The following is a 70,256-nucleotide window of genomic DNA, read 5'->3' as shown; positions in this document are numbered from 1 at the left end:
GTTGGGGCTTCCTCTGATTTTTCCTTGGGTCATGAGGGTCCCATTATCAATGTTACTCCTTTTTTTTTTTTTTTTTTCTCCTTCAAATAGATCCAGTAGGGGAGACAAAGGCAGGCATAAATCAATGAGGAATGCGGGCCTCAGTCACCGCTTGAGTACCAGGCACTTCCTGGGTGCGCTTACCCCTGTTACCGTGCCGACTCCTAAAACAACGTTTTCTGAGACAGGTACTGTTGTCTTCTTCAGCACCACTGCCTGGTCCCCAGGAGATGATCCACAAACATTTTTTGATTGAATGGATGTGTAACTCCAATTTGCGGCTGGGGAAATGGGCTCAGAGAGGTTAGGCAACCAGCCCAAGTTGACAGAGTTGCTTTGTGGGGAGTGATGGCTGGAGACTTTCGGAGGCTATCTTCAGAGTCTGGCTGCCTCAGATGCCCTGGACCCTTCTTTCAGACAACCTGATGCCCCTACTCCTGCCCTCATTCCTTCTTATTGCTGCTGGTGCCCTCATCCCAACCCAACCCCTGCCACCCCAGTGGGTCTGTCACATACTGCTCCTGTGCCAAGCGTGTGTTCCCTGGGACCCTGGGGTGGCCCATGCCCCTGGTTCCTGCCTGGCCAGCTTCCAGCCTCGGCTCCTGCCATTCCCCTCTTACCCAGGGTGCAGAGGGTGCCCGGGCCCTCACCAACACCATGTCCCTCCTGCCCGTGCCTGCACCTGAGCTGCCCTCCTCCAGCGTCCTCCTCCTTCCCCGTGTCTCTGAGGGTTCAGCTCTTGTTCCTGCCCCTGCTCCCTGACCGGCTCTCTGGGGCAGGCTCAGGGGCACTTCTTGCACAGCCCTGGGCCAACTGGTCCCCCTGCAAAGCCCCTGGCGGGCAGGTTTCCTCCCTGGAGGGAAGGAATGTCCCACAAGGGCAGGGCCGGGCCTCTGGCTGCTGAAGGAGCGAATTTCACCAGCGTCAGGGGAGGATGTGGTGAGCGCCCGGCTATCCTGGACCCGCTCTTTGGTAAACACAGTCAGATTCACTTGTTCCTTGCCCTAGAAGAAGCTGGTTCCTGAAGCTCCGAAGCTGCCCCACTGGTGAAGTCGAAGGTGTGTGCCCCCAAACTCCCCAACTCGGGGTTCCCAGTCTGGAAGACAGGCAGGGACCCGTCCAGGCTCCCAAAACCTCCAAGTCATTCTGGATGGTGAGAGGGTGGGCAGGACTAGGGTGAGAAGTTTCAGGAGGCTTAAGGGAAATTTTCTGAGAAAGTTCATCCTATTTATGACTCCTCAGGGCTGTGACAAGGGGAGGGGAAAATCCAGATGGACAGACCTGAGCCGTAGGGTGGGGCCTTGGGCTAGTCCCTGCCTAGCCTGGCTCTTAGGAGCTCAAACTTTTTGAGTCTGTCTGGACACACGTACCTTGGCAAGGAATCCCCCATACACCTTGGACATCCCCCAAGGTATCCAAGGGATACCCACAGGAGAGGGAGGTACTGCAGAGCAGCTCATGTAGTACTCTAGCTTTTGTGCCAAAAGCGGGAGAAAATAAGAACTCATATGTACATGGGGCACAGAAACTCTGGAAGAAACTTAACAGTGGTGCCCTGGTGGGGGGAGAGGTGACAGCTGGATTTAGGAGTGGGACAGATATTTTCCTATATGTTTTTACATATGTATTTGAATCATGTGCATGTTTTCAAAAATGTAAATAACAAGCAACAGCAATAAAATAGAAATACTCATTTATTAAAAGAAGGTAGCCAGGGCCGGGAGCAGTGGCTCACGCCTGTAATCCTAACACTTTGGGAGGCCGAGGTGGGTGGATCATGAGGTCAGGAGTTTGAGACCAGCCTGACCAACATGGTGGAACTCCGTCTCTACTAAAAATACAAAAAAGAATTAGTCGGGCATGGTGGCGCAAGCCTGTAATCACAGCTACTCAGGAGGCTGAGGCAGGAACATTGCTTAAACCCGGGAGGTGGAGGTTGCAGTGAGCTGAGATCGCGCCACTGCACTCCAGCCTGGGCAACAGAGCAAAACTCCATCACAAAAAAAAAAAAAAAAAAAAAAAGAAGGTAGCCAAAAGGTAGCCAGAATGGGAAGTAGACAAGGATCCCTTTGAGGAGGGGCTGAGCAGAGACACTGCTCCCTGCAGGCCGCTCAGTGTGGACGCCTTCCTGGGGCCTCACATGGCAGGCTCTGGGTATTGAGGGGGGTGCCAGACACCTGTGTGTCTCCTCCCTGCTGCTGTCCCAACAGGCTCCTGGCCCCCTCCTGCACCCAGGGTGCGGGCCTGGCTGCCCACCTTGCCCAGTAGCCAGCCTTTGGCTTAGATTGGGCTGGGGGCCCTATAGGGGGGCCTCGCTTGGGGCAGGACTGCCCAGTGCCCTGTCTTGGCACGCAGGCCAGCTTGGGGCTCCATGGCCTGGAGCAGGGAGTGGACTTGGCACAACCCATCGCACAAGCCCAGGTGAGAGCTTAAAAGCTGTCATGGTTCCGTCAACCTCTTTACCAGACAGTGGGAAGACCCGGCTCCAGAGGGCCAGGTGGTTCCCCTGCAGTGACTTGCAAGCTCGTATTTACAGAGGGGACCCATGTGTTGGATGAATCACCCAAAAAACCCAGGAGTAGTTTCTATTCCTGTAGACACCTGAAAGTCCCAGCATGCATGGCTTTTAAAAATTGCTTGTGCTTTGGTCGTCCAACAGGGCCTCCCAACACCTCCAGGGCACGGCAGCTGCATCTACCGGGGTAGACTTCAGCCCAGACTTTCCTGATGGGCTGGAATCTATGAGGGCTCTCAGCTAATAGCCACCCAAGCCCACGGGTGAGTCTCAGCCCTCCCAGCCCTGAAGGTGGGAGATGCCAGGGAAATCTCTGCTTGCAGGGCCCTAGGAGGCCACAGGCCCAAGGCTGCCCCAAATCTCTGTGCAGGCCTGGGACAGAGAAGCCAAGGCTGGGGAACCTGTGGGACCCCACTGACCATTCTTGCAGACACACGTGGAAGCTGAGGTCTCCTCCGAGGCTGGGCACGCAAGTCCTAAACTGGAAGTCCTAAACAGCACCACCTTCCTTTCCTTTCTGTGGGCAGCAGTTTCAAATCCTAAACCCCCGAAGTGCTGGAAGTCATGACGGCCTTTGTCAGGTGCTGAGAGTGGCTGCTCCTGTTGGTGCCCCTGTTAAAGCATCTGCGGTGTGTGAGAGGCTTCCTCTTCCAGAGGCTTCCTCTTCCAGAGGCTTCCCAGGTCTTGACACACGCAGTGTGATTTTTGGCTTTTTGGTTTTTTGTTTTGTTTTTTGGCAGCTGCGGGATGGGCGTGCAGATCTTCTAAGAGGGCAGGAGAGTGTAGACCCTCCTCCTGGAATCTGCTCCCCATGTCCACACTCTAGTTCCATGCAGCCCCTCTGTAGACCCCTGAGCAAGAGCCCCTAGGCCAGACAGGGTGTCACAGGAGCCACTCAGAGCATCTGGTCCCACCCCTTTATTTCACTCACAAGGAAGTTGAGACCCAGAGAGGGGAAGTGACTCTCCCCAGAGCAGGCCGGCAGCCAGGCCTGGAGGAGAAATGACATCTCAGCCCTCTCCGCCACACCGGACCACCAACAGGTAACAGCCTCTGGGCCATTTAGAGAAACTGAGGCATGCAGCCTCTAACCTGACCTTGCTCTTGTGGACTGCAGGTAACTCTCCTAAGATCAGGGGCTCGTGTGGGCCTGGGCTTTGTGCACACCTGCCCCGATGCAGCAAGCAGTCCCAGGTGTCAGGGCAGCGGTGGCCTCCAGGCAGCCTCCGTGACAGTAGCAGTGGCAGGCAGACCTGGTTTGTCCCCGATTACGCGTGACATTTTTCTACGAACCCTCAACTTCCTCCTGATCTGAGTCAGGGTTGCAGCATCATGTCGGGTGGGGAAACCTCCCCACAGGCAGCCTGGGAGCCTTCCCTGGGGTGTGTAGCTCACTTGCCACGGCCCTCCACCAAGCCCGCTGCCCATTCCCCGGAATCTTGTTGGGAAACCACCAAGCGCCAGAGATGACACTGTCTCAGGGATCATCCTGCAGCCCTGAACAAGTGCTTATTGGGGGCCAGAAAGAGCCTAGGAGCCCAGGCTCACCCACTCACCAGCTGCTTAATTTCTCTAGCCTCCATTTACCTCTCTGGGGAATGAGGCAATACACGGTTTCTTCCTCACGGGGAGTAAATGATGGGGAGGGGCGCCCTGGCTGCTATCCTATATTATAGCTGCATTGTTCTCGAACCCTAGCCAAGTGTCTCTTAGAAAGGCTGGGCAGGAAGACACAGCAGCACTTAGAACCCCGAAAATTCTAGATTCTTCCCTGCGAGCGAGAACACAAAGTCAGGACATGTCTGGCTGGCCTGGCCTCACCTGGGCTTTGTGCTGCCCGAGGCGATGGGGATGAGGGGACAGGGCAGAGCAAAGTGCCACGCACAGCTCTGTGGAAGGCAGGGTTTGCCTTTGGTTCTGAGCAGCTGTCCCAGCTCCAAAGGGAGCACCAGTGACTATGGAGCTGCAGCAGACCCGGCCATTTGTTCCGTCATTTCTTCTTCCCCTCTTTCATGCAATAAGACCTTCCCAAGGGCAAACAGTATGTGAGGCTCAGCAATAAAGGTGAAGGGGGCATGGTCCTGGTCCTGGGGTTGCTGCAGGACAGCAGGGACACGCTCCCCCTGGGATACACTGAGGACTCTTCATGGTGCCCACTTAGGACGGCACTGGGAAAACCATATCGGATGACGTGAGTGAATCCGGAAAGTGGGCATTTGAAGGAAGAGGTGGGATTTTTAGCAGTGGAGGAGAGAGTTCAAGGGGAAAGAAGAGCATGAGCATGCAAAGAAGTGAGGAGGGGGCTTGGCAGCTCCTGGATCCCAGATGCTCTTGCTGGTGATGCTGATGGGGGCCAGGGTGAGGGAGGAGGAGAGACTCAGAACATGAGTTCCAGAGGGTCCCTCACGGCCTGTTGGACCTTGGGTAGACTCTTTAGCATCTCTGAGCCTCACTGTCCTTATCTGTAAAATGGGCATAATTAGGGCAGCCTCCCAGGAGTGTCCTGAGTTCCTGTCGTAGAGCACTGAGCACACTGCTGACCACCTCTCATGTCCCCAAGCCGGCCCCTCCACTCTCCCAGCCCCACTCCAACACCCCCGCCCAAGCTTCAGCAACATTCAGGCATTCGGGAGATTGTGGTCATGTGCTCTGTCCCCTCTGTGTCCTGTTCCTTCTTGCATCATGGCCCCCAGACGCCTAGCTCAGGCACAGGTGGATGACTTCATTCACACTATAGTGTTAGTGGTGGATACGCTGTGTATTCTAACTGCGGCATTTTTGGGGGAGCATTCCAGGGCTCCTCAAATCCATCCCTGTGGCTGTGCCAATGCTGATTTTTGAGGCTCTGGCCCTGCCATCTCTGAGGTGGTTCACGCTACAATGCTCTGTGCAGATGACAGCCTGGCACCTGCAGGAAGGGCCACCTTCTCAGCCGCAAACCTCCTTAGGGGGGTGATCTTCTGGTTGCTTGTGTTCTCTGGAAAGTCCAGGCCACCGAAAGAAGAAAGGTAGGTCTGGTGTTTCGAGGGTTTCGAGGCCTCAGCTGTGCAGGCACCTGAGGCTGCCGCAAGTGGGACGCTGGATCCTTGAAGGTGTGGGCAGATGAGGGTACCATGGACCACTGGCAGTTGCGGGAATCCCAGCTGCAGAATGTAGAGAGTCAGCAGTTAAGAGACAGCACAGGCCGGGCGCTCGGGCTCACGCCTGTGATCCCAGCAGTTTGGGAGGCAGAGGTGAGAGGACTGCTTGAGCCCAGAAGTTTGAGACCAGCCTGGGCAACACAGTGAGACCTTGTCTCTACAAAAAATAAAATATTAGGCCACGCGCAGTGGTTCACGCCTGTAATCCCAGCACTTTGGGAGGCAGGTGGATCACCTGAGGTTGGCAGTTCGAGACCAGTCTGACCAACATAGAGAAACCCCGTCTCTACTAAAAATACAAAATTAGCCAGGCCTGGCACATGCCTGTAATCCCAGCTACTCAGGAGCCTGAGGCAGGAGAATCACTTGAACCCAGGAGGCAGAGGCTGCGGTGAGCCAAGATTGCACCACTGCACTCCAGCTTGGGCAACAAGGAGGAAACTTCATCTCAAAAATAAATAAATAAATAAATAAAATAAAAGAAAGAAAGAAAGTAAAAATTAGTTGGGTGTGGTGATGCTGTAGTCCCAGCCACTTGGAGGGCTGAGGTGGGAGGGCTGCTCAAGCCTGGGAAGTTGAGGTTGCAGTGAGCCTTGATTGTGCCACTGCACTCCAGCCTGGGTGACAACGCAAGACCCTAACTCAAACAAACAAGCAAGCAAACAAACAAACGAGCTAGCACAGTGAGGCCAGGGCTCTGGGCTCGGGGCTGAGCAGGACCTTAAGGATGGAAGAAATGAGGTGGAGCCCCCCAAGCAGAGGGAGCCAGGAGGAGAAGTAAGGCCTCTGCGCTCCACCCCAGTCCCTTTCCACACTCGACATACTTTCTCTCCTTTTCACCAAACATTGGAAGACAGCCTTATATTGAAAGAAGAGTCTACTTCAGGGTTAAATATCAACAAACAAAAACACCCTTCAGTAAGACACTGCTGTGTGTATGAATTCTCTCTACAGCACTCTGGATAAGCACCTCACCTTGCCTTTGCTTGCATACCTCTGGTAACAGAGAGTCCACCACATGATGAGGCCGCTTTGCTTTGTCTACTCTCGGACACTCTGGCTGTGAGATAGGTTTGCTTTCTGCAGCATTTGGAACCCATTCCTTTTCTGACCTGTGAAGTCTTATGGTGGAACACGTCACGAGCACTGGAGGATGGATGCCCTTGTGTCTTTCCTTCTAGGGATTAGGAGTATCTCTAGGCCTTTCCGCGTCTTCTCCCATGCTGTGGTTCCCTACCCACTCCGAGTTCAGCCCGTGCGGACAGACAGCCTTGGGTCCCAGGGTGATCAGAGCAGTGCAATGGCCATGGTCACTTCCACTCCACTTCCAGGACCTCTGAGTGTAGCATTGGCTCGCCTCGTTTCTCCCTTTCCTGTTCAAAAGAACACTTAGGAATTCCCACTTTCATTTAAGTGGTGACTGCATTTGTGTTTTGTGTATAAATATTGTTTCTTTCCAATATTTCAGCAACGTACGTCTGATTTTGTCTCTAACTCACACGTTAAGAGGCTATGTAAGAGAATGCATAGAAATGCCTATTAAATATTAATATCATGGCGCTGCAGCTAAGTGTTCAGGACCAACAAACGGCTATTTTCTTTGTGGTCTAAGAATGAGTGTAAAATCGCCATTGCTGTCGAGGACTTGCCTATGCTCGGGAATGGGATAAATTTTGTGAAAGACCCTCTCTATTCTTCTAAAGAGAGCATAGACCCTTGATTTACCATGTACTTCTCCCTGATCTGCCAGTCCACCTTATTAATTGGGTTGTTCAGAGCTCTAATTTCTCTGTCTATTTGATCATGGATATTCTACAGAAGGGGCACTAAGGGCTCCAGCTACACTGTATTTCCATTTTTTTAAAATTTCTTTTGCATTTCCTGCATGGTCCCATTATGTACTTTTTTGCTGTGCTAATTGTAACAGAAATTGAGTGTTTTATGTTTTCATTATTTATTGTAACTTTCACTCTTGTGGAGTCTCCATGTTGCTTTCTCAATTCTTTTTACTAAAAAAAATTACTTTGTCCTATTCCCTTCCTTTCTAGCACAAAATGTGCCTGATAAACCAAAGATTATGCTATCATTTTACTCTGTCTGTGTCTTTTCATTTTCTTGGTGCTTTTCCTTGACCAGAGATGATTGAATTTTGTTTTTTTTTAATTGATGGTTGGTTTTTAATAGATTAATATAGGGAGTATTAATAATTGTTGATAATATTTGCATAAGCCTCTGTGAGGTTGCCCCTCTGTGTTCTATATTGTGATATTACAGTTTTTTCATTTTCGGTTTCTACTGTGAATCTTCTCTTCCTTTTGTCCCGTTAAGAGAAACAAGGTAATTTAACCTAAATATTCAATTTGGAAAATATTTACGTTTTTAACTTCTTGACTCTACTGATAGCTAGCCAAGCTTTGGGGGGATTCTATTTTAAACCTCTTTTCTCATCTTCATCTACTCTTCACTGTGAAGCTGGCTTTTTGTCTCTTTTATGTCGTCTTTTAGTCCTTATGTAATACACATTTTTATGATGTGATGGCTGACCTGTGAACAGAGGAAACTTGTTTTTCAATTTTTTTTTTTTTTTAAATCATGAATCAGGTTCTTGTTGCTGTTCTCCCATCACTTGGGTGGGACTTGCTATCTCACTTGACACTTCCACATCTCTGTCTCACTTCATGCTTCGTTCCCAGCCCCATCTTGAAATGCTCATCTCTGAACCTGAAAGGTCATGCCTTATCAGCTGAGCTTTGGTGAATTCAATGCGTATCTTTTAATTTTGTGTAAACCTTGCACCCTGCCATGCCTCAAACACAAACCCAGACCGCAAGTTGTTTCTCTGATATAGAAGGAAAAAATTGAAAGCTATCCTTACTGGTCTCCTTTTTCCCCACCAAGCATTTTATTTTTATATATATATATATATAATATATAAAAATATATATATATAATCTCAGGTTTTCATATTATCATTAATTAATTAGAAAAACACACCAAAAAGACGAGAGAGATAAAGGCAAAAGATTTAAAAATCACCCACCATCCAACTGCTAGAATGCAACCACTGGATGGGATGTAGAAATCTTTTTTTAGGTTTTTTGTTTGCCCCTCTATGCGTGGGTTTTTGTAATTTTAATCACAGTTGAAATCATTCTGAATGTGTCTAATTCTACAGTTTGTGGGGTTTTTACTGAACATAATCAGCATAAACATAACAGTCAGACAGAAAATTTTTCCATTGAGTAAATTTACCACAGTGAAATTAACCTCTTGTTGGCATTTAAATGTGTATGTATTTTTTACTATTAGAAAAAAATAATGTGGTAATACATTGAGGCGAAGAAGAAGAAGAAAAAAATGCTAAGGTGGACATATTTTTGTACACAATTTTTCTTCTTTCATATAATTTACTTAAGGTGAATTCTCAGAATCACTGGATTAAAGTCATATGATTTTCATGGCTTGTAATAGAAATGATCAGATCCCAAAAGTTGTGTGCTAATTTGTACGCTTACCAGCATATTGGTGACTGGTTTCACAGAACCCTTGCCAAATTATTTGTTAAATTTGATAAGCAAAAATGTTATCTCTTTGTAAATCCTCTTCTGGGAACTGCCTGTGTCATTGGCTTATTCATCTATTGTTGGTCTTGATATTATTCATTTTAGTATTCTCTTCACAGAGAAAGAACGTCATTTATCTAACATTGGTTGTGTTTTGTTTCTTCGAGTATATTATTTGATGTTAAGACTTTTTAGCAAAAAGACATTTTTTTTTGCGCAGTCAAACCTGTCCTGTTTATTTTCTTTTACTTTGATTTTCAGTTATACTAAGTTGACAAAGAGCTTTTTGCCTTAGTGATTTTATAAGTTGTTTATTAAATTTTCATCTAGTTTTTCTACGGTTTGATTGTTTTGAAATGTAATTCCTTAATGAATTTGGAATTTCTTTTGAGATGCCGTTTAAGATGAGACTCTAAGTTGGTTTTACTGCCAAATTGTTAACTGACAGTCTTAACATAATTTCTTAACTAAGCCTTCCCTTTGTATTATTGATTTTTTGGGGGAATGCCTCATTTATTCTTGTTTCTGTTAAATGTGTTAGTGCATAGTCTTGAGATTTCTGGGTGTTAGCAAATGTCTGATTTCAACAAGAATGTCCTTATTATTTTACCATTAAATACAAAGTTGCCATTGGTGTGAGCAATGTACTCTTTGTAAGAAGTACTTCCCTATTCCGTTAGTTAAATAACTCTGACAAACTGTACAATTGGATGACTTTTTATTTTTGCTTTAACGATGTGATACAAGACATTAATTGATTTCCTAACACTGAAACTATCTTATATTTCTATAGTAAATCTGATTTGTCATGATGATTTATAATTTTAATGTACTGAATTCCATCTAGTAATATTTTAATTAGAATGTTTGCATATATATTCATAATTGCATTTTGAGCAAATTTGTCTCTTGTGCTGAGTTTTGATATTTGGATAAGTTAGTTTAATAGAAATTCGTTAATACTATGTTCTGAAATACTTTATGGGGTACAGGGATTATCTGTTGCTTGAAAATTTGAAATAAGCTAGAGCCTATTTTAAGAGTAATTCTTTGATAATATTTTCAGCTTCTTTTATGGATATTGGCCTAGTCAACACTTCTATTTGCTCTTGGGCCAAACTTTGTATAGATAGTGGTAAATTATTATTTTTGCCCCCAAATCAACAACTACATCAAGATTTTTAAACAGATCAACACACAAGTAATAATGCATTTTTTTGCTGTTTTTGCTCTCCTCTCTAACTAAGCTTAATGTCTTCTTTCTTATTTCTAGTTATGACCGTTTGAGTCCTTTCTTCTTGATCATAGTTGTTAGAGATATAGCTTTTGCTTCGTTTATTGCTTCTGCTCCTAAGGAACCACCTATTAAATGTGTCGGTTCTGATATTTTCTCTTTTCTAATTCATTTATTTCTGCTTTTATCTTTACACTTTTTCCTGATTTCCCTAAGACGCTTTTTCCCTAAATGCTCAAGTTAAGTGCTTAATTCATTTATTTAGTTTCCTTAAAGAAAATTAAAGCAGTTAGGGCAATGTATTTATCTCTGAGAATAGTTTTTGGCTGTATCCTGTGATTTTTTTTTTTTTTTAAACAACAAATCCAAAAAGGTCTTGCTATTCTTCCCATGTATTTGGTTTTGTAGTTCTCACTTTATTTTTAAATAGCCATTGTTATTATTATTATTATTATTTTGAGACAGAGTTTATATAAACAGAGTCTTACTTTGTTGCCCAGGCTAGAGTGCAGTGGCATGATCACAGGTCACTGCAGCCTCGACCTCCTGGGCTCAAGCCATCCCCTTGCCTTAACCTCTGCCTCTGAGTAGCTGGGACTATATAGGCACAAGCCACCATACCCAGCTAATTTTTTTTTTTTTTTTTGAGACGGAGTCTCGCTCTGTCACCCAGGCTGGAGTGCAGTCGCGCGATCTCGGCTCACTGCAAGCTCCGCCTCCCGGGTTCACGCCATTCTCCTGCCTCAGCCTCCTGAGTAGCTGGGACTACAGGCGTCTGCCATCACGCCCGGCTAATTTTTTTTTTTTTTTTTTTTTTTTTTTGTATTTTTAGTAGAGACAGGGTTTCACCGTGTTAGCTGGGTTGGTCTCGATCTCCTGGCCTTGTGATCTGCCCAGCTAATTTTTAAAAAAAAATTTTGTAGAGACAGAGGTTTCACTGTGTTGTGAGGTTGATCTCAAACTCCTGGGTTCAAGCAGTCCTCCCTCCTTTGCCTCCCAAAGTGCTGGGATTACAGGCGTGAGCCACTGCACTCGGGCGGGCTGTATTTTTATTTTCTAGGTCTTTGTATGCAGTCAGAGAGTACAGCCAAAATAATTTCTGTATTTTTTTAACGGATGGTTTTGCTCTTTTAAGGTAGATAATTCATTTTTAGCAAGTGTTTTTTGGCTGTTTGAGAAAAAAAATGGATTACCTATTTGTTTAAAACCAAACCCAAGAGTCATTAATTAAACTGTATTAATCATATTATTTATATAATTCTATGTCCTAATTTATATTTGTTCTAATCTACAGTATATGAAAATCTGACACTGCAATTTGTTTTTGCCAATGGCTCCTTGAATTCTAAGAATTGTACCTGATGTACTTTTGTATACCACCATTCGGTGTACAAGATTACTACATTTGCCCTCACAATTGAGTTTTTATTTTATTCTATAAAAGTAAGCTTCTTAATCCTGATGAGCAATTTTGTCCTGCAATTCTACAAGTCTAGTTATGAATATTACCTCCCTGTCTTTCTTTTTGTTTGTATTTGTCTGTTCCATCGTCACAGGACTTTTAGGTGGAACATTTCTGTGTCATTTAAGTGTGCTCTTCCTAAGAGCAAACAGTTATATTTTATTTTTAATTGAGAATATTAGTAAAATTTGATTTTTTTGCACTTATTATTGTAATTTCTATGCTGTTTCTTTTCCTGTTATATTCACTTCTTTGCTATGTAGTCGATTTTGTTTCTTTTCATCTTCTTTAGTAATTTTGAAGGTAGGCATCATATTTTTAATAGTGGTTACTTTAAGGTTCTCAAGAATCTGACACATATTCCTGTAATTATTGAAGTAAAAAAATAAACAGAACAGAAATATTAGCAATAGAGCCTTTTGCTTCACCCCAGGCACTTACTATTACCCTCCATTGTCCCCACCCCTACAACACAAGAACATTCTTCCTGCTTTGTTAATTTATCCACAATATTAAGACTTGTCTCTTTCTAGGGACATGGATCATCTCTTTTTTTTTTCTTAAAGAGAAGGTCTGACTCTGTCACCCAGGCTGGAGTGCAGTGGCATGATCATGGCTCACTGCAGCCTCAAACTCCTGGGCTCGAGCAATCCTCCCACACAGCCACCCAAATGGTTGGGGACCACAGGCACGAGCCACCACGCCCTACTAATTAAGGTGTTTTTTTTTTTTTTTTTTTGTAGAGATGGGGTTTCACTATGTTGCCCAGGTGGGTCTCAAACTCCTGGGCTCAAGCGATCCTCCCACACAGCCTCACAAATAGTTGGGGACCACAGGCACAAGCCACCACACCCTACTAATTTAAAAAAAATTTTTTTTTTTTTTGGAGAGATGAGGTTTCACTATGCTGCCCAGGCTGGTCTCAAACTCCTGGGCTCGAGTGATCCTTCAACCTTGGCCTCCCAAATTGCTGGGATTACAGGTGTGAGTCACTAGTCCAGCCAGATAATCTCTTCTGGTTTTTTTTCTTTTAATTTTAAATCTGTAACTATATTCATCGTACCTTATGTCTCTTTCCACAGTTTCCTGCTTTCAATTCAATGCTCAGTTCCAAGCTTTTCTACCTTGATGTTTTCATCCTTGCACTCTTCTCAGTAATGATCTCTTGGAGGCCTAAAGTTTTGGGGTGATTATTTTTCTAGAGGCCGCATCCACCTGAGACTTGCTTTTTGCATTCTTTATGCAGGAACCCTGTTGGATACGAAATTCTTGCACCCAGATCTTCTCCCTCAAGCCTTTTCTGGTGTTAATTATTTTTTCAGAGATTTCCAAGGAACTTGGTTTGTTTATTCATGGATGTTTGGGAGGCTCTGTCTTGGTGACATTTAAACATGTCAGTGGGACATTCAGAGGTGTCAGCAGGGCCCCTGGGAGTGGCTCTCTCCATAGCTTTTGCATGAAACATGGAGTTTCATCTCCTGTGTTGTCTCATTTACTCCACGGTTCGATTTAGCCCCACCTTTCAGCCACCGTGCTGCTGCTGACTCACAATGGTTTGGGGTCCTTTCACTCCATTCACAGATGCTATTTGCTTGACCCATTACCTTTGCTCACTCAATGCTATTTCCTTCTGGAGGAGGCTGGGACTGCCCCATTCCAGTCCTCCAGGAGGCGAAGGTGCCCACTCATCCCTGCTGCAGATGGTAGAAAGGCAGCACTCCACAGATGGTGCTGCTGGGATGGAAACTGAATGTGTCTCCACTGCTGCCTGTGACACAGATCCCAACATCAATGGCAGCATCGGGATGGCCCCTTGGCAGCTATGCAGGGGTGCTGCTGAGACCTCCCTGGAATTCCAGAGAGCCCACTCCCAGGGTCCCTGACCACAGTCAGTGCAGCTCTGCTGCTTCCGGTCCATGGTGACATTGATGCTGATGCCACTCTCCTTGGGCTGCTCCCAGACAGTGTCTGAGCCCGGCAGAGGCACTAGCCTAGGACGATTTCTGCAGATGTGGGGCTCCTCCAAGAGGCAGCCTTTGCTCAGAGATGCCCCATGGCTTGGCCAAGAAGGGCTGAAATCTGCACTGCTGTCTGAAGTCCTTCCCACCTTGTTCTTCCTTCCCTCTCTCCTTCCACAGAGTCAGACCTGTAGGTGGTCTGAAGGCTCACCCCACCTCCTCCTGCTCCCTCTCCCTGCTATCCTTCACGGACACTTCCCCTGTGCAATCTCTGAGCTGTCTAACACTGTCTTAGCATCTGCTTCTCAGGGGACCTGAAGGGACTCAGCCTCCCACCCAGCCAACTATAGTACCATTGCTTGATTGGGGTGGACCCCTGGGTTGGCCAGAACAGGAGCTGCTAATGGTATGGCCCCATACCACAGGTCAAATGGTGCTAGTTGCTGTTCCCCTGCCCCGTTCCCCTCCCCCACCCACAAGTAGACTGGTTTTTATTAGCAAACTTCTTTGAGAAGGATGACTGTTTCATCTCTTGCTGCAGTTTGGAGTGCGTTGATGCCTTTTTATCTTACTTCAGTGAAGCTCCTGATTTTTTTGAAAAAGATTCAAAAAGATGGTTTCCTTGGACTTTCAGAAGGAATTCAGATTAATTTTTCAGATTCTCTTCTCACTCTGCCATTAGCTAGCAGTATTTTTTCAACCTAATTTCTTCTTGCCAGCCCATAGAGTGCCTTCTCTGGCTTCAAAGACTACCCTCTGAGAAGCTTCCATTTGAAGTCTGTCAGTAATTCAAATGTGACCTTTAGAATAATCCTACTGGGGAATACTGATGGCCAAATTGTATCTATGAATATACCTGCTACTGTCAATGGAGACTCATCCCAGCATCCAAGGTTGTGTGCTTTCTGTCAGACCACTTTCCTCCTGTTGTTATTCATTTGTTCCCCCAATTCAACCACACATTGCGTCTGGGTTTGGGTTGAACTTTGAGCATCACTGATTTTTTTTCTTGGCCACCTTGAACCACCAGCAATATGCTGGACTCACCCATGGAGTCGGCTGGTAACAGTTGACAGTAAGGGCCTCTGAGTGTTGAGTTTTTGTCATTGGTGGCTGCTTTTTCTTAATTGGTTACTGTGACCCAGACAAAGACAGATGTCCTCAGTTCCTTTTTCAAAATCTTATTGGGTATCTTTACACATAAACTTATATTCACTCTTATTTTTGCGGTTCTTGGTTTTCTGCTGTTTCTGGTCTTGAAGGCGACTTCTCCAAGCCAATTCCATCTTCCTCTTTGGTGTTGCAACATTTCATATTTAGATCCGAACTGGGCTTTGACCTGCTTTTCTCATCATTTTTGAAATTTACCTTGTGAGTTCCAAGCTATTCTAGTAATTTTGTGAGCTAGGCCTGTGGCCATTTCAGCATGTTTAGTGAGGAGGTGGCCAGCACAGCTTGCAGATTCTGAGCATCCAGAGTAGGACCAGTGACTACTGCACACCCCCAGGGGGCACCATCCCCACAGACCACAGGACACCAAGGCTTTGAATAAGAGGAAGTACATTTTCCTAGATCTCTCTTTACATAAATCTGTGAGAAAAGTTAACATATCGGAAACCACAGAATCTTTAGAGCCACCAAATCAAGTAATGCATGTTAAATGTTTTGTGCATAGTGCTCAGTGGATGATATATATGTACCTATAAGTATCTATCTATATATATCGGTTTTCTTTTTCATTAGGGATCAGAGAGGGCTTGGGAATGGTATTACAGATAAGATCTTAAAAAATACGCCAATTTTTTCCTCCCACAGGCCCCCAGTAGTGATGAAAACCAATAGTAGAATGAGAATTCGGTTAGCAATAGCAGCACAGCAAAGAAATAAGTCACAGGAATGCTTATTGTGGAATTCGTTGTTTCCTGGTAAAACACTAGAAACCTAAATGTTTATGAATAGGCTACTGACTAAATGAGTTTTTGTATACCTACATAATGGAAGGCAAACAAGCCATTCATATATGCTGATATAGACCAACATCCAAGAAACATTGTTGACTGAAAAAGCAAGGGACAGAAGCTGTATGTATATTATTTCCAAATTTTAAAGAAGTCATACACGTATATGTATGCATGCATGTATTTGCATATATGCATCTACTTAGAAAATGTCTGGGAGGAGTATGCAAGAAGCTGTAAGCCATGCTGCCTTCAGAAAGGACAGTTGAGGCCTTAGGGTACGATGGAGGCCGACTTCCCTATGCATGTTCTTTTGTTCTGTTTGAATATCTTATTGAGTGCATGGGATACTTTAAAAATTAGTAACAAGCTATGAAAAATAATAACAGAAGCTTTAATTAATAACAGAAGTTTTAGGAACAGGTGCGGGGCCTCCCGCCTGTAATCCCAGCACTTTGGGAGGCCGAGGTGGGAGGATCACCTGAGGTCAGGAGTTCGAGACCAGCCTAGTCAACATGGTGAAACCTCATCTCTACTGAAAATACAAAAAATTAGCCGGGCATGGTGGAGCGTGGTGGCGCAGGCCTGTAATCCCAGCTATGAAGGAGACTGAGGCAGGAGAATCACTTGAACTTAGGAGACAGAGGTTGCAGTGAGCCAAGATCGTGCCACTGCACTCCAGCCTGGGCGACAGAGGGAGACTCCATCTCAAAAAAAAAAAATAAAATAATAATGGCTGCAGTGGTCACTAGTTTAGGATTCTCTGGTGGGAGTCCATGCTGATGTCTCCTGCCTGGTACATCAGTATCTTGGGATCTTAGCCCCTGCTGGTCAGGAAGTCATGGAAGGTGAGAGAAGCACAGGAAGGCAGGTCTCACGGCACGACCCGGCTACACTTGCTCACCCAGCTGCTTGCTGCCGAAGCGGTTAAGGAAGACGCCAGGCATGAATGTCCTTTCCATGCCATGCCCCAGTGCTCTAGTGAATGTGGCACGTTCCATATCTAAGGCCAGTCCAAGTCGAGTACACCAGCAGCGTGGCCTCACTTGTGGGGAGAGGGAAGAGTGGGTGAGAAAGGAGGGAGTGGGGAGGTGGGCACAGGTGGGCTAGTGGGGAGAGGGTAGAAGTTGGGTCATATTTGAGTCATCTTTCAACCAGCCTGGTTCTGGACGCCTGGGTTGAACACTTGGTTTTGTCCTGCTCTAGAGCTACATACCTTAATAAAGAACCCCACAATGGCACTCACCCCCTCACCCCAAATTGGCCAGGTTTGGACCACACCCCTGTGCAACCACACCTATAGCCTTGGTCCTCCTGTCCCTGAGGCCACTTCTAATTTTCTGCCTGACTAAAGGCCTTTCCTCGCCCTGTGGAGACCTCAGGGCCCCACTCCATTCCCTCTGGGAATGCCCTTTCTCCCACATCTTTCCATTTTCTGTCTGGTTTTCCCTTTGGGGAACAAGAGGCTGCAGCAGCTGCAGACCTTATATCTTGGCAAATATGAATCCCTGACAAGGGACTCCAACCCTCTGCCTGGAAACCCAAGCAAAAGTTGTGTTGCTTATCATGTTCTTGGAGAGTCAAATGTCTGTCCCTGAGCCAATGAACTAACCAACTACTGTGTCCAGAGGAATGCAATGCTCTGGTGCCAGTCATCCCTGGTTGCACGTTAACTGTGTCCAACCATCAGGAAAGTGGGTCGGGGGAGGACAAAGGGGATAAGAGGAGCTGAATCCTGGAAACAGCATTTGAATCCCTGGTCCAGTTGCTCCTGAAGTCAGCCCTACCCTAGTTTCCATATTTTCCATGATGTGAAACTCTCTCTTTGCTTCAGCCTGTTTGGGTCTGGGTATGTGCTGTTACTTCTTTCAACAAAAGGAGTTCTGATTTAAAAGATAGATGTCCATGCACAGCAGGGTTCTATATTTGTCAAAGAAAAATGTGTGTATGGTAGAAAGAGAGTGAGAAAGCGAGTCTGGAGTGATATACACAAAAAGTAACATGTGCATCTGGGCAGCAGGATTAAAGGTAATTTTTCTTTTCTGTATTCTAGTTGTGATTCAGTGGGCACGAATTGCTGTATGATGCTGGGGAGGTGTTTGTGATTCTTGACAAAGTCATTTGAATCTATCACTTCAAGAGAGTGAAAGGAGCCCCGTCTGATCTGTTGGTGTTGTAGGAAGAAACATGAGTCAGCCAAACACCAGTGGTGACTGCCTGTTTGATGGCGTCAATGAGCTGATGAAAAGCCTACAGTTTGCAGTCCACATCCCCACCTTCGTCCTGGGCCTGATCCTCAACCTGCTGGCCATCCATGGCTTCAGCACCTTCCTTAAGAACAGGTGGCCCGATTACGCTGCCACCTCCATCTACATGATCAACCTGGCGGTCTTTGACCTGCTGCTGGTGCTCTCTCTCCCATTCAAGATGTCCCTGTCCCAGGTACAGTCCCCCTACCCGTCCCTGTGCACCCTGGTGGAGTGCCTTTACTTCGTCAGCATGTACGGAAGCGTCTTCACCATCTGCTTCATCAGCATGGACCGGTTCTTGGCCATCCGGTACCCACTCCTGGTCAACCACCTCCGGTCCCCCAGGAAGATCTTTGGGATCTGCTGCACCATCTGGGTCCTGGTGTGGACTGGGAGCATCCCTATCTATAGTTTCCATGGGAAAGTGGAAAAGTACATGTGCTTCCACAACATGTCTGACGATACCTGGAGTGCCAAGGTCTTCTTCCCGCTGGAGGTGTTTGGCTTCCTCCTTCCCATGGGCATCATGGGCTTCTGCTCCTCCAGGAGCATCCACATCCTGCTTGGCCGCCGAGACCACACCCAGGACTGGGTGCAGCAGAGAGCCTGCATCTACAGCATCGCAGTCAGCCTAGCTGTCTTCGTGGTCTCCTTCCTCCCAGTCCACCTGGGGTTCTTCCTGCAGTTCCTGGTGAGAAATGGCTTTATCGTAGAGTGCAGAGCCAAGCAGAGCATCAGCTTCTTCTTGCAATTGTCCATGTGTTTCTCCAACGTCAACTGCTGCCTGGATGTTTTCTGCTACTACTTTGTCATCAAAGAATTCCGCATGAACATCAAGGCCCACCGGCCTTCCAGGGTCCAGCTGGTCCTGCAGGACACCACGATCTCTCGGGGCTAACAGAAGGACATCCTGTTCAGGGGAAGGAAGCCCTGGCCCTGAATTCTAGTAACGGATATTGCGTTCCAGGGTTTCGATGTGGAGGGATGATCCACGCCATCTTTACTGATGTGCTTCCCTTTGATGCCCATTGAGTGCCAGCTTTGCTCATTGTACCCCAAAGACCTTTTTTCCAGTGCCCAGACAGCTCCACATATACCACCCAGTGTTCAGGGATCTCTGAAGAACCCACAAACCAGGTCAATTACTGATTTCTAAGTCCAAAAACTATACGGCACAAGAATTGAGAAAGAGAATGAGACCATGTGAACAAGGCTGTTTCCAACTCTCCCCATTTTCCTGTTCCACTGGGAGGTTCTGGAAAGAAAGAGAGAGAAAGGGAGAGGACAGAGGACGTAGAGGAGGGAGCCAAGAGAGTCAGTTATGGGGGAGAGTGTCTTGGGCAGAGGTGGGGAGGTAGGGATGAATGAAGCCCCTTTTTAGTTTGGGTGTCCCAGGACGGAGCAGACTTGCATTTTCCAGTCCCTTCTGGAGCTGTGTTGCCAAAAGCCTCACTGAGATGACAGCAAGTGAGAGTGGTGTTGGGGCTGGGCAAGTATGCATGGATCACCCCATGCTTCCAGTGGGCCTCAGAAAGGTGAAGGAAGCCAGCCACACCTTTCTGTGCCCATGAGAAGACTGCAGAATGACTGAGTGGGGGTGTTGATGACATCCAAGAGCCATGAGGGGAGGGAAGAGGACACTCCTGGGGAAGGAAGAAGACAGGCCCAGGGCTGGAAGCACACAGCCCCTCCCCCACTACCATCAGGGTGTCCACAGCAGGGAGTGTTGGTGCTGGCCCCGGGCGAGGAGAGGCAGTGGGAGATGGCCTGGGAGAGGGGAGACTCCTGACCTGCTTTCTATCTTGAACAGACTGGGAAGCTGCTCATTCCATGTAGCTTGCTTGAAAACAACGGCAAAGAATCAGGCCTGCCTTGGTTCCACCATAGGAGGGTGGAGGAGGTGCTGTCTTACTCACCTGCATCCTGGCTGGGCAGTTGGCACTGCCCATGGAACCGTTCCTCCCTGGCAGTTGGGAGGGAGAAGATGAGGCAGCCAGGCACAAGGGTGTGGCCTTGAGAAAGAAGGCAAGGCGGGGGGTCCCTGCAGGTCCCAGGAAACTGTAAACAATTGAGTCATTCCTGGATGGCTTCTCGAAGAATCTGGAGGAGTGCAAGTGACAGCGGAAGCCTCCCAGTGACTCAGCTGCTCCGGAGAGTGAAATGATGAGAAGGATCCACTGTGGGGTGGTTTTGCATGACAGAGCGAGTGGGGTGAGGAGTAACTGATGAGACTTCATGTGAGCAAGGTCTTTAGGAGGAAAAGCAACTGCGGTCTACTTGTAGGATCTGGGCTCAGTGGGGGCGGAAGGGCTTGGGAGGGGTGGCGGCCTGAGGGGAAGAAGAGAGGCATTTGGATAAACCAGGACCTGTGGGGAGGAGGAGGAAGAGGAGGAGGAAAAGGAGGGGAAGCTGAGCATCGGCCCTAGGCTTGAAGCCTGCAGGGAGTGCTGGATAGGTGGGGAACCTGGCCGAGCTGCTTCCTGCCTGAGAGCCTTTCCTGGCTGGCCTAAGAGCCATGGACAGGCAGGAGTTGCCTTCTCAGGAGCAGCCCCCACTGTTGCTGTGCTCAGGTGGCACTCTGTACACCTCCTCCTAGGTGGATGGAGGGAAGGGTGAGGAAGAGAGCGTCAATGAAGGGGTGGAAGTGGATGTGGAGGAGTGACCAGACCAGACCAGACGAGAGGAATCAGAGGCTCAGGCCCCCTGGGCTGGGCCTCTAGGAACCACAGCCACAGAGTCAGGCTCTGCAGACCCAGAGGTAAGGCTGCCTGACTGCCCCAAGACCCAGACACACTCCTCTCCTTGCCTGCAGGCTGCCCTGTCCCATGGCTACCGTAGACAGAGACACCACCCATGATACTCTAAGGAAGCCAGACTTTTGCATGCAACAGGGCATTTGGGACTCGTTCGGGTCAGAGTCCATGGGTGGTGGAATTAGGGACAACCCTCCTCCCACTTCTTTCTCTGCACGAGGAGTTGGGAGCCTGCCTGGTGGAGCTGAGTGATGCCCTTCATGTGCACTTGGGTCTACCAATGTGCTTAGGGCCAGATGGGCTTCCTAAGAGACAGGGGTGGGTGGACCTGACCTCCTATCATCCCCAGCAATGTTCAAACATAAAATCTTATCTACGTGCAGCGTGACTCTGTCCAGGTGACAGAAAGGGCTCCAGACTGCTGAGAGGAACTGACCATGTAGGGAGGGACGGGGAGGGGGCCAGGACCCATGAGGTGCATGACTGTAAGAGGTAGGTCCTCCGAGGGTATCAGCAGTCTCAGTGTGATGTGACAACTGGGACCCGTGGGTGGGCCCTGAGGACCCCTGACCCGTCCCAAAACACTGTGGGAAGAAGGGCCTCTTCTCCATGGGGACCCGTGTCTGTGGGAGCGGGCACAGGTCCATGCTGCAGGCCACTATGGCTGCTCAGCAGGAGGGCCAAGAGTTTGGACCCACATGGCTGCAACCCAAGTTGGCCCATAATCAGCAGTGGGGCCCAGCGGCACAGGAGGGGTGGAGGGTTAGCACTGGAAAAAAAGACTTGATTAATCTGATTCGCTAAATAAATAGATTCATGTGATGCCATGTGACCTTGTCTTGGACTAAGCTTACTGGGCCCGGAGAAGAGCAGGCCCCAGATGGCCCCTGCCAGGTCACCCAACAATGTTGGTCTCTTCAGCAGCCACCTGGCCACCAAGTGTGAGGCTGCAGGGAGTGGCCCTCCCTGCTCAGGAGCGCAGCTGGGCCTGCCCAGGTGACCAGGGGCCAGATCCTTTGGGGTCTAGTTGCCACTCCCCCACATCCACATGGGTGCTTGGTTCTCTGTGGTAGCAGCCAGGCTGCACAGACCCCACATACCCAGCTGCAGTCGACCCCACCCTGTCCCTGCCACCTTGTCCCACCACCACCTTGTCACACTGCCACGGTGACACTGCAGCTGCTTCCACAGGCCCTGGCTCCTCTGCATACACGGGGGTGGAGGGCCCAGTACAAGAGACCTGCTGACCAACTGAGGGGCTGAAGATACAGGGCCAGTGTCTACAGGTCTTCCACGGTGGCCCTTCCCTCCCTTCTCTGACCTTCTATGGTGGGAATCCGACTTTCCCACGGTGGATTCTCCTAGGTTCTTCTCTGCACTTCGCAATGAATTTTGCTAGCCTGTGGAGAGCTCCCGGAAGCTGTGAACTGCTAGGCTCTGGCCTGGGCCACTCTGTTCTCAGGTCCCCACAATCCTGAGCACAGCTGATCACGACCTGGGTGCTAAGGGCCAAGGGGGACATCTTTGCTCCATCTAACCATCTCCTACTAATCTAGGAGCCACCCCCCATGTAGGCCATGTCCCCTTGGGGGTAGTGACCACCTCCTCTTGGCCCCCAGGGAGGATTTGACTCAGAGAATGTCAGCTCACAAGGTGCATTTGTCAACTATATTCCTCTTGAGTTACCTCTCCGGGGACCCTCAGAAGCTGAAAGTCATGATACTGATACTATGTAACTGCCACAGGATACTAAAGACGTCTGGAAGCGTAAGATAACACCCTTGTAGCAAGTGATCACAAAGGGATGGAGATTGCAAAGGTGCTTGAAATGACTGAGGCCTGGTAACAGTTGCAGAGATTCCTAGAGCTTAAAAAGGATTCGGTTAATAGACCAGTGCGGAAAGAAATTGGGCCCAGCCACTGTGTGGGTGTGAGGAGAGGCTGGCGTGCAGAACAGTCAAGAGGTAAGGGTGGGGACATCCCCTAAGGAGGAGGAGCTGTGTGGGGACACCCACACCAGACCACCCTTCGTCTGTCCTCAAGGGTCAGTTGTACTGAGGACAGCAACTTTCCAGGACCAAATAAAGGCTGGCGGGGACCACTTGACAATCTCCACCACTGAGGAGGACAGAGGACTCAAAGACACACCAAAGGTGCCTTTTCTGGGGTGAGCACTCCCCTGAAACTACCATCATAGGCCCCACTGGCTTTATTCTGCCCAGAGCTGGCTTCTCTGGTGAGCCCAGGGCACAAAGCCATGAGCGGCCATTTGAGGGAGTGTGGATAGCAGGTCAAGAGGGACTCCAGGAGCTTGAAGTGGAAGGACAGAAAGACATTCTTCTGCCACACTTCAGGCCTGAGCACTCCCTCCCAGGCCAGGAGCCTGCAAGATAACACCCTCCTTGCAAAGCTGTTGCAGAAAAGGTCACATAGTGCCTCAGTCATGAGTCACGACAGAAATGTGGCCCTTTGCGCTTTGAAGTCTCGTGAGGTAGGATCAGAAGCACTGTCACTTCAAAGCCAGACGTGGCTCTGGCTCATCTTTGAGGCTTCAGATGGCAGCTTTATTCCGGAGGCCCAGGCCTGAGTGAGTGTAACCAAGACGCTACCTGCAAGGGAGACCTGCATCTCCACCGGGGCGGCACAGTTACACAAAGGCTGCTCAGGGTGCAGATAGAAGCCTCTCTTCTCGGCAGGTGGTTTTGGGTTGTGTGTCGTGCAGACGGGAGTGCATACACACGTGTGTGTTTCTCGTTCAAGTGGTGTCTCAGAGCAGCTTGCCAGTGCAGGCCACACGGAATTAAGGAATGTTGTGCCAGAGTTGACTAGATCTGGCTAAACCCAGATTCTCCAAATAGCTGATTCCCCAAGTCAGTGTCTAGTGCATTTCAAATGGAATGACCCTGACTTGGGGAAAACTGATGTCCAATGACCCAGTGATCACTGTGTGAGCCCCCAGCCAAAGCACAGTTCTGAGAGTGGGTGGAGGGGTTTCCCTGAGGGCAGTGGAGAAGCCTTGAGGCCAGTGGGCCTGGAGTGGTTAAGGAGGACTCTAGAGGACCGGCTCAGGGCAGGACATGTTTGTGGGAGTGGATTTCCAGGCAGCATTAGGTAGGTGGAGAGACGTCTCCCTCCCCAAGATGGGCCAAGCGTTGCTGAGCACTGGGCTCCGGGCGTGGCCCCCTTTGGCAGCGGATACCAGCCTCTTCACTGTGGATTTCCTTCAGCTTCCTAAATCTTCAGTACCTACTTCAAGTTGCAGCCAGGGCACAGCTTTCACCAAGGGGAGTAAGTGTGAGCTTTACAGCAGAGCATGAGACCCAGAGATGTCTGGAGGGGGGAACCCACAGAATTCGGGACTTCCCACATTAATGGAGGGTGGGGAGCAAAGTCATTATTCTCCGAGTATTAAAGGGTATATGACTCCAAAGACAGGACTATTTCAATGACATGAATAAAGTGGGATGAAATTGATGGTTAAGAGATCTGCAAGCTATTGATATTTCTTCCCTGGGACTTTACACTGAAAAAACACACATATATGGCAACTATGTTGTCAGTCTACCTGAGCTGCTATAATAAAACACTGCAAACTGGGTGCCTTAAACAACGTGAATTTATGTCTCACAGTTCTGGAGGCTGGAAATCTCAGATCAAGGTCTGGCAGGGTCAGCGTCTGGTGAGGCCACTCTTCCTGGGTTGCTGACGACCACCTCCTCACTGTGTCCTAAGAGGCAGAGAGAGAGAGAGAGGAAACAAACCCTCCGATGTCTCTTCTGTTAAGGACATTCATCCTATGGGATCAGGCCCCACCCTTACTTCATTTTACCTTAGTTGCCTCCTAAAAGCTGTATCTCCAAATACAGTTACATTGGGGGTTAGGGCTCCAGCATGTGAATTTTGGGAGGGACACTTCAGTTCACAGGAATGGCTTCTACTCTGACCTGGAATAGAAGTCACATTTCTTTAATTTATTCAAATGGAACATAACTTGCCCTAATTCACCGAGGTTTACTGGAGGATGCTCCAGCTCCATTGTCACTGGATACCTTCTGCTCCCAAAATCCTGCACGGGTCCTAGCCTGGGCATCCCTCGATGGCTGCACTATTTCCAGAGAACCCTGGGTTTCAGTCCACACTGGTCACAGCCACGGTGCCCATCGAGGACTGGGCCCTTCAATAAAGGCATCCGAATGACACTCGGGCATGCAGCTCACTCCTGCAGGCCCCGAGCTCTCCATGTTAAATGCTCTTGCACCTTCACGTCTGAGGCTCCTTCAGCAGAGTGCTTGTCTGGGCTCTTCTTGGGAACCACAATAGCCCTGCACCTTCCCAGGCTGACCTTTGGACTCACAAACCTAGCATCCTTTTCAGGTAGGGCTTCAGGCAGCCTCCCTGAGAACAGTGAAGGCTCTGGCACTAGGTCTTTTGTTTTGTTTTTTTTGTTTTGTTTTGTTTTGTTTTGTTTTGTTTTGTTTTGTTTTAAGACAAGGTCTCACTCCTGTTCCCCAGGCTGGAGTACAGTGGCATGATCACAGCTCACTGCAGCCTCAACCTCCTGGGCTCAAGGGATCTCCCTGCTTCAGCCCCCTGAGTAGCTGGGACTGTAGGTGCACACCATCAGTGTGCTAATTTTTGTATTTTTTGTAAAGATGGGATCTCACCATGTTGCCTGGGCTGGTCTTGAACTCCTGGGCTCAAGCAATCTACCTGCCTTGGCCTTCCAAAGTGTTGGGATTAGAGGTGTGAGCCACCGCGCCCAGCAGGCCATGGGAGTCTTAATACATCTCGAGCCGTAGATCCTCCTGCAGTCAGGAGAAAGCCTGTGGACCTTCCCCAGAAGGATAGTTTCATATGCATCAAGTAAAATGCACCGAATTAGAGAGGAAAACAGATATATGGAAATGTAGTCACCAATGTAGGAATACATACGTTTCTTTAGGTACTGGATAACAAGATCCAGTGACAGGTTTAATGATTATCATAATTTTGAATTCATGATGAGCTGAGAAGTTATTTTGAATTGTCTGCAGCAGCTGTAGTGGGATATGAGAGTATCTGTGATGTCTATTGGTGACAAGTCCCAGGAACCACACCATCTACCGTACTGTGGTGTGATGTCTACGTACATAATGGAAGGAAATGCTACGTTCAGTTAGTGATTAGTGAAAATAGCATGTAATGTTTTCCCCCAACAAGTTCATGACACCCCTGAATTCTCCTCCCGATCCCCAGGTTGAGAACTTCTGGGTTAGGCAGAGATATAAGGAACCTGGGCACAGGTGTTCTTCCTCTGGTGAAGGATCATTTGTGTGCCCTCTTTATCATGTGAATGTGAGCCCCCAGGGTCCCATCCTCTTCCTCTTGGGTTTTGGGCTGGCCCAGGACCTTTGCTTGTGGGGGGATTAGAGAAGCTGGCCGGCCCTCTTTGTATGCCGCACTATAGGAAGCAGAGTCCCATGGCTCTCAGAAGGCAAAGACACCCATATCCCAGTCCCCAATCTCAGAGATGCAAAGTCAGGGATACCTGTCCAGGAGTTGTAGGGCAATCCAAGAAGCAGTGGCAGGGGCAAGCAATGGAGGCCCCCAAAATAAATCACCTTGAGTTAAGGGGGATCTCAGCTGATAACACTGTTCTGGCCAGTGTGGAATGTGGCTGATACTGGACACCCCTTCAAATCCAGCCACCCTGACCCAGGAGCCATGCTTTGGGAAAGGATGGCCGAGTGTGAAATGAGAACTAAAAAGAGCCTTAAGCCTGAACCTCAACCACCAAGGGCATCCCAGCCTCTGGGGCAGCAGCGTCCCTCCTTGAGGCACCAAGCTGCAACAGTGACACCTTGTGACTGCTTGGAGAAACAGCAGCAGAGGCTGATGGAACCCTGGCTCTCCTCCCTCAGGTGTGAGGAAGAAAAGGTGACCTCCCCTTTGGACCAAGGGGGTCCCTGGGGTCTTTGAATAATTTGGGGGCAAGTCTTCTGCCTAAAAGACACATAGGGAAAAATAAATGAAGCAATAAGAGAAATGGGACCATTTTTGTAATCTAAGTTGGTGAAGTAGGTCACACCAGTTTCACCATCATCATCATCTTATATGATATTTTATTACTACTACTGCCCCCTGGCATGTATCGATGTAGTAAGTTCCACTATCAGAGGATGGCCTTACCTACCTTTATGGTTTTGATTTTGTTATCGTTTTGTTTCTGAGACAGAGTTTTGCTCTGTTGCCCAGGCTGGAGAGCAGTGGTGCGATCTCGGCTCACTGCAACCTCCACCTCTCGGGTTCAAGTGATTCCCCTGCCTCAGCCTCCCGAGCAGCTGTGACTACAGGCATCTGCCACCACGCTCGGCTAATTTTTTCTATTTTTAGTAGAGAAGGAGTTTCACCATGTTGGCCAGGCTGGGCTCGAACTCCTGGGCTCGAGTGATCCTCCTACCTCGGCCTCCTGAAGTGCTGGGATTACAGGCGTGAACCACTGCACCCAGGCCCCTAACTTTATGTCATAAAAGTTCTTGTGAAAGTACTTGGGGTCACCTAATTGTCACCCCATCAAGCATCTCCAAGGCCCAACCACTCCCAGCAGATTCTGCCTTTGACACAATTGTGAATTCCTTTTCCCAACTCCTAATCCCCTCCTGTGGTATCCCCTCTCCCCAGCACTGCAAACTACCACCTTTCCTCCAGCCCGCAGCCATCTATCTCCTCCTGCTCTTCATCACCTGCTCTTAGGGGTCAGTTGCCTCTGGTATAACTTCTTGGCCAGGGTTATTCTTCCAAGGACTGTATACATTGAAACAGGGAGCAAAGCTGTAGTTCAAACCAAGAGAGAAATGCTTCTATAAATACGTATCTCCAGTGACTCTGAAATTGCAGCAAACAGGCTGCACAGGTGGGGTCCAACACCGACTTCCCAAAGCTGCACTGCATCTGAAACCAACCAAACCGGGTGAGGGGGCCACACAAGGGAAGGAGCACTCCTTTGGCAGGATGGGGATGGGGGGCGTTTCCAGTTGCTGTGCATTACCATCCATCTCCATTACCCTTGGCCTTCAGGGAAGCCTCCCACCAGTTCTCCCCAGAGTCAGTTGTTCTTTATTGGAGAAAGGAAGGAGGAAGGCACTCCATGTGGGCTCAGATACACATAGAGGGCAGTTGCTGTAGGACTCAGGGCTCAGAGGAGAATTTATCAGTTTCCAGGACTATGATGGGAGATGCCAGGGTTCCCACTGAATGTGGGATAAAATCACAAGCCCTTCTGCTTGGAGATTTAAAAAGGGGGTAACCCCATAAAGCTGGAGGAGTTGGGGCTAGAAACAGGTTGATAACAAGACCTTGGCTTGATGGGAACTGTTGTACAGACATGGAAGCTGAGGCCCGTGAGGGTGTGAGTAGCACCAGCTCTCTGATGCCCTTGTAAGTGATTTTTGCATGGATCCCATGCTAACCCGTATTCTGGGTCTCTGTGTCCTGGCCCACTATCCCCACTCCAAAATCCAATCAGGGCTCTTCAAAGACCCTGAGCCATCAAGGGGTGACCCATCTGCTCCCCAGTAGAGGCTGGCACAAGCCCACCACTGGCTTCCACTACTCAATTGCACCTGGTTGAGAACACGCTTATCCTCTCCTTGTCTGTTACACCTCATTTGATCCTCCCTTGCACTGGTGTCCTAAGTAGAAATGCTCCTTCTTATTCATCTCTCACAGCAAGGGCTCATGGCTCCCGTCCACCCTGCGTGCCTGGCATAGGCTGGGTGCAGAGCAGAGCTGATAAATACCTGGTGATTGACAGCTGTAGTCATCACCACTGCCCCAGCCCTCGCTTCAGACCAGGAAGCAACTGGAGGCTCAAAGACCCTGAGTCCTGGCTCCATAGCACCAGCTAATGATAACAGATGGCTAGGGGCTTGCTCCAAGCCCCTTATACCTGGCTGTGTGCAGGAGCCCTCTGGTAGGATTGATGATAATGCCGGGGTGCCTAGTGTGCCCCAATCACCAGTTAAGAAGATTCTCATATTTCTCTTAAGGTTCAAATAATAATTCTAAGCCCCTCAACATTATGAGAAGGAGCACTTATGGCTTAGGATAAAATTTCCAATGATGGCATCATGCGGGGATTTTAAAGGTGCTGAATCTTTGTAACAGAGGAGAGGGAGGTGATGTGCCCTGAAAGTCACTGGTGACTCAAACCGTGGCTCAGGGGTGATGAGGAGACAGACACTCAAGATGCTGGTGACAGGTTGAGATGAAAAAATGTTCCATGAAATGTGAAAGTGGAAAGGAGTTACCCTCTGTGGAATTAAAAGATGTCTTTAAAACCAAATGCATTAACTCCTACAGGAGACATTTAAACAATTACATGCACACCCGTAATAGTTTGTATATTCAAGCTGGATCTTCTCACTTGGAAAAACGATCTCTTTTGTATGCACATCTTCTTAATGGCCCAGTGGGAGATGCCTTGTACTCAGGGTTGCCCTGGGTTTGGGCATAGATGAGGTGCACCCCTAGTTCCTGGTGAAACCCAGGTCTGGGTGAATGGAGCAAATCCAGATCCTTCTAATGGGATAGGGAAGCAGATTGGCTCCTGTTCCCTGTCACTGAGTGATCCAAAGGACCAAGACCAGGGACCCTTGCACCAAATTGTGCTGTCAGATTCTCTCTCCCAGGAGGGGAGCCCAGGGAAGCCCAGGGCCGCTGGAGTCACCTCCAGGCAGTGCACGTTGCTCAGCAACCTCTTTGCAACTGTGAGCTGCTCCACATCCCTGCGAAGAGCCTTCTATTTGCTTGAATTAGCTGGAGCTGATTTCTCTTGCAGGCAACAAAGAACCTTCCTGTTAGCAAAACGAAGTTTCCTGCTTCAGCATGAGAAAGGCTCCTTATGGAGAGAGGGGAGAGGGGAGCGGGAAGACAGAGGCCCTGGGTATGGGTGCTTGGAGATTCTCTCTTTCTTGGGGGTGGAGGGGGAAAGGGAGAGGGAGGTTGTATGGCCAGATCTCTTCCACAGCCTTAGAACAGAAGTGTAAGCCCTTTTGACAATCTCAGCTGAATGCCTTGGGAAATACCAGGTTAGGGTGTTTTCTCGGATGAAAACTCAGGTGGTGCAGGCAGCAAAGCCCATCATCGACTGCCCCAGGGAGTCAGGTGCAGATTCTTCCCTTCCCTGCAGTGTGCCCTGGCCTGCAAGGCCCTGTCTACGGACACCAGGGTGGACTGAGGCTGCCACAGGAGGGCATGGAGGGGTGTGGAGGAAACGGGAAAGCTGCTCGTTTCACCGGCATGTGACAATGTGTTCTGTCTACACCATGCCTGCCGCAGGAGGCACTTGGTCAGATGTTGGCCCTTGCTGCACCCTGAAGGTCAAAGAGGTGATGGGGATCCTCCTTCCCCACATCACCCCAGGAATTCTCACGGGTCCTTGGGTCTCTCTGGGAAGGCTTCCCTGAGTCCCCAGCCCCAGTTGGGGGTCCCTGCTCTGTGATCCCATGGCACCCTAACTTTCCACAAGGAACTGGGGTGAGTGAGGGTCTCTTGGGTGCAGGGAACTCATTCAGGTTTATTATGGAGGCTGGGTCACAATGACGGTTGCACAACTTTATAAATTTTCTAAAAATTACTAAATTGTTAAACAAGAAAGAAGGAAACAAAAGCTGTTTTGTTGAAGGATGTACATGTAAATAAAGAAGACAGGACTCTCAGCTCCATGCAAGGCTGCCCGGGTCCCCAGGACAGGCTCATAGCAAGACCTCCCTGGAGGTCCCCATGGGGCCTGGAACACGGCTTAGCTTTGGAAGGGCTGGAGGGTCCAGGGAAGTCTATTAGCTCTGCTCCATCCTTCCCACCTTTCAGTCTCTGTCTCCTACCACCATTGTCCCAGCTGGCAGCCACTATCTCTGCTGACCTGTCCACCCGTGTCCATCACTGGCAGCCTGAATCACGTGATCTGTGAATCACGTGCTCCTTCCTGGTCCAATCAACCATGGCGGAGGAGATGGGGCCATGTGAGATGCCATGTGAGATGCCTCCTGTGGGGCCGCCTGGAGCTGCTGCCTTCAGCAGGGGCTTGGCAGGTGCTCTGAGGCTTTGTGTGTTTGTCTCCACCTCTGTGCCAGGAGGCTGCTGCCCTTCAAGTCTCATGGGGACACAGTCATGTCCACTCACACTGTCTGCGGTGGCTGCTTTGGAGCTACAGCAGAGCAGGATAGTTATGACAGAAACTGTACGGTTTGTAAAACTGAAAACACTTGTGATCTAGCCCTTTGCAAAAAATTTCCCTAATCCTTGCTCTGAATTATAAGCTCTTCAGGGAAGGGACTAGGTCTTGTTCATCTCTGGATCTTCAAAACTTAGCAGAGTGTCAGACACATAGGAGAAGCTCAGTCAATTGTAGGAGCTCAATTAAATAAATAAACAGTGGAGTCTGGGCTGAATCTGTGTAGTCTATGTCCCTTACTTTAAAAGGAGGCTTCCCAGCCAGGTGCAGTGACTCACACCTGAAATCCCAGCACTTTCCGAAGCCAAGGTCGGTAGGATTGCATGAGCTCAGGAGTTTGAGACCAGCCTGGGCAACATAGTGAGACCTTGTCTCTATTAAAAAATAGTAATCATAACCAGGTGTAAGGGCATGCTTGTCATCCCAGCTACTTGTGGGGCTGAGGTGGGAGGATCACTTGAGCCCAGGAGGTTGAGGCTGCAGTGGGCTGTGATTGTGCCACTGAACCCCAAGCTGGGTGACAGAGTGAGACCCTGTCTCAGAAGGTAAATAAATAAAAGGAGGCTTCCCCTAGACAACACTCTCCTCCTACTCTTGCCCATTGAACAGGGTGACCAAATGTCCCAGTCTGTCCAGGATTGAGGGGGTTCAAGGCCATTAAGTGTTAAAGCTTGGAAAGTTCCAGGCAAACAGGGACAGTGTGGTTCCTTATATTGGATATCTGGCCTCTCTATATGTTGAAGCATCTGCCTGCCTCACTTGGGCCATGAGTCCACTGTAGTTAGCCAGGTAGAACCATGTGTGTCTAGTAGAAATAGGAATACACATAACCAGTTGCATAACAGATTCAAACAATGTAACAACAGTGTGAAGGAGCAAGGCAGTACCTGGTGGTAACAGTTATGCTGAGGATTCTGGGTGTTACCAGTGAAGCGGCTGAGATCCCGTGGGGCTGGGATGATGGAGAAAGTCTTTTTGGTAAGTGGAGTCCATTCAGGTCTTGATTGGATGAGACAGAATCATCTCTCGCAGAGAAGGAAGGCAGCGACCTTACTGGGGCATGAGGTCCCTGGTATCCACGTATCAGTCCCCAGGGAAAATTTGGATTGGTCACATGTCAGTTCCTGAGCCAAGTTCTGTGGCCAGAGGAATAAGGCGCAGACCGGCCAGCCGGGATCACACGCCCATCTCAGAGGCCTGTTGGGTGCTGACTGTGGTACTAAGAGGATCCCGTGGAGTGGAAGTGGAACTCTAGAAGGAACTCAAGGTGGCTTGGTTTGGGTTTCTTGGAAAGCAGAGTGGGAAACAAAGGTTCCTGTGCTCCTCCTTTGGTAGGGAGGTGACCTCAGGGAGCAGTCGCGAGAGAAAGGGGAGCGTAGCTGGGAAGGAAGTGGCGCCAACTCCAGGGTGTGTTATGGAGCTGGCCACGGCTGGTAACAAATATAACTGCTTGCTCAATCCCAAGGACCACCCTCCGGGAAGCTGCACAAATGTCTCTCGGCACAATCTTTTTGGGAGAAAGGGAGAATAATTTGTGCACAGGCTCCCAGCTTGTGTAAATTGTCTCTATTTGCTGGTTGTGGATGGGTGGATGCAGTGTCTCCCATCCTAGTATCCAGGCAAGCCTAAGGGGTGCACAGCCAGGACCTGAGGCAGGGGCTGCTGGGTGTGCCTGGGTGAAGCCTGAGTCCATGCAGAGTTGGTGGTCTGAGCTGTGGCTGTGGGCCAATGGCCCACAGATAAGTGAGAGGGTCCAAAGTAGCACAGAAGAAGCGTCTGACAGGAAAGGAACTTGAGAGCATGGGATCAGATAACACTGAGTCACCACCGTCCTCCTCAAGAATACCTGGTGTCCATGCCTCTAACTAGGGCTTCCTGGTGTTTGCACAAAGAGATCATCAGGTGGCCGGGAACGATCAGACTGGAGCAGTCATTGGGTGGAGGGAAGGTCAGTTGTCCTAGTGAGATCCAAGGACAGTCCTTAGCCCCTGCTAAAAGGAAAAGGTGGGATTAGTTAATCACCTCTGTGGAATCCAGAAAGCTCCTCTAAAAGTTGCTCAGCAAATATTTAATGAAGCTGAACAGAAGTCATAAACCCCAGTTCCCTTGTTTTCTTGCCTGTAGTGGAGAGTTTCTGACACAGCCGAGGGTGTGGATGTGGGTGGAGCTCCAAGGTCAAACCGCTTGGTTTGAAATTTTGCCAGAGGACCTGGAGAGGGTGGCAAGCTGCTGGGTGGCAGAACATCACGGAAGAACCACGTCCACCCAGCCCCAGCGCCCAGCCAGAGAGGGATGAGGAATGTGGCCTCAAGCCTGCACCGTGCAGGAGTCTGTCCAGCTCACCATGTCCTGGTCAAGCCCCAGCCCTCCTCTCTCTGCAGGAGCCAGAAGGTTATAAATCCAAGGAGCTCAGTCCCATTTCTTGGCCTTCAGGGCTGAGGAGGGAGAGAGTGACCCTCAGTGGCTGTTTATGGGGCCGGTCATCATCTACCCAGACAGGAATAGTCAAGTCTTCTGCAGTTTGACGGGAACATTGCCAAGGTAAAAAAAAAAAACTATGAAGACATTGGCCTTGGTGACACAGTATGACATTTATTTATTTATTTATTTTGAGATGGAGGCTCATTCTGTCTCCCGGGCTGGAGTGCAGTGGCTAGATCTCAGCTCACTGCAACCTCTACCTCCCAGGTTCAAGTAATTCACTGCCTCAGCCTCCTGAGTAGCTGGGATTACAGGCGCCCAGCACCACACCCAGTTGATTTTTTGTACTTTTAGTAGAGAGGCGGTTTCACCATCTTGGCTAGGCTGGTCTTGAACTCTTGACCTCGTGATCCACTGTTCTCGGACTCCCAAGGTGCTGGGATTACAGGCGTGAGCCACCGCGCCCAGCCTAGTATGACATTTAATATGATTCAAACACATACGTGCCTTGTTTGCTTGGTTGGTCTGGGCATACCTGTCCCCACAGTGCCCTGGAACTCCCCCATCCCAACACGTAGCACACTGTCCAATAACTTCCAGTTTCTTCTTCTACCCCACTAGACCGTCGGCCCTGCCAGGGTAGGGTTCGTTTCTTGTTCACCTTTCCATGCCCAGCACACAGCCCAGGACCCACCGCCCTGCAGGCTCCACAGCGATGCTCCGAAATCCCATTTAATGTCTTGTTCTAGACGTCAGGTCTACCCAAAGAGGTAGGAGAGTCTGGCCCATCCTGGGGATACCAGGACTGTGAGCTCCTAGAGGACAGGGCCAGCATGCTGCTCCTGTCTGTCCCTGGTCCCCAGCAGGGCCCAGAACATAACAGGGCTCAAGAATATGTGTTAAATGTATGACTGACTCACTTCGTACTCACTTCTGTTTTGGTTCCATCCCAGTCTGCAGCCTGGGTGAGCTGAACAATGTCATGCACAAAAGAAATTCTCTTAACAGTTTGGAAAACTGTGACAACACTTTCTCTGTGCAGAAACGGAAGCGGAAACCTGCCGTGCACCTGGGACCCCAAGGAGGGGTGACCTTGTGGGAAACTGGTAGAACGCAGCCCTCCTGAGGCAGGACATCTAATTTCCCAGGCTCTTGGCTGCCCAAGTGGGGCCACTAAAACCCTGGGACTTGGCACCAGTCACCGAAATGCTGTTCTTTCCACTCTGTTTGCCCCAATTCTGGTAAATGTGAGTTTTATTACCAGCAGCAACAACAAGAAGACAAAGTCAGAAGCGATCCAACTGGAAACCTTCCTGGGTTTGGAGGCACAGCCTCTGCTCAGCGCAGCCTGGCCTGGGGAGGCCTGGGGATAGCAGTCTCCCTGGTAACAGTCTCCCTGGACCAGAGTCAGGAGCTCAGGGACAGCTCTGCTTGGGAGGGGTCACCTAAGGGAGAAACGACCTGGGTGGGCCTGGGTCTCAACCTGGGATTGCAGGCCTTGGAGGTGGCTGTCCCCTGGGTGGTCAGGGGCTAGGATGCCCTCCGTGACGCCTGGAGAAAGGGGCACTCCTGAGACAGGATGCATTTCATCCCCTCCCGCCCTGCTGCTGTAAGGCTCCCCATCACCACAGCTCTCTGGGCAGCCCAGGCCTGACCCGGCCCCCATTAACCAGGCATTTCTGAACGCTTAGAAAAATCAAGTTTTCTATTTTAAAATAGAAAGAAAGGGTTTTTCCTTCCCAGACCAGCTAAAGCTGCCCCATTTCCCAAATTACATAGTGCTCCATCTGATTGCCGCAGCTACTGCTTCTATCTGCCTGAATCCAGAGAGGCCTGGAGACTCCTCCAGGATGGGTAAGCCCTACCCCCCACTTCCCACTGAAACTGCATGGTCAGGGCCTGGGCTGGGAGCCTGCAGATGGGCGCCCAGGCTCGCAGTGGCTGCTGTGTGCTGAAACCACAGCGGATGGGGCTGCCCAGGCTGGGACTGGGGCTGGGAGTGGCCTCCTCTTAGAAGCCTTCTCCTTTTCCCTACCTCTACCACAAAGGGGAGCCCTCCTGAAGCATCCAAGAAAATGAAGCTGGGGGAGTTCACCTGCATTGGGGTGCAGCTAGTGGTGAGGACGGGGACCAGAGGCTCTCATGGAGCACATGGAAGCTGTAGGTTTACAGCACTGGCTTCCAGTTAGTGGGAGCTGGTGTCGGGGACTTCCGGTCAGGAGCAGAGGGCAATGAGAGCATTGTTCTCTAGGAGGGGACAATGGGTCCCAACCTGGGAGACCCACCGCCCAAACACCCTGCCCAGAGCCAAGACCAGATTCCTCTGTACTTGCTGCATCTCCAGTGTGACTCACAGGAAGAGAGGAGAAAGGCTGAGGGGATTAGGGGGGTGAGGATACTAGACGAAGAGAGGGAGCAGAGACAGAGGAGGTGGCAGCGGCAGGTGCTTAAAGGACTTGTGGTGGGAGAAGTTTTCCACCATCGTCTGGATGCTGTGTGTGCTCAGGATTGTCTAAGTGAGAGTGAATTCTTTTGAGCCGTGGGCTGTACAGAGACATGCTTCCAACTGTTGTGGGCTCCACTGAGAACTTCTTTAATGCTATCAACAACCATGTGAGATAGATATTATTATTTCCAGTTTATAGAGTTGGAAACTGAGACTTGGAGAGATTGAATAACTTGCTCATGCTTGCTGTGGCGGCTAGTATCCAAAGATGGCTGCAGACAACCTTGCCCTCCCTATACACACATGCCACTTCTCCCTTCAAGAGGTGGTGCTTATGTCCCCTCATCTTGAATCTAGGATGGGCTCACAACTTCTTTGGCCAATAGAATGTAGGGAAAGTGATGTTCTGGGACCTCACAGCCCAGGCATTAAGTAGGCTTGACAGCTTCTGCCTCCTCCCTTTTGGGACCCAGCCTCCATGTTGTGGGGAAGCCCAAGCCGGAAAGAGAAGAGGACTATTTGGAGAAGGGTTGAGGCTCTCAGCTGACAGTCCAGCTGAGCTCAGAACTGATAGGAAGCGATCGTTGAAGTAGATCTTCTTGCCTCCCTAAAGACAGCTCAGATAATGACACACACGGCACAGACACATCATCCCTGCTCAGCCCTTCCAAACTGTAAAATCTTGAGCACATAATGACTCTTTTTTTTTTTTGAGACAGAGTCTCACACTGTTGCCCAGGCTGGAGTGTAGTGGCACGATCTTGGCTCACTGCAACCTCTGCCTCCTGGGTTCAAGCGATTCTCCTTCCTCAGCCTCCCAAGCAGCTGGGATTACAGGCACCCACCACCATGCCCGGCTAATTTTTTGTATTTTTAGTAGAGATGGGGTTTCACTATGTTGGCTAGACTGGTCTTGAACTCCTGACCTTGTGATTCGCCCACCTCGGCCTCCCAAAGTGCTGGGATTACATACATGAGCCACCGTGCCTGGCCGATTACTCTTTTAAGCAACAAGGTTTGGAGTATTTGTTATACAGAAATAGATAACCAAAACAATCATCCAGCCAGTCAATGGCAGAAATGGGATTCTACCCAGGTCTGGTAGTCCAGAGCCCACTGTCTTGCCACCAAGCCCCAGGGCTGCTCTCCTACCACTGACACGCAGGGTATCATCCAAAGCTCTGAGTCTTCACCCCAAGTTGAGGCTGCTCCACTTCCTTTCACGTCCTGCTCCCTGAACTCCTAGCTCAGCTGAGGGTTAGGGGGGTGCAGGTGGCCTCAGGGTCAGGCTCCCCATGGCAGCCCCTCCTCCGCTTAGAACCAGCTGCCCCAGATGCCCGCTGGGGGAGAGGACATTTCTAAGGAGAGAATGATCGCAGAGTCCGGCACACCTAAACCATCTGTTGACCTAATAGGCTTTCCTGTCCTTTTCCCTTTCCCCACATCTTCTCCTCCAAGTCTAGATAAAGACTCCACAAGTCCAGGGAAAAAGAAATCAGATGCTAGTGAGGTAGCGGGAATGGGGCGAGGGGTCCCTTTGTCCTCTATACCCCCATCACTGGGGGTTGGCTCCAAGGAACAGACTTGTCAGCCCCTCAGGGATCTGAGAAAAGAGGGGGATTGCGCCCATGAGTCAGACATTCCAAAATAAAGGACGTGCAAAGGAGGCGACCTCAAACCAACTGTGCGACTCTTGCCCATCCTCCACTCCTGGCTGCTAACTGAAGGCCGAATAGAGAGAACATATCTTTTTTTTCTTTTTTAGAGACAGAGTTTCACTCTGTCACCCAGGCTGGAGTGCAGTGGTGAGACCATGGCTCACTGCAGCCTCGACCTCCCAGGCTCAACCAGTAATGCCAAATAGCTGGGACTACAGGTACATATCACCATGCCCAGCTGATTTTTAAATTTTTTTGTAGAGACAAAAAATTTAAACAGCCCTTGTTTCCCAGGCTGTTCTTGAACTCCTGGCTCACCCCTGTGCCCAGCCCGAGAGAACATTTCTAAGGAGAGAATGATCACAGAGTCCGGCACACCACCCCTCTGCCTTATGCCTAGTGAGAGGGGCTTCACTGAGACTGCTGGGAGACCCGGACATGGGGCCTGGGAATAATTTGGAAGGGGGCCCTGTGGACTGGGTGAGGGCCAAGTGCCTGGGGAAGCAAGTAGTGAGAGGTTGTGGCCGGAGCTGCCGGCTTGTTGCTTGGAGCACAAGACAAGAAGAGGTGCGTGCCAGCAAATGGCCCGTTCTGCTGGATTCTGTAGCATCAAAGGGTGTGTGAATGTTTCAGAAGCTGGTCTGAGTTACTTAGATCCAGTCCAAGAAAATGAAGCTGAGGGAGAGTTCGCCTGCATTGAGATGCAGCTAGCAGTGAGGACGGGGACCAGAGACTCTCATGGAGCATCCACCTGAGGGAGGGTGAACTGGTGCCAAGTGATGCTAGTGCTACAGTTTGGATCAATGTTGGAGGTGGGGCCTAATGGGAGGTGTTCTGGTCAGAGGTTGGGTCCCTCATGAATAGATTAATGCCCTCCTACAGAGGCGAGTGAGTTTCACTCCATTGGTTCCCACGAGAGCTGGTTGTTAAAAAGAGCCTGTGCCTCCCGTGTCACTCTTGCTTCCTCTCTCTCCACGTGATCTCTGCATGCGATCTCAGCATGTGATCTCACGCCAGCTCTGTTCGCCTTTCTGCCACGAGTGGAAGCAGCCCGAGGCTTTCACCAGATGCCCAGTCTTCCAGCCAGCAGAATTGTGAGCCTTTTCTTTATAAATTCCCCAGCCTCAAGTGTTCCTTTACAGCAACACACACCGACTAAGACAACTAGTGACCTCTCCAGCTCCAATGCCCAACGCCAAGCTCTCACCCTACTGTCCCAAACTTGGAGGCACCGAGGAGCCTAGTGAAGGGGAGGAAAGGCAGGGGCATGGAGGAAAAACCCGCCAAGTTCCCCATGCGCCTTGTAGGCTTCCCATGTGGGCAGGTCTGGGATGGGGCAAGGGAGCAGTTTTAACTTCAAATGCCATCTGGAGTCTCAACTGTTTTGATAGTTAGATGTTGTAATTACTGAAATTGGATTTGTGTGACTAAAAGTTACCCAAGGGATTTTTATTATCTTGGATGGACCAAGAAAAACCAAGAAACCTACCTTCAATTTCATCCAAGGTCAGAGGAAAACCCACCTGCCAAACAAGTTTGAAGAGGTATTGGGGAGAAATTGTTTCCTGATCACACCCTACGAGGCTCCCTTGTTCAATAAAACTGTGACACAAATACTGGGAACAATTCTGGTGAATTTAGGAAGAAAGGAATTGATTGATGGGACACTGGGTGGCTCGGAGTCACTGGGTGGGCTGGAGAAAGCACTTCAGCAATTGGGAGACCACAAAGGGAACTGCAGGCTCCAGAATGTGGAGAGGATACCACCACCTCCCTGATGCCCACAGGACCCTGTGTTGCTGTTGTCCCCTCTACCAGGATGCATTTTTCACTGCCCCTCTTCCTGAGTCACTTGTCCCTATGGCATGGTCTGGGTGTGATATGGTTTGGCTCTCTGTCACCACCCAAATCTCATCTTGAATTGTAATCCCCACATCAAGGGAGGAACCTGGTGGGAGGTGATTGGATCAGGGGAGCAGTTTCCCCCATGAATTGTCACTCATGAGTTCTCAGTTCTCACAAGATCTGGTTGTTTGATAAGTGTCTGGCACTTCCCCGCCATGCTCTCTTGCCACCATGTAAGACTAACGCGTGCCTTGCTTCCCCTTCGCCTTCGGCCATGATGGTAAGTTTCCAGAGGCCTCCCCAGCCACATGGAACCACGAGTCAATTAAACCTCTTTCCTTTATAAATTACCCAGTCTCAGCTAGAATCTTTATTGCAGTTTGGAAATGGACTAATACAGAGAGGAAACATCTGATTGACTGAGCCTGGTCACATGCTTGACTCCAGCCCCAAGGGGCACTGGGAAAGCCAGATTCAGCATAACAATAGGGATACATCCTGAGAAACGCATTGTCAGGCAGTTTCATTGTGTGAACATTGTAGTGTGCACTTACACAAACCTGCATGGCGTAGCCTACTGCACACCTGGGCTATGCGGGTTAGCCTGTTGCTCCTAGGCCGCAAGCCTGTGCAGCATGTTTCTGTACTGAATACTGTAGGCAATCGCAACACAATGATGAGTAATTGTGTATGTAAACATAGAAAAATACAGTTCAAAATACGGTAGGAAAAATAAAAGTATGGTCCACCTGTATAAGGCGCTTACCATGAATGGAGCTTGCAGGACTGGAGGTTGCTCTGGGTGAGTCAGTGAATAGATGGTGAGTGAACAGGAAGGCCTGGGACATTAGCGACCACTTCTATAGACTTTATAAACACTGTACATTTAGGCTACACCACATTTATGAAAAATTTGTTCTTTCCTCAATAATAACGTAACCTTAGCTTACTGTACTTTTTTTTTTACTTTATAAACTTTTCAATTTTTAAAAACCTTTGGACTTTTTTATAATAATACTTAGCATAAAACACCAACACACAGAGCTGCACAAAGTATTTTCTTCGTACCTTTATTCTATGAGATTTTATTCTTTTTTTTTTTTTTTAAGGCAGAGTCTCCTTCTTGTCACCCAAGCTGGAGTGCAATGGTGTGATCTTGGCTCACTTCAACCTCGGCCTGCTGGGTTCAAGTCATTCTCCTACCTCAGCCCCCCAAGTAGCTGGGACTACAGGCACGCGCCACCACGCCCATTCACTTTTTGTGTTTTTAGTAGAGACAGGGTTTCACCATGTTGGCCAGGCTGGTCTCGAACTTCTGACCTCAGGCCATCCGCCCGCCTCGGCCTCCCAAAGTGCTGGGATTACACCATGCCCAGCCCCCGTTTTTTTCTATTTAAATTTTTTTTTTAACTTTTGAACTTTTGAGTTAAAAACTAGACACTAACACACACATGAGCCTAGGCCTACCCAGGGTCAGGGCCATCAGTGTCACCATCTCCACTTCCACATCCTGTCCCACTGCAAGGTCTTCAGAGGCAACGCATGCATGGAGCTGTCACCTCCTATGATGACAATGCCTTCTTCTGGAAACCTCCTGAAGGACCTGCTGAGTCTATTTACAGTTAACTTTTTTTTTAAATAACTAAAAAGAATACACTCTTATTAACAATTAAAAACACACGTGTAGTAAATATGTAAACCAGCAACATAGTTGTTTATTATTATTATCAAGTATGAAGTACTACACATAATTGTATGGGCTGTACTTTTATATGACTGGCGGTGCGGTAAGTTTGTTTACAGCAGCATTGCTACAAACACATGAGTGATGTACTCCAACCTTACAATGGCTGTGACGTCACTAGGCAATAGGAAGTTTTCAGCTCCATTGTAATTTTATGGAACCACTGTGGTATGTGCCGTCATTGTTGCCTGAAACGTTGTTATGCGGTGCATGGCCGCATAGTAGTAGGTGGCTGGTGTCTCCCATCAAAACTGTTTTGGAGGGGCAAATCCCAAATACAGGAACATGATTCAGATGATGGCCCCCGGGGGGGAAATGGAGGGCAAAAATTAATATCTTTGAAAAGGGCAAACTGAAGTAATGACCGAGTTTACCCAGAAATTATCCAGATTACACATTCTGCCCACCAGACTAAAGGAAGATTTGAAAACTAGATTATTACACAAAACACACTATTATACAAAAATAAAGATACCAATAAAGATACTTTGGACACCTGAGTTTGTGGCTATGAAATTCATACTCACCCCAGAGATAACGCAAGAAATGAACAGAAGTAATCAATGAAAAGCTGCTGGCATCCTGCTTGAACACTGTGGGCACTCGCTCAGTAAGCTGGGACAAGGGTGCTGACTAAAATCCCTCCCCTCCCCTCCATCCCCTCCCTCCCCTCCCTGACCTCCCCACCTCCCCCTGCCTCCTACCCCGGACCTCCCACCCCATTACCTCACTGCTGCCAGCCTTCCCCTTCCCATCAGTCCTCCGTTAGGCGTTAGGCTTAGGCGCAGAGCCCTGGCTCCTGCAGGGCCAGGCCAGACGTGGCTTCCAGTGACAGAGCCCTTTGTCTCACAGGTGGGAGGCTGATGAGTGACCTTCATTGGCTCCCACATCTCTGCCTCCGTGTTCTGGCAGCTGGAGTGGGCTCAGCATGCAACAAGGATACAGAGATGCCACGGTGGGCCACTATGACTGGCGACCCTTCTAGGACTGCACCCCCGTCAATCTTTGCTGCCCCAGGCCCTAGACTCAAAGTCTCCCTTCCAGTCCCCGCAGGGAACAGGCCCCAGGAGGATCGCAGGCTGCTCCCCCGTGCCTGCTGGCCCTCAGAGGGCAAATTTCCCTTTCCTGTTGTATTTTGCCCACTCTCTGACATTCCTCCTCCCCACTTTCAAAGCTCAAATGATTTCCCAGGAAGCCCGCACTAGTCACTCTGATCTCTCCCTCCTCTGAACCCTGTGCTGCCAGGTCACATGCAAAACACGTGTCATTAAAGCTGGAAAAGACCTTTAGAATGACTTTGTCCGAACTCCCCATTTTACAGAAGGGCAAATTGGAGCCCAGAGATGGTGGTAACCCACCACAACTGTACAGCTGCACCAGGGGACAATGGCAGAGTCCAGATCCCCTGGGCCTCTGGACACAGGACCCCCTCCTTACTTCAGGGACACTGCATGTACTGCCTTGGGTGGTCCGCTGTGCCTCCCCATGAGGGCACGTCCCATGGAAATGGGCTCTTTTTCTTTCCCAGGCAGAGCGCTGGAGGTACCCAGGGCCCCACACCCGACATGGCCAGGAAGGGCAGTAGCCAGTCCATCATCATTCCCGAAGCAGTTATCGGAGCTCTGAGGTCCCTGATAAGTAAGACTCCAGCACCAGTGGGTGGTAACTCCTTCAGGCAGAAGGCTGAGCACGGTTTCCATGGAGACCGCCCAGGCTCTGGTTTCCAAGACAACACTTGCACGAGGTTACAGAGCTTCCTATTTATGTCAACTTAACATTTCCAACTGCTCTATTCTTCTGGCCAAACCTGGGCCTAATGCAAGGCCTCCTTTCTAGGATGGGTGACAGTCCTCAAGGGCTGGAGGGAAGCAGTTGAGACTCTGTGCAGTTAGGTGAAAGTGAGACATGGCAGCCAGCAGGGCCTCCTCCAGCCCAGGGGCAGGTGTACAGGGACCAAGACATGCTCATGCTCATGAATTATAAAAAGGTGTGGAAAGAGACATAGTCCTACAGCTTCCTGCCATCCCTGCTCTCCAGAGGGAACTGGTGTTACAAGGCTTTGAGTGCGCTTCCAGAAATAGGATATGCACATCCATAGCGCTATCACTTAAAAAATTCACAAACGGGATAGAGATAAATATATACTCTTGCTCTTGCCACCTGCTTTACCCTAATTATAGATTTCAGAGAACTTTACACATCAGCACAAACAGATCTACCTCATTCTTTGTAACGGCAACAAAATACTGTACTTTTTAAAAAAACCAAGTCTCCAACTAAAGGGCATTTGTCTTTAGTTTCTTGCTATTATAACAATAAATATGCCTGTACATATACTTTTGCATATCCTATGGAGTGCATCCATAGGATGCATTCATAGCAGTGACACTTCTGGGTCAAAGACATTGCATTTTAAAATTTGATACTGTGAAACTAATTTACTCCCATTATAGGCTGATGTTACAGAAAACATGTATCTAAAATTCCTAAACAAAATGTTAGCAAATGGAATCCAGTAGTATAGACATAAGAAAATACCTCGTGACTAAATCAGTTAGTAATATTCGCCACATTAACAGATACGCAAACATATGAATAGATGCAGAAAAAACATTTGATAAAACAACTTAACATCAATCCTTGATTAACAATAAAAACACTTTGAAAACTAAGAATAGAGAACTTCTTAAATCTCAAAGAGTATTCTTCTAATATTTACAGCTAAACTATATTCAAGGTGAATTTCCTTTTAAATCAAGAACAAAACAAGATTTGTGGCTATTACCATGGTGCCAGAGCTCCTACCCAGTAAGATAGGACAAGAAAAATAAATAAAAGTTTTAATTACTTGAATGGAAGAAACAAAATTTACTCATAATCAATTACCAGAATTGCTTGTATAGAAAGCACAAGGCTGGGCACCATAACTCCCGCTTGTAGTCTCAGCACTTTGGGAGGCTGAGGCAGGCAGATCACTTGAGGTCAGGAGTTCGAGACCAGCCTGGCCAACATGGTGAAACCCTGTCTGTACTGAAAATACAAAAATTAGCCAGGGTGTAGTGGTGCGGGCCTGTAATTCCAGTTACTCAGGAGGCTGAGGCAGGAGAATCACTTGAACCCGAGAGGCGGAGGTTGCAGTGAGCCTAGATTATACCATTGTACTCCAGCCTGGACGATAGAGTGAGACTCAGTCTCAAAAAAAAAAAAAAAAAAAAAAAAAAAATTCCTCAGAGAACTCTGTGGAATAAGAAAGACAGTCTGGCAAATTTGCTGGATCAATACTCAAAAATAAATTATACTTCTACACATTGGCAAAAAAGGTATAATTATTAAATATTATAACAACACATATAAGGGACATGGGAAGCAATGTAATGAAAGATTTGTAAGACCTCTACTGAGGAAAGTATAAAACTATGTTGGAAGACATTAACGATGCAGATTTTAAAAACACCATGTTCATGGGTGAGAGCACTCAATATCCTGATTTCAGTTCTCCCCAAGTGGATCTATAGATTTCATATAAGTTCAATTAAGAACCTCAACAGAATTTTCCATGAAACTTGGCAGTTGTTTCTAAAATGCATATGAAGTACCAAGAATAGGCATGGTACTGCTGGAGAGAATCAAGGTAGGAAACTTTTAGTACCAGGTAGCAAGACTTACTTTAAGTGTGGTTATGGTCCAAAGGATAGACCTGATGAACAAAGTAGAAAGCCCAGAAGTAGACCTTACGCATAGAGAAACTTGATCCTTGCAGACATATACTATAGCTCAGTGGGGAAAGAAAAACAAAAACAGAAAAAATGGTTATTCCTACCTCACACCATACCAGGGATTAAACTCCTGGGGATTCATAAATGTAAAATACAAAACTCTAAAATGAATAGAAGAAATTGTAGAATAATGCCTCTTCAACCTTGGGGTAGGAAAGATTTCTGAAATGATATGCAAAAGGCCCTAACCATAAGGAAAAAGATGAATAAATTTGACTACATTAAAATCAATAATTTCTGTTCATCAAAGTGACCACAAAGAAAGTGAGAAACCTATGTACATGTGATGCTGTTTGTGAAAAAACAAAAAACCAAAATGAAACAAACAAACAAAAACATGAGAAAGCAAGTCACGAACTTGGGTAAGATACTTACCACCCATCAATGAAAATATGTAAAATATAAAATGTATAAATATATAAATAACTCCTACAAATTAGTAAGAAAACAAAGCAACCAATAGAAAAATAGGCCAAAGAAAGCAAACAGGCATTGTATAGCAAAGGAAATTTGAGGGTTCAATAAACATGTGAAACCAGGCCCACTTTTCTAGTAATCAAGGAGACAAAACTAAAACCATAATGAAATACCATTTTATTTCCGATCCATTGGCAAAAAACGTATTGTTAACATTAAGTGTTGACAAGGATGTGGAATGAGCAGAATGTCTATGCAGTGCTGCTGGGAGTGTAAATTGGTTCAACTTCTTACAAAAAACAATCTGCTAGAATTTTGTGAGTTGAATATTTGCATACTGTGTGACCCAGTGCTCAGGTGCCCCAGGAAGAAATGTTCATGAAAGCACTGTGATTGTAAAAAAAAAAAAAAATCAGAAAAAAATCCCAAGAGCCATGGTTAGTCATTGTTTCATAGGTAATTAAGCTGTATATTCACATAATGAACAAATATACGGCAGTAAAAATGAATTAAATATTACTATAGGTTTCAACATGGACAAGCCTTAAAAGGTTTGGAGGGTGGGGAAGCAAGTCAGAGAATAGTATTTGTATTTTGTTACCACTTTCATAGGGTTCAGATGCAAGCAAAACTTCCTTAGGGGTTCTTTGATATGTGGTACAATTAGAAAGCAGAACAGAGAAACCCAAGATAGGAATTACCTGGATTGGCTAATTAGTAGAGCTTAAGATTGGCTAATTTATGGAAAATTGACATATTTTCAAGATTGTCTTTGGTTCTAAGAATAGGTGTGTCTTTGTACTAATTCAGACATTTAATGTCCCCCACGAAATACAGAGGGGAGAGGGATGGAAGGGAGTGCTGGGATGATGCCTGAGTTTCCAGCAGTTCCTGGCATCCCTGAGCATGCAAGCCTGTCCCCATCTACAGGTGGTCTTTCCCTCCCCTTGAATCTGAACTGGTTTTGTGACTTGCTTTGACCAAGCAGAACCAATGAAGTAACATTCTGGGATTTGTGGTGCCAGGTCTTAAAGGACGGTCAGCCTCTGCTTCCCCTCTTTTGGAGCTCAATTGACAAGCTGTAAGGAGGGCTAGGCTAGACCATTAATGATTAGAGGCCATGTGGAGAGAGGCCCTCGGAGGGTGAGAGGCCATCTTGGTTGCTCGGGCCGCAGCTGAGCGCCCAGATGAACATAAAGCAGCAGGCACGGTTATCCCATGGGGACCCCTCTGTCATCCAGCTGAACTCAGGCAACTCACAGACTCGGGAAAACTAAGAAACCACTGTGTCAGGCCACTAAGTTTTGGGGTGGTTTGTTATGCAACAGGAAGAGGAGAAGAGCATGCAGAGACTCTCAGTGGTATTTGGTAGTCTTTTGTTTCATAAGTTGGCTGGTGGGTTTCCAGAGATACATTGATTAATACATTTTATAACTTACACACTGACTTACATGTAGTGTTTTGTATATAATAAATACAAATGAAAAAAAAAACTGTGCCGGGCATAGTGGCTCACACCTATAATCCCAGCACTTTGGGAGGCCAAGGTGAGAGAATTACCTGAGGTTGGGAGTTCGAGACCAGCCTGATCAACATGGAGAAACACCGTCTCTACTAAAAATGCAAAAATTAGCTGGGCATGGTGGCGCATGTCTGCAGTCCCAGCTGCTTGGGAGGCTGAGGTGGGAGAATCACTTGAACCTGGGAGGCAGAGGTTGCAGTGGGCCAAGATTGTACCACTGCACTCCAGCCTGGGTGACAAGAGTGAAACTCTGTATCCAAAAAAAAAAAAAAAAGCTTCACAAACATCCAACCCTAACTTGACCTGTAAAAACGTATCTCTTGGGCGGGCGCGTGGTGGCTCATGCCTGTAATCCCAGCACTTTGGGAGGCTGAGGCAGCTGGATCACCTGAGGTCAGGAGTTTGAGAATGGCCTGGGCAACATGGCAAAACCCCGTCTCTACTGAAAATACAAAAATTAGCTGGCGTGGTGGCATGCGCCTGTCATCCCAGCTACTCGGGAGGCTGAGGCACAAGAATCACTTGAACCCAGGAGGTGGAGGATGCAGTGAGCCGAGATGGCACCATTGCACTCCAGCCTGGGTGACAAAGCGAGATTCCGTCCCAAAAAAAAAAAAAAAAAAGTGTCTCCCTAGTTTTGATTTGCAGAACTGTTTATATTATTTGTTCATTTATCTATTGGGTTGTTCATTTTTCATAACGGTTTATAAGAACTTTGCATATTAAAAAAAATAGCCCTTTTATGCCCTGTGTTTGGAAAGACATTTCCCTGTTTACTGCTTATAAACCTCTTGGCTTTGTGGTATACTCTGCTGTATATCAATTCTAACTTTTCATAGACCAATTTTTACCTGGTAGATATCATGCTTAGAAAGGCCGTTCCTCCTCCAAGATTATCTTTTAAATAATCTCTTCAAGTACTTTCATAGTTTCATTTCATAATTAAAATCTCTGATCCATCCGGCATTAATCTTGTTCTATGGAAGCAGAATCCAGATTTTTTGTCAAAATGGCTATCCTGCTATTCCATTAAAAATAACCCACGTGGGCCAGGCACAATGGCTCACACCTGTAATCCCAGCACTCTGGGAGGCTGAGGCGGGCGGGTCATCTGAGGTCAGGAGTTTGAGACCAGCCTGGCCAACATGGGGAAACTCCGTCTCTACTAAAAATATAAAAATTAGCCAGGTGTGGTGGTGCACGCCTGTAATCCCAGCTGCTTGGGAGGCTGAGGCAGGAGAATTGCTTGAATCTGGGAGGGGGAGGTTGCAGTGAGCCAAGATCGCCTTACTGTACTCCAGCCTGGGTGACAGGAGCAAGACTCCATCTCAAAATAACAACAACAAAAAAAGCAAACCCACATCTTCCACTAACTGGAAATGCTGCCATAATCGTATATTAAATTTTCATGTAATTTAAGTCAATGTCTGGGCCCTCTATTGGGTTGCACTGGGCTCTGCCTTTGCTACACCAAACTCCTTAATTATTGTGGTGTATAATGCTTTATATCTGGAGGGCTGTTCTTTACCCTTTACAGGACCTACCTGACGATTCTCTGTTTACTTTCCTCAAAAGAATTTATTGTGTCAAGTTAACAAATAAATCCAGTTGGCATTTTAATTGTGATTGCATTGCATTGCAATCAGCAAATATAAAAAAAAACCTGATGTCTTTGCATGATTGCCTTGGGATCTGGGAACAAGGTGTGTCTGCACTAATTTGAGTATTTTATGGCCCTCACTGGATACTGAGGCTTAACAGCACCAAGCGGGTGGGTACCCATACTGGTCCCCAGGGCAGGGTACAGTTCCCACCTCTGGGGTCTGCTTAGCCATGGCTCTGGCCAGCTCTGCTGCTGCTTCCAGAATTCTCTAGAGAATGTGACCCTGTGATTATCACACAAAATCTCACTTCAGATCCCCCAGGAATGGTTACAAATTGTCCAGACATGGTGGAGAATAGGACACCGCCCTTGTGCTTAAGGACATGCAATAATGATGTCATCTGCCAGGTAGAACATTACAGGGTGGTTTACAGGCACATAAAGCAGCATGACCTTGGGCGAGTCGGTAAGCTCTCCCAGCCCTGTTCCCCTCCTCACCCAGAAAGTGTGAACTCTACCCAGCTCAGAGAGCGGTCGCGGGGATCCAGGGTGCTACGAAGGGAGATATCCCACACTCCTTGGCTGACTCCAGGATGTCCAGCTCTTTAGGGGCCAGATGTCAAGGTCTGCAGCGTTCTCCCTGCTTGCTGCCCCCGAGGTCCAGCTCCTCGACTCTGCCCGGAGCACCCCTCGACTCTGCCCGGAGCACCCCTCCTACACCCATCTCCCCTCCAGCCACACTCAAGTCAAGGTCAGAAGTAAAAGATTTTTATTGTTCTACAGACACTTCTGAAAAGAGATCTAATTGAGAAAATATACAAAGCATTTAAGAGTTTCATCCCCAGAGACTGACTGGAGGTATTACAGCCCTCCTCTCCAAGGCTCAGGGCTGAGAACGGTTAGCATATCGAATGATCAGTAAAAACATGCAAAAGTGAGAAGGAAAGGGAAAAAGGTGCATTCCCCTAAGCTGAGGGGGATGGAATTTCAGAACAGAGGAGGCAGGGTGGACAAGTACCAGGTGGCTCTCCCTTTCCCTCGTGTTATCTTTCAAAACAGTTCCAAGCTTGGAGAAAGCAACGAGCTCCACCTACTCAGCAGAACCCACGGCTCGTTGCCCGTGGACATGACTGAGCAGTGACCTTGCCTGCCCCGTTCCTCAGCAGCCCATCCCACTGCCTTGGCTGCGGGGACCCTGCTTGTGCTCCTGGGGGGCAGGACTGGGGGTCCTAGCTCCTTGCTTCTTTGGTTCCACTCAGAGAACAATTGTGCTTGACAGACTCATCCCCACTCCCCAAACTCCAGGCTCCTGCTGGTGGGCTGAAGGCACTGACAGGAGTCCCCGGGACACCCCCAGGCAGTCACCTTCCCTTGTGCTCTGGTGGGTCCATCCCTGGGCACGTGGTCCCATCCTCAGCTCAAGCCCCAGGTCTAGGAATAGGGACAGTGAAGAAAGTGTACCCTCCAAGGAAAAAGCTTTTGGGGACCTTTCTAATTGTGCAGATATTTCTGAAGCCCATGCCACAACCCCTAGCCCTATCCCCTTGCCCAGGGCCTCACATGCGCAGCTCCCCCAACTGGTCCTTCCCCTTGGGCTGTCAGTGCAGCTGTGGGCCCAGGCTTTGGCAGGCCCAGCTTCAAGACAGTGGGACACAGAAACATTTCATGGCATCCCCTCTCCCTCCGCCACACCCAGGAGGTCAGCAGAGATGGGGGCCCCCCAGAGAGATCACGGCTCTGGTACAGGGAGGCAGGCAGGGTTGCAGAGGAATGGAGAGACATGTCACCTCTATAGAAACGCGTCCAAAGTACAAGCTAAGCAGGGGGAAGGAGGAGGCCCAGAGAGTGGCCGGAAATAAGAAAAGAGGAAGACGGCAGGGGGTTCTGGGTGAGGGGGGCCTCACACCACCCCACAGATGAGCGTCTCCACCACGAAGGTGTTCTCGAAGTGGCGGATGGCGTTGCAGTTCTTGGCCCCTCGCTTGTTGATCCCTGGGAGGAAACAGAAAACCCCAGTGAGGCCTACATCCTGGCTGAGTCAGAAAGACCACCAGCCTCAGCCTGAGCCACAGGAGGGCCAGGAAGTGACACCCGGCCCAGATTCACCCAGAGAGCACAGTGACAAACGGGGAGAGCTCGAGAGATGGAGTCAGCCTGCCCACGTCTGCCACCTCCCTGCTGTGTGACCTCCGGGGTGTTAACCTCTCTGTACCTGTTTCCTCATCTTTAAAATGGGCAGCAAAAATAATAATGCGGATGAGAATGACTTACACTCTTAAGAGGTCATAAAGAAGGCCGGGCACAGTGGCTCACGCCTGTAATCCCAGCACTTTGGGAGGCCGAGGCAGGTGGATCACCTGAGGTCGGGAGTTCGAGACCAGCCTGACCAACATGGAGAAACCCCGTCTCTGCTAAAAATACACAATTAGCTGGGCCTGGTGGCACATGCCTATAATCCCAGCTACTAGGGAGGCTGAGGCAGGAGAATTGCTTGAACCTGGGAGGCAGAGGTTGCGGTGAGCCGAGATCGTGCCATTGCACTCCAGCCTGGGCAACAAGAGTGAAATTCCGCCTCAAAAAAAAAAAAAAAAGGAGGTCATAAAGGGCACACAGCATTGCCCGGCGCATGGAAGTTCTCTGCTAACGCTAGCTGTTATTGCTGCTGCTATCTCAGCTGTCTGACAGCTGGGCTAGGCACTGTCTGAAGATAACTACGGTCTGGGGCGCGGGACAGGGGCTACAGTGGGTGAAGCTAGCCACTCACGCCTCCGCGTTGCCCGGCGCCGGAGCCGGTAGGTGTCTTTCCCGTTGCACAGGTGGTAGATGAAGGACCCCAGGGCCTCCTTGTCACTGACGTGCTCTGTGACCACCATCTCCTCCTGGATGATGTACGTCTGCGGGAGGTAGGTCCCTCTCTGCAAAACGAGGTGGCCGCCGCAGTGAGTCAGTCCCTCAGGCTTTCCTCCAACTCCTCACCCAAAATGCCAGCCCACTTCCTCCTCCAGAGGCCCCTGGGCTGGCCCTTCTGATGTCCCCAGGCACTTCCCGCCTTGTGCCTGGTGCCTGCGCCTGTGCTGCCAGGAGCCATGGCGTGTGCACGAGTCTGTACCCAGGGTACAACCTTGAACACTAAGGAAGCCGGTCTCAGGGCGTTGACTCTGGAGATGTGGAAGCAGGGGGATAGCAGAGGCGAGACCAATCTGGGTAGAGGGCCCAGGTGACAGCAACGTCTCTTGCTTCCCCAACCCCTGACACAGGAACTTCCTGCACCTCAGACCTAGCCTCCATGAGACAGGGGGCAAGGGAGGGACAGGACGCTGCAGACACCCCCCCAACCCCCTGCGCACCTTCACGTTCATGAGGAGCTCCCAGAAGTTGCGAGGGGGCAGCACGATGGTGGTGTTGAGCTCGATGACGTAGCACTTGTCCAGGGAGATGTCATGGTATGCGGTCAGACCCTGGGAGAAGAAGGGGCCGGGTCAGTCTCTGCAGGAGGTGACAGCTAACCTGGGCAGGGCTGCAAGAGAAGCTTTGGCCAGCAGGGGCAGGAATCCCACTATGCCTTCCTGGGGCCCTGGGCCTTCAGCAGCAGGCCACCCCAGACTCCTGAACACCTGGGTGCGCACTCCCTTTTCCTGCTCTTCTCTTAGCCTGTTGTAGAAGATGCCACATGATAGAGGAAAATAGCAGCTATTTGCTAAACGCCTCTGTTGTTACCAAGTTTCTCATGTTTACAGAGCTGAGGTTTGGGAAACATGGTAACATCCCAGCTGTGCATTTATGAAACCTGTGAGGGCCAGCCATTCCTGGGCCAGCCTGGACCTCAGCGCGAGATGCCCTGTCCCAGGCCCCATGGGGGTGACATGAATATGCACGAGACCCACTCTGCAGAAACCCACTGAGCTGTATACGCAGTGCACTCGATGGTGTATGTACTACCCCTCGATACAATACACTGGCCCCGCCATGACAGCCAGCGTGCAGCTGGCAGGAGGCCAAGGAGCAAATCAGCCTCAGCTAGTTCACACTCGGCGAGAACCACTGTTGCCAACAAGAGAAATGCAGCGTCTTGAAGAGCCTGGTAAGCCTAACCATAGACACCTGCTGTACTCTAGGAGTCTCCTTTCATTCCTGCTCCCCTTGCCCTGGGTCCCCGGGACACCTGCCCACCCCCCAGGCCCTGGCCAGCCTCACCCGCTGGAAGTCATGGATGATGTCTGCAGGATCGCCACCACCAAACTGGGGCACAGGCACATTGATGCGCTCGTAGTTCTCGTCGAGGTAGATTTTCACGTCCTCTTCCAGCTCCATCTGAGTCCGGACCTGGGAGGACAGGGAGTCCTCATACAGCACACCACAGCGGAAGAAGTTATCTCGGGCCAGCTGAGCAAGGTGGAGACAGAGACAGACAGACAGTCAGAGAGGCTGGTCATACAGTGCACTCCGCAAGGTCCCCTCTGCCTGCCTGTCCACTGCATGCCCCAAAAGCCTGGGGAAGCAAGAAGAGCAGGGACTGTGAGACCCATTTTGCAGATGGAGACACTGAGACGTTGGGGTATCAGGTCAGGGTCTGGGACTGCCAGTGAGGAGATGAGCTGAGTCTTGGGCAAGGCGCTTCCCAGCTTCACAAATGGGAGGGAGGATGAGCTGGGTCTGCCAGGTCCTAGGTAGCAGACCTCTGTGGGCCTCAGTTTCCCCATCTGTAAAGCATGATGATCCCTAAGGTCCCTTCTGGCCTCCAATTCCCTGAGTCTGTGACTGGGAAATGGAGTGGACCAGCAGGAGTAGGACCTGGCCACCTCTGTGCCCTCCACAGAGGTGCAGACACCAGAGAAAGAGCCTGGGGTTGGCAGGGGGTCCACAGGGACGAACCTAAGAGTTGGGCACCTAGGCCTGTGCACGCCTGCCTTTCCCGTCACCTGCTGTCCTGGCCTGCAGACCTGGAGGGGCCTAACATGGCAGGTGGGGAGGTGGAGCTGGAGGCAACACTGTTAGGGTCTCGTGCCCCCACCACGGTTATCTCCACGTCCAGCCTCGGACAAGTGCCATCACCCTTCCTGGACATCCCTGATCCGTCTTGGAGAAACCTTGACAGACACTGTGTCTGGCGGGCCAGTCCAGTCACTCCATCAGTAACAGAGGCCAGGCAGCCTGGCACGATCCCATCAACTGAATGGCCAGGCGGGCCAGTCTGCCCACTCTTACTTCTGGAGGGGGCTCCTGGAGGAGCCTGTAGATGCATGCTTGGGACTGCCTGGCCTGGGATGGGCAGGATTCCACCGTCTCTGTTTGATTCAGTGCAAGTTCTCCAGGGAGGATGAGTCATTGCAGCATGGGGGCTCCTGCGGGCTGTGCAGGGATGACAGCCCAGGGAAGGTGAGGCTCTGGGGCTGCGTCCCACTGTGGCTGGACACCCCGAATACTGTCCCAGGGCACAGACCCAGGGGCTGATGGGAGGTGTCCACACACCGAATTGGGGTGTGGGGAGAAGGGTGTGAGTTGAGGGTGGGACAGAGGAGACCAGGAAATGCTGGACCAGGTCCTAGGGTAGGGCCACAACAGGAAGAGGCCTGGGGGAGGGTCCCGCACAGGACCCTGGAACAAGGGGGACGCAGGTCATGGAGGGGGTGGGGCGGGGCAGGGGGAGGCTGCACAAAAAGGGCAGTTGACAGGTGTGTGTGAGCTGAGCTTTCAAGGGGGAAGCCCCAGGAATGCAAACTCTTAAGCAATTTCCATCGTGGAAAAACTGGGGGACAACAAAGGTACATGCTTAGGAGTGGGAGGTCACTTGGGTCATAAAAGACTGGCAAGTCCCAACCTTTGTGCCACCCTGAGGTTCCCTGTGAGTTGTACGTAGGTTTATCCTTTCAATTTACCTACCTTCATTTCCAACCACACAGCGACTCCCTCCCTCCCAGGTCTGGGTTGGCCTAGCTTGGTGCCCAGGTCCCCTGGGGAGGGGGGTGGCAGGTGGCAGCAAGGACGCCCTCCCGCTTCTGGAAGGCGGTGGTGGAGACCGCCTGTACCCACCCCTCTCCCCCTCTTGTTTGGTAACCCAGATGTCCATGCACAGGCAGAATCAGGTCAGCCTTAAAGCGTGACCCGCAGGTGCAGAGTCTGATCTCTGGAGGGGGACTGCAGTTCGTTTCCGCTGGACCTGAGTTTCTGGTGAGAATTCCCCAGGGGGGCCCTGTGGGGCGGGCCCAGTGCTGTCACCTGCATTCATGCTTGGCTCTCCAGGACAAGGGGCTAAAGGTGGGACTGGCCTGCATCCAAGGACGCCCCAAGGAGGAGGGGGTACCCCAGTCTTGTGGGCTGGCTGGGCACTCACTCCCACCTGAGGGCATGTCCGGGGCTTCCTGCTGCCCCCTTGCAGGCACTTCCCTTCCCTCCACGCCTCTCTAGATGTGACCCTTTCTCGAGGCCCCCTCCCGGCCCGGCCCCTCACCTGCGCAAGGAAGAAGTATCTGTAGATGTAGACGGAGGCGAACACCAGACCCATGAGCAGCACGACCATGCCCATTGACAGGTAGCACACACCGCCCACCGAACCCCCCCTCTTGGATCGATGTTGTGGGGGCTGCTCCTCCTGTGGACAGCAAAGCTGGGTCAGTGGGGGCCAGGGCCCCTCCCCTGGAAATCCCCCCTTCCCTGAGTCAGGCTTCACCCGCTGGCTGGGCCCGGAGGGAGTCCTGGGGGAAAGGGATGACACCTGGAAGGGAAGGGAAGGCCCACCAGGGTCACCTGGACTCGTCCTGGCTAAAGTGAAACTGAGACAAACCTTGAAAGAGAAACCAAGACACACTCAAAAGAGAAACCGAGACACACCTGGAAGTCACTGAAAGGGATGCACCGGGTTCAGCAGGTACGTTTTGAGTTATCTGAGCTCTTAGGCCTCTTGCTTATACCAGCCGTGACCATGCTATATTATTTCAAACGGAAGATGGGGGATGCACCGACCTGGCCTCGGTGACTTCAGGGACTTAGAAATGTCTACAGGAATCGAGACACACCAGGCAGGCTGGGAGCCGCTGCTCTGGGTAATGGGGAGCCTGGGGAAGGCTTTTGAGCTGGGGAGTGACAAGATTCACTCTAAAACCAAGGGGCAGAGGGTAGACTAAAATGAGGGCAACGGGAGGTGGGCAGGCTGCATAAAGGCTGCTTAACTCCACCAAGGAGGCCGTGACTGATGGGGGCAGGGGCTCCAGGAGCCCCATGGGGTCTGAGCATGGGTGCTTGTCCCCAGCAGGGAGCTCTAGGCCTGCGATCCACACTGGCCCCCCACAGGCACTGACCAGCACAGTCAAGCAGGCTGTTACAAGTGGTGGAACAGCTACAGGATGAAGCCCGGAAGCTTCCGTACACCAGGGAGCTCCTGCCAGAAGAGAAATGTCCGGAAGGCCGGGCTAGAAGGCTTCTGGAAAAATGTGCTCTGGGAGCCAGAACTGGGCTCAAGATCACAGCTGCAGGGCTGCCAAGAAGCCAACCTAACCCATCTCCAGGCCACACGTGTGTGGGGTGGTGGACGTAGGTATGTGAGTATAAAATTCAATAAAACTGCTTTACCCAGAGCACTGACCAAGGGCCAGCCAGGTGAGCTTGGTCAATTTGCTGTTTGTTCTCCTCTCCACCTCCCACGCCTTCCCCCGGCCCCTTGCTCACCCTTGGAGATATTGCAAAAGCCCCAGGGCCAGTCTCTGCCTCCAATGTTCACCATTTAATCCCTCCTCCGTGGTGTCCAGATACGGCCAAGAGCGAGGTTAGAGGTCAGTTCCTGCAGACTGCCGCAGTATAGGGGAGGGGAGGGGATCCAGCCCCAGAGCCTGAAGCTTCTCATTCTGGCTCTGCCACTACCTGCCTGCTTAGCACTTTCTGGGCCTCAGCTTCCCCATCTGCAAAACGAGCAGGTCAGACCAAGTGACCTCTCAGGCCCTTTCCAGCCAGACGTTCTGGGATGGGAACAGATTTCCTTTCTCCCTTCCCCCTGGAGGGGGTGTGGTTCAGGCCTAAGTGACTCAGGACAGGCCCTATCTCTTAGCACAGCACACGGGTCCTGCCCTGGGGGCTCCTGCTGTACTCCTCAGGTTTCCCCTCCCACCCTTTTAGAGCACAGGGGAGTGTGGGGCCTGGGCCCTGGGGAGCTGAGGGTCTGACCTGCCCTGCTTTGGAAAAGGACAGAAAACGTCTGGAGGACCCTCCCTTCACTGGGGACATGCATGAGCAGGTCAGCCGGCCCCCAGCATCCTCACCATGGGGTGCCCCTGCCTGTCCTGCACCCTGACCCTCAAGTCTGCCCGCAAGGGAGCCTGCCTGGAGGGTGTGGGAGGTCAAACCACTGCCCTCACTGCCTGGCCCATGAGGAGGCCTGGGGCCTGTCCCCACCTTGCCCCGCTTTAGGGGCCCCGTGATCATATGGACCACCCACCCACTGTCATGTCCTCAGCAGCCAGGGTCACTAACTAAGGTCACCAGCAAGTGGCGGGCATGGCCACAGTACACAGGGCCCTCAGGGACAGCTGCTGGCCAGAGGGGGTGGGGACTAAAGGGCTCCGATTTTCCAATGGACTCCTGGGAGCTGCAAGAGACAGGGGTGCCACATTCTGCTGGCATCTCCCAGGGATCAAGCCACCCAGGAGCTCTTGCAAACCAGGCGCCAGGGATGCCCTCCTGCCCTTCTGGTGCTCCTGAGCAGGTCTTAAGGAAAGGTGGCTGACCTTGACACAGGCCAGGCTGCCTACAGCAGCTGCGAATCCTGCCCTTAGGACACAACATACACCAGGCGCAGATTGTATTTAGGGGTTAAGTGGGGCTACAGGCCCAGGGGGGCGCTGCAACCTCCCCCTCCTCGGGTCTCCCATGCAAAATGTGAGCAGACTCTGCGTGACAGGGGTTTTGCTGGGATTAAACCAGACAAAGAACCTAAAAGCCCTTTGTAAAGGATAAAGTACTAGATAAAAATAGCAGATCTTTATCAGCCGAGCCTTTCCTTTTTAGGGCTGCCTCTGTGGACAGCTGTTGAGGTTGCACTGTGGCCAGACTTTTGCTTCTGCATTCTGGAAAACCAAAGAAGCTAGCTTGTGAGATTGCTAACAACCGGAAAGACAGAAAAGGAAAAAAAAAAAAAAAAAAAGTCAAAGTGCTACATGTGAGAGCCCGAGGGCCTGTTCCACAAGTCAAATTCACCGACAAGGTGAGGCCTGCTAGCTTCATAGCAAAGGGCAGCCTCGCCTTTCCGCCTTTCGCCTGCCTATCCACCTTTCTGCCTTTCTGCTGGGCTGCAGAACTGGCTCCCATGTCTCCCTGTGCTGGGGGAGGGGCTGGGCTCAGAGGCCCCAGAGAGGGAGGCTGGAGAAGGCAGAGCAGGGAGAAGGTGAGGCTTCCATGGCCCCAGCTGAAGAGCAGCAGTGGCAGGTGTGGCTGAGAAGGGCAGGGGCTCCTGCCAAGACCCCTCACTGTGAAGGCTGGGGATTCCCCCACCTTACCTAGACTGGCGGTGGGTACTCCTCTTTCACGGCCCTGCTGATACCCCCCAGCACACAGCAGGGCTCAGCCACCCTGCCACCCTCCCAGCTCCCCTCCAACCTGCAGAGCCAAGCCCCCAGAGGCACCATCGTGAGCAGAAGTGCAGAAGGGAGCATTCCAGGCTACCAGGAAGCAGACGGGAAGCACAGATGTCCCTGCTTGGAGGCAAAGGCATTTCCTCCATAAAGCCCCACACAGAGGGAGAACCCCTAAATCCCGCCCCAGTGCTGCCTCTGCCTACTGTGCCCAATCAACACCGAGGCTCAAACTCCAAAGCCCTGGAACCCTCACTGTCCCTTTGGCCCTCAAAGCAGCCTGTGATCTCAGGGTATTTACACCTGTCTGGGGACAGTGGGGCATCAGGGAGCCTGGGCTCAACCCAGAGCCCTGGCCCCTCGGGATCCCTGATGCCCAGGTCACTAGAAAGATGGCCGAATGGCCCGCCTTCCTGAGACCCCAGGTGCTCCACCTATCATGCTGTAGACTCAGAAACATGTTGCTCCCCACAGGAAGCAGTTACAGCGAGGCATCTGGGGACGGGGGCTCCCATTTAGAAAGTAGAAAAATATTGCGTATTGTTTCCAAGGCAACAGAGCTCTCGGAGTGAAGGGCGCATGAGCCAGAAGTCCAGGGACCTGAGAGAGGCCTGGGCCTCTCCCTGATAGTTTGAACTGAGACCCACGGGGGCACTCATTAAATGACTTACCAAAACCAGGGCCAAAATGGTCAGGGGGAAATCAGTCAACTGTAGCATTAACTCAGTAGACCCCCAAGGCTGGAGGGGAGCGCTTCCCGGCCTGGCCCCTAGTAACAATGTCCAAATTAACTGCAACTATGATTGCAGATTGCAGCCTGCCTGGAGGGGTTCGGCAGCCAGAAACGCGCTCCTGAGGCCCAGGCTGAGAACAGGGAAGATGGGGGTTAGTGGGGCGGTCTCATCGCACCACATCTCTCCTGGTCCTCAGCAGCTTGGGCTCCAGACCACAGAGGCCAGGGCACCCATCAAGTGTGTGTGTTTTGTATGGTTCAGGACAGAGCCTAGCTGGGGGAGAGGAGAGTGGCCAAACACTGTCCACCTGAGCACACAGAGCCCAGTGGTCCAGAGGCACAGATGCCATCTGCCAACAGGGTCAGGGGTCCCCAGTCACTCTCCTGTCCTCCATTCAAGACCGCAGGCCCCATGGGCAGCATCTGCGCAGATGCGCTCTCAGTTTGGCTGGGCCAGGTGAAGTCCCTCTTCTCTTCCATCCCTGATAGTCAAGGCACCTCCAGAGAACAAAAGCGTACTGCTGGAAGAGCCCTCCTGGGGAGGGGAACCTGGGAGAGAGTGGGGTAGGGGATAGAGGGGCTGGCCAGGTTATGCCTCTGTGTTTTCACCATAAACATTTTTTCTCCACACTAAGAGAAAGTCATCCTCACTGGCAATCTGCTGACGGTCTTGAAACATGCAAGGACTGCTGAGAGAAGCGGGCAGAAATGAGGGAATGGAGAGAGAAGCAGCAGGAAAGCAGAAAAGCCACCATGGGGCCTGCCGGGGTGCCAAATCCCAGGAATGGACGACAGCCCTGAAAGTCCCCAAGCTGCCACAGGGAAGGACCTGACGGAGCAGGGCCACCGCTTCACAAGGTCCTTTCGGGCCAGGCCCTCTTGGCCAGTGGGCATCAGGACACTGGGATAGGGCTCCAAGCTGGCCAGATTTGCCCTCCTGGCTGGCACGGGACCCTCCCCCAACCACTCCAGGAGACCCAGCTCCTTCTGCCAAGGGCTTGAGGCCAGGACACACAAGGAAAGTGAAATCTGATCCCCAGGTATGCAGGCTGGGGAGGGGGTGACACAGGACCATTAATCAAAGGCAAATGCCAAGGAGAAAATTACAGAGGAAAGAAGATGATTGTATTTAACTTGTTTTTTCCCCTTGCAGCCCCCAGCTCCTGAGCCTCTACATGCCCACATTTGTGCATGCATGCGTGTGTGTGTGTGTGTGTGAATGCAGGCACAGGCAGGGTGTGGGGAGAAGGGATGGGCTAAGAGGGGCACGGCCAGCCAGTGGGCCCCCAAAGGGGAAGAGAGATCCAGTTGGTGCTGTGAGGGGGTGCTTTGCTGCCCCACGGGGTGCTTCCGGTCCAGCCCACTTCCCAAGCTGGCAGTATTCCAGCGGCCCATCAGCGCAGGCTCCTCATTATCTCAGAGTCAAAACACCACGTGGGGAGGCTGGGCAGCTGGAAGCCCAGCTGGCCCCCACCCCCATCCCTCCCTGGCCCACCGAGGCACTTCCTTCCAGCCTCAGGTCCACAGACAAAATCCTCCTTGTGTTGCAGTTTTTGCTCAGAAGCAAGGGCAGTGCCCACCGAGAGGGTGCTCCTGCCGCCTCACCCTGCCCCCACCCCGCCCTCACTCCGGGCCTGGACACAGGTCAAGAACTGCCCCAACACACAATCACTGAGTGCTCCTCCCAGGGATCACTTTTTAAATCTTGTTTTGGGCAGGGCGCGGGGGCTGATGCCTGTAATTCCAACACTTTGGGGAGGCTGAGGTGGGATCACCTGAGGTCAGGAGTTTGAGACCAGTCTGGCCAACATGGTGAAACCCCATCTCTACTAAAATACAAAAATTAGTCGGGCATGGTGGCAGGTGCCTGTAATCCCAGCTACTTGGGAGGCTGAGGCAGGACAATCACTTAACCTGGAAGTGAAGGTTGCAATGAGCTAAGATCATGCCACTGAACCCCAGCCTGGGTGACAGAGTGAGACTCTGTCTCAAAATAATAATAATAATAATAAATAATAACAAAAAAATAGACAAAATAAAATAAATCTTGTTTTGGAGTCCAGTTCAGACACCAAGGAGGGTTCCGGGGTCACTGCCAGCCAGAAGAAATGTTTTAATAATCTCCCGGGCATCCCCAACAGCATGGGACAAAATCTACACGCCCTGCCCTGAGAAAGCAGTCTCCTGGCTGCCATCGATTTCAGCGCGCTGAGCCACAGCTGAGAAATGGGCCTCCTGCCTGCTCATTGCTGGGGGTAGGAGAGGAGGCCTGGCTCCTTGCCAGAAACTGGGTGAGGAGGAAATGTGCCCATTGGCCAAGTGGGGCAACAGAAGGCCCGCAGAAGTGAACTGTTTCCAAGGCTCCAAATCTAGCAGGTGATGGGCAGAGCCAACGTGCAACACCTCAAGTCCCTCTGCACCCTGCCAGGGCCTCGGGAAGCTGTGAAAGTTTACTAACATGCAGTTCTGTCCTAAAGGTGCTAGGATTCAAATTCTTTCCCCAGATCGCATACTCCAAGCTCCCCCTTGCCAATTAGAGGGGGAGGGGACCCTGTCCAACTAACAAAGTTTTGGGGAGGAGGTACTCAGCAGGCTCAAGGCCATTACAAACAGCACGCAGGAAGATGTTGATATTTCCATTTCATGCTGGGTGAGGGGGAAGAAACGATGCTCAATTTCAGAGCCTGATGAGAAGCCAGAAGCTAGGATGTCAGTTATGCCCGGAGATGCAGGTCTCTGTCAGACGGCCCAACCCCATGCCATCAGCAGGCTGCGGCTGGAGAATGTGCTGCTCCTGCAAAATCTGGGGGACCTTCTGATGGAGTTGGAATGACACCCTCCCACTGTCTGACCTGGTCCTCCCTCCTCAAATATCTCCAGGAAGAGATGGCTAGGAAAAGAGATGGGCAAGCATGCTGCCTCCTGCCCCCATCACTGTCCCTCCCCAGGCTGAGTGGAGGGCAGCTTCCTTTCCAAAGAAAACAAAGCTTGAAGAACCCCTTGCAAACGTTTAAAGCTGCAGAACCATCTTCTTCAAATATGGAGCTTCCCCTCCACCTAAGCTTCAGATGAAGGGGGGAGCTGCTCTGATGGGGTGCACAGCAACTCCCAACCTGGCCTAGGTGGTTGTTGAATCTTGTGGCTCTGAGCCACTGGTTGCTGCAGCCACCACCATAAAAGGGCAGGGGTTTCTCAGTCTTCTGGCATTTCACTCAGGGTCTCTGCCCAGGCTGACACCCAACTCTGATGGCCCTCTCCAGTGCCCCCTCCTCCAGGGTCCAGGTCATCCTCTGCAGGCCCCTTAATGCCCCAGGCAAGACTGAATCTGAGCCACAAAACCTGGGGAGGGGGCTAGGCGTTCAGGGAGACTCTTCGGAAGCCTGCAGCAGGAAGGGGGGAAGCAGTGGACAAAGACTTTCTCAGTCCTGCCTCAGTGTGGGGTGGGGAGGCGGGCAGGACATGGGCTTGGTGCGCCACAAGACCGCTGGGGGCGGCGCCCACGTAGATACCTTTGCCGGGCACAATAAAACCTGGCTGGGCCAACTCTCCCTCCCTCCCTGTCCCTGCCCGCCAGGCGTTCTGGCCCCTGGGGGCCCTTCCCGGACACAAGGCACGCAGCTCAGACAGTTTTCCACAGCGGAAATGCCTTCTCTCCCCTAGGCCAGAGAGAAGGCGGAGGAAGCTGGGGTGGGGGTGGGGTGGGGATGGGGGGGGCGGGGGCGCACACAGAGCCCGGGGTCCCAGGATTCGAGGGCACTGGAGCAGTTGGGAACCCTCCCCGTGGGGTCGGGGGACAGCCCAGCGAGAGGCTGGGAATGGAGAAACGAGAGAGGAGCAGGGAGGCCCAGACGGCAGGGCGTGGGGTGGGAAGGGGGCGCCCGGCCTCAGACCCCCGACGTCCAGAAGCTCGGCCCCGTCGGTTCTGGCTGCTTTCCATTTCATCACTTTCTGGTTTGTCAATTCCGGTGCAGGCCAAGCAGCACATCCTCTGTCCCCCGCAGCCCCCAATTTGGGAGGAAATCAACGGCCCCACCCTCTTTGTTGGTACCAGACCCCCCTACCCCCAATTCCCCAGCCAATCAGGTCCCACCTCCCTACTTTGGAAAAACTACGTCTAACCCTCCTCCCATCCCCCACCTGGGGACTCGACTCGCGGCTTTCCCCGTTGATTGGAACCAGACGTGTACCCCCCACCAACATTCCTCGAACTTCGTCGGACCAGCCCCCTCCCCCTATCAGGCGGCGAGGGGCCCCCACTTTTGGAAGAGACCTGGAGCGCTTCTCCACCTGAGGACCAGAACCAGACTCCTCCTACTCTTGGGACTTCGGCTTTTGGCTGCCGCTTTAGTACGGGACTCAAGCCCCCTCCTCACTCTAGGATAAGCAATCATTCGAGACTACCCAACCCTGCTCCACCCCGGGCACTGGGGCCCTGATGCGCCTCGGGCAGTCCCCAGAGCCGACGGGGCGCGCCTGGGTCCCCCGCCCCCCCGCCTGAGCCCCAGACCCTCTCACCCTAGCCGGCGTCAGCAGGATCTCGGTGGCCGAGGCCGGCGCCGGGGCCGACGCCGATGCCTTGTCAGCCTTGTCGCCCTTGACGCCAGCCACGGCGGGCTGGAAGCTAATCTTCACCATGGCTGCGCCGGCCCGCGCGTCCGCCCTGCAGCCTCTGCCGGTGCAGCCTTGGTCTGTGCCTCCGCCGCTCCGAGCTCTGCAGGCACCGGAAGTTTGGATCCCGCTCGCGTCCCTCTCTCTAACCCCACCCCCTGCCCTCCCCGCCCCGTCCCGGCGGGAGGGCCCCGGCGCCCGCCGCGCCTGCGCCCCCTTCCCACCCGCGGGACCCGCAGTGACCCCTGCCGGGCGCGCCGCTCCGCACCTGGGACGGGTCGGAGTTCCCTCTGCCGCTCGCTCGCACAGTCACTCACTCACTCGCTCGCTCACTCATTCATTCAGCCGTCACGCTCGAATCCGTTCTCTGTAGCATAATCCCTTCGCGTTCCCTCTCCAGGGCCAGCATCCCCCGCAACTCAAGTCTTTGTTAACCCAGTGTTTGCCAGGCAAATGCAGCTTCCAGACAACTCCCGCGTCTCTCCTGCCCCACTTCAGATCTTCCCCTTTAGAAACGCTGGAGCCTCCGCTGTACCTGCCCCCAGGCCCCCCTCCTCCGACCTGTCCTTGGCTCAGGGAGGAGACTTTGAGGCAGGCGCCTGCTGCCTCCGTCTTGCCTTCTGAAGCCATCCACGCCTCCTTCATTCTCCATCTTGCTTCTGCCTTCATTCTTTATTCCTGCAAAACCTTCCTGGGGCGCCCTGGGGTGCACGCTGGAGCCGCCAGGAGTGGAGAAGGGAAGGCCGCTCCTGCTCCCTGACTCCTTCGTGTTGCTGCGACCTCAGTTATTGGGTGACCTCCTGAACTGCCCTTGTCTCACTCATCCAGGAGGACCCTGGCGAGAGTGGTGGGAAGACCCCCAGGGCGGGTATCAGAGGCTCGGGTTCCACTCAAGACTCTGCTTCTGCAAAGTATCACGGGTACTGGGGAGGCAGGGGCTTCTGTTGCTGGGATGGCTGCTCTTGGCACTAACGCCCTGAATCTTTCCTCTTTGTTCCTGGTACAGACTGGGCCAGGGACAGCGCCCAGCAACACACACAGGTTGTGCTGAATGGTCCGCTTTGGTTCTGCTGTTGGGCTGCCAGTGGAGGGCAGGGAAGTCCGCCAGCTTCTTGAGGACAGTCCAGGGTCCTCCACTGATCTCTCTTCTTACCTTTCAGGTCTTTTGCAGCTGCCTTGGGCCCTTAGCGCCCATGTCCCAGACCCGGACATCTTGGCTCAGATCTTGGATGAACCTAGCAGCCTTGAGGACAGACAGGTGGAGAAAGAAGAAAGTCTAACTGATGCTAAGGCCACCAGCCTGGGGAACTAGGGGAGGGAATGGGGAGGTGGAAGAAGACAGATGGTTTGGAGGAGACAGGAGGAATCTGGTTTGGCCCAGAGCCAGAGAGGAAGGTGGTATGGGCTACTGCTCATCACCTGCTCCAGATCCGATGTGAACCCTGGTGTTTGGAGAAGGCAAGCTCCACGCCTTGCTTAGGCCACATCCCCAACAAGCATTCCTTCACTCAGTGCTTTCCAAGCACTTCTTTGTGCCAAGCATTGTGTTAAGCTCTGTGGCAGAAAACAGAGATGCCCCAGATACAACCCAGCCACCAAAGATGTGGTCACGTGAAATCTTGTATGTGTGGCATTCTTTCACGTGCATTCTATTGTTTAATTTTCGTCACAGCCTCTGTGACCTACACATTAGCCTCATGTTAATAGTGATAGAAAGTAGCATGACTAAACCCAGAGTCGCCAAGCTGGTTTGGCACAAATCTCTGGTCAGCAAGACAGGGCCACCTGGGTGAAGCATCTGCATGCCTGAGACTGGCAGACAAGTACCCCCCTTCCCCGGAAGGCCTTCCTGGATTGGCTGGGATAAGTCTCTTTCCTTTGCACCTTCAGCACTCTTCAGGCCTCTCCTTACCCTTGACCATGGGCTCAGTGCTGGCCAAGTGCCAGGCGTACAACCTAGTGCGGTGATTCCTAAATTTTTTGGTTTCAGGACCCCAAGAGCTTTTGTTTAGGTGGCTTATATCTATCAATATTTACCATATTAGAAACTAAAACTCGGGAAGTTTTAAGACACAAGAATACATATATTCCATTGGGCATCAAAGCTATGTCATCACACATGTAGTGTCTGGAAATGTCCACTGCATGCATGAGAGAATGAAGGTGAAAAGGGCAAATAACATCTTATATTGTTGCAAAAAACAGTTTTGACCTTGGAGACCCCCCTGAACGGGTCTTGGGGACCACCATGCTCTGCAGATCACCTGCTCAGAGCTACTGCTCTGGTAGATGCTCAAGAATCCATATTCCATGGATTCTAAGAAACATGTTTCTTCACATTTTAACATCTTGGGAATCAAGATATCTTTTACAATTATAATTGGCAGTGATTAAGTAATGTCTCTCACAAGTGATAGCATCTTAGATTTGATGGAGTACAGTATAGCCAGTCAATAATCCAAGGGGCGCCAGGAGGCAGTGGGAGGTCCATGTCGCATACTGAGTTTTGTGGACTCAGGGAAGGACAGCAGAGTGAGTGGGGTCGTGGTGCAGCCCAGGCTCCATGCAAGACAGGAGATTTGGGTGGGAACTGGAAAGACACAGGGTGTGGAAAAGTGACAGGGAAATGAGAGTCTGCCCTGGGAGTGAGGAGAGTGACTCTGGGCCAGGAGCCCTCGGCTCAGTCTGACAGTCATTCTTGCCAGCACCTGAATCCTCTTTGTTCTGTTCTTGCATCTTACCCAAGTGGCAAAGCTTCTCCTGCTCCCCTCTCTGGTTCCAGGTTCTGCTCAGGGACTGCTAAGTTCTGTTGGTGAAAGTGGTGCCATCATGCCCCTTGGGACCACCGTGCTGCCTCCTCTTTGGGGCCCCGTGGCAGCCATGTAAAGCGGTCCCCTTGGAGCTTTGGGGTGGGACACCTCTGACTTCTCTAGCCAGTCATTCTCCAAGCAAGGACCCTGGCCAACAGCCCCAGCAGCACCTGGGAACTTGTTAGGAAGGCAAACCCTTTCTATGTCTATTCAGAAACTGAGGGTGTGTTCTGTGCCCACCAAGCCCTTAGTGATTCTGACACACACTCAGGTTTGGGAACTGCTGCTCTGTCACTCTGTCCACACTCTCGACAGCCACCTCCTGCCCTTTCCAGACTGCCGCGCTCCTCTCAGCAGCTGAGCTTGACTTTCTTCACTGAGAATCTGGAAGCCATGGCTTTAGATGGCTTATGTCTATCAACATAAGAACGTCCTCCTGCCTGCCAGCACATTTGCCCCCATCCGCAGCTGCCCTTCTGCCCACGTGCTCCTCCTGCCACTCTCGTGGAAGAGGCGGCTGTCTTTTCTCTCCAGCCACTCTCTAGGTGAGGATTCCACCCCTCCCCTCATATCAGACACCTGAGACGTCAATCAGTCCCCGCCTCCTAACTTTCCAGCTCTTCCTGTCAGCTCTGAAACATGCTTATATTAGCCTTAAAACAAAAACAAACCGCTTCTTTGACCCCACATCCTCCTCCACTGGATACCCTGTTTATCTTATTTTCTTCTTAGCCAAACTTCTTGAAAATTTGGTCTCCAGTTCCTTATCACTCCCCACACTCATCCTAGCTCAATCTGGCTTCTATTCCTCCACCTCCACCTGGCTGAAATCTCCAAGCTGCTCTTCAGTCCTCATCTTCCTTGTGCTGATTTTGAGCCTCTTGGCTGAGCCCTCTCCACTAACTCTTCCCTTCCCTCATCAACTTCGGTGTGATTGGCCTTAGTGGGAAGGGCTGTTGGAATCAATCCTGCAACAGTTCACTTTGAAAATAAAATCCCAGGCCGGGTGCAGTGGCTCAAGGCTGTAATCCCAGCACTTTGGGAGGCCGAGACGGGCGGATCACGAGGTCAGGAGATTGAGACCATCCTGGCTAACACGGTGAAACCCCGTCTCTACTAAAAAATACAAAAAACTAGCCAGGCAAGGTGGCAGGCGCCTGTAGTCCCAGCTACTCGGGAGGCTGAGGCAGGAGAATGGCGTAAACCCGGGAGGCAGAGCTTGCAGTGAGCTGAGATCCGGCCACTGCACCCCAGCCTGGGCGACAGAGCGAGACTCCATCTCAATAAATAAATAAATAAATAAATAAAATTAAAAAAAAAAGAAAAGAAAAGAAAATCCCAGGCTGTGCACGGTGGCTCCTGCCTGTAATCCTAGCACTTTGGGAGGCCAAGGTGGGCAGATTGCTTGAGCCCAGGAGTTCAAGATCATCCTGGGCAACATAGCGAGATCCCCATCTCTAGTTAAAATAAAATCAGAAATGTGAACTTTTACATGTATTTGCCTCTTTCTCAAAATTGAGAAGTTGAATGTTGTTTGCAAAGGTATCTGGTTTATCACAATTTAAAGCACTGGTTATTTAAGACTTATGGTTGTAATGACTCCATAGAGGGTCAGTAGATTAGCTTTCTGGAAACGTAAGGGGCTCAGACAAGGGTTGCCCATTGCCCTCAGAGTTCTTCTCAAGGAGAAGTGTGCTCCATCAATCACGTGCTCTGAGTAAGGGACTGGATGAGTTTGAGATCCTGTTCTTCTGACAAGAGCAGTGTCTATCTTTAGCTCCACCTCCCCTACCTCCACCTGCTCCCCTCAGAGGCCCCTCTTTTCCACTGAGGAGCTAGCTGAGAACTAAGTGTTGAAGATAATTTTTTTAAAAATTAGGTAAAATTAAAAACTATTTTACAAAGATATATATTCATGTATCCAACAAACCAGTCAAGATATAGAATATTTCCATAATTCAAGAAAGTTTCTTCCCATTCTTTTCCAGTAAATCCCCACCACCACTGGCAACCACTGTTCTGGTTTCCATCACTATAGATTAAGTTTTATCTGTTCTTTAATTTCTTTTCTTTTCTTTTCTTTTTTTTTTTTTTTTTTGAGACGGAGTCTTGTTCTGTCACCCAGGCTGGAGTGCAGTGGCACCATCTTGGCTCACTGCAACCTCCTCCTCCTGGGTTCAAGCAATTCTCCTGCCTCAGTCTCCTGAGTAGCTGAGACTACAGGTGTGTGCCACCATACCTGGCTAATTTTTTTAAAGGAGGTTTTTAGTAGGGACGGGGTTTCACCATGTTGGTCAGGCTGGTCTCGAACTCCTGACCTCAGGTGATCCACCCACTTTGGCCTCCCAAAGTGCTGGGATTACAGGTGTGAGCCACCATGCCTGGCCATGTTCGTGAATTTCATATACTGTGCAACATGTATTCTTTTGTGTCTAGTTTCACTGAATATATTTATGAGGTCATCCACAACAGTTTGTTCTTTTTACTTGCTGAGTAATATTCCATTTTAAAAATACATTACAACTTGTTTATCCATTCTCCTGGCATGGACATTTGGGTTGCCTTCAGTCTTCCACTATAAAATTGCTATGGACTTTTGTTCACATGTATTTTTGTTTTAATTTCTCTTGAGTAAATAGCATCAGTGAGGATGAGGTAGACATGGCCCACCCTACAAGATAGACATATTTTATCACTGACATTGTTTAGAAATGTGAATGCATTGTGATAATGTAAAGTAGGTCAATTTTTAGTTAGTTTTATTATCATTTTTAAATTCTGTGCAGAAATTGCACTCCCTTATTGCCTGATCTGGACAGACCATTCACATGACTCTCTCCCCATCTCAGTACAGCCCTGCCAACATATCTGTGCTTTTACACTCCCACCAGCAATGTATGAGAGTTTCAGTTGCTCCACAACCTTACCAATATTTGGTGCTGTCAGTCATTTTAATTTTAGCAATTCTATTTAGTAAAATTTTATTTTATTGTGGTTTTAATTTGTATATTTCTGATGACTAATGATGCTGAACATCTTTTTATGTGGTATTGGCCATTTGTATATCTTCTTTTGTGAAGTGTCTGCTCAGGTCTTTTGGTCATTTAGATTGTCTTTTAATTATTGATTTGTAAGAATTCATTTTATATTGTGGATACAAGTCTTTTGTCATGTATATTCATTGTGAATATTTCCTTTCAGACTGTGGTATTTCACTTTAAAAATTTTGTCTGTTCATGAGTACAAATTTATAATTTTGATCAAGCTCAATGTATAAATTTTAATTTTATTGTTAGTGCTTTTAATGTCCTGTCTAAAATTTCTTTAAACACCCATGTTCAAATTTTGAATATATTCTCATATTCTTTCTTTCAAAAGTCTTTTAGTTTTAGGTTTCATATATAGGTCTGTGATCCACTTTTAACTGATTTTTTAATGTAAGGTGTGAGGTAGGGGTTGAGGTTTATTTCTTTTCCATATGGTTATACAGGTGTCCCAGCACTATTTGTTTAAAAAATTTTGCTTTTCTCATTTAATTGTTTTGGCATCTTTGTCAAAAACCAATTGACAACGTTTAATGGATTTATTTCTAGACTCTTTGTTCTGTTACATTAGTTTATTTTTTTCTATCCTTGTGCCAATTTCACACTATCTTGATTGCTTTAGATTTCTAATAAGTATTACAATCAGACAGTATGAGTACTCTGGCTTTTTCAAGGCTGTTTAGCTTTTCTAGATCCTTTGAATACACAAATAACCATTTGAATTGGTTTATCAATTTCTACAAAAGAAAACCTGTTGGTATTAATTGGGCTTATGTTAAATCTATAAACCACTTTTGGGGAAAATGATATCTCAACTATTTTGATTTCAAATCCATGAACATGGTGTATTTCTCCATTTGTTTAATTCCTCTTACTAATGTGTTCTTTTTAGTATAGAGAGTATAGAGGTCTTGAACATCTTTTGTTCAATTTATGTCCAAGCATTTTATGTTTTTGATGCTATTGCATTTATTTGTTTCATTTTATA

The 70,256-nt window shown here is 50.1% G+C and overlaps 2 protein-coding genes and 1 pseudogene across 8 annotated transcripts; 1 reads left to right on the top strand and 2 right to left on the bottom strand.

The window, feature by feature from the left end:
- The first annotated feature begins 3,540 nt into the window (after positions 1-3,540).
- GPR55 (G protein-coupled receptor 55) lies at positions 3,541-21,693 on the top strand. Its single transcript, XM_025405073.1, has 2 exons — positions 3,541-3,597; positions 17,923-21,693. Exon 2 carries the CDS (start codon positions 18,057-18,059, stop codon positions 19,014-19,016), a length of 960 nt encoding a protein of 319 aa, XP_025260858.1. The 5' UTR covers positions 3,541-3,597; positions 17,923-18,056; the 3' UTR covers positions 19,017-21,693.
- Positions 21,694-49,268: 27,575 nt separating this feature from the next.
- On the bottom strand, positions 49,269-50,309 carry LOC112636392 (annotated as a pseudogene). The gene has a single exon (XR_003122174.1). The product of XR_003122174.1 is annotated as an uncharacterized LOC112636392 (transcript).
- ITM2C (integral membrane protein 2C) lies at positions 49,269-63,850 on the bottom strand. Of its 6 annotated transcripts, XM_025405075.1 has the most exons (7): positions 63,683-63,850; positions 63,322-63,517; positions 54,965-55,105; positions 52,711-52,899; positions 51,864-51,974; positions 51,281-51,431; positions 49,269-50,508 (listed from the first exon to the last, which is right to left on the bottom strand). In XM_025405075.1, exons 2-7 carry the CDS (start codon positions 63,439-63,441, stop codon positions 50,417-50,419), a joined length of 804 nt encoding a protein of 267 aa, XP_025260860.1. In that variant the 5' UTR covers positions 63,442-63,517; positions 63,683-63,850; the 3' UTR covers positions 49,269-50,416. The 6 variants fall into 6 exon arrangements, with proteins under 6 accessions (XP_025260860.1, XP_025260864.1, XP_025260859.1 ...); XM_025405079.1 differs by lacking the exon at positions 63,322-63,517; XM_025405074.1 differs by lacking the exon at positions 63,683-63,850 and having other exon boundaries at positions 63,322-63,566.
- Positions 63,851-70,256: the final 6,406 nt, after the last annotated feature.

This window comes from Theropithecus gelada, chromosome 12, assembly GCF_003255815.1.
Source record: "Theropithecus gelada isolate Dixy chromosome 12, Tgel_1.0, whole genome shotgun sequence".
Classification (NCBI taxonomy): domain Eukaryota; kingdom Metazoa; phylum Chordata; class Mammalia; order Primates; family Cercopithecidae; genus Theropithecus; species Theropithecus gelada.
The sequence above is the reverse complement of the archived record's forward strand: the minus strand, read 5'-3'. Positions and strand labels throughout refer to the sequence as shown.

What these genes read in the sequence shown, in the direction of transcription:
- ITM2C (XM_025405075.1), bottom strand. Translation starts at nt 63,441, where the DNA reads ATGGTGAAGATTAGCTTCCAGCCCGCCGTGGCTGGCGTCAAGGGCGAC. An exon ending in TCCTGCTGACGCCGGCTAGG is followed by an intron (nt 55,106 to 63,321) that starts GTGAGAGGGTCT and finishes TGCTGTCCACAG; the next exon opens with GAGGAGCAGCCCCCACAACA. An exon ending in GATACTTCTTCCTTGCGCAG is followed by an intron (nt 52,900 to 54,964) that starts GTGAGGGGCCGG and finishes CACCTTGCTCAG; the next exon opens with CTGGCCCGAGATAACTTCTT.
- GPR55 (XM_025405073.1), top strand. Translation starts at nt 18,057, where the DNA reads ATGAGTCAGCCAAACACCAGTGGTGACTGCCTGTTTGATGGCGTCAAT.